Source organism: Eucyclogobius newberryi, unplaced genomic scaffold (assembly GCF_026437365.1).
Source record: "Eucyclogobius newberryi isolate DKJ021-1_F unplaced genomic scaffold, fEucNew1.0.hap1 SCAF_22, whole genome shotgun sequence".
Classification (NCBI taxonomy): domain Eukaryota; kingdom Metazoa; phylum Chordata; class Actinopteri; order Gobiiformes; family Gobiidae; genus Eucyclogobius; species Eucyclogobius newberryi.
The window spans coordinates 16,140,775-16,212,863 of NW_027315857.1; the positions used below are offsets into that span (position 1 = coordinate 16,140,775).

At 41.1% G+C, this 72,089-nt stretch overlaps 1 protein-coding gene across 3 annotated transcripts; it reads left to right on the forward strand.

The window, feature by feature from the left end:
- The first annotated feature begins 4,969 nt into the window (after positions 1 to 4,969).
- LOC140371760 (RAS guanyl-releasing protein 2) lies at positions 4,970 to 52,817 on the forward strand. 3 transcript variants are annotated; one of them, XM_072458966.1, is made up of 16 exons: positions 4,970 to 5,046; positions 5,214 to 5,316; positions 6,300 to 6,356; positions 7,465 to 7,596; positions 9,649 to 9,799; positions 11,862 to 12,035; positions 17,380 to 17,496; positions 18,656 to 18,937; positions 25,782 to 25,856; positions 25,978 to 26,100; positions 27,706 to 27,821; positions 27,909 to 28,050; positions 40,506 to 40,542; positions 44,630 to 44,788; positions 46,171 to 46,233; positions 48,530 to 52,817. In XM_072458966.1, the coding sequence occupies exons 1-15, from the start codon at positions 4,977 to 4,979 to the stop codon at positions 46,227 to 46,229; spliced, it is 1,797 nt and encodes a 598-aa protein (XP_072315067.1). In that variant the 5' UTR covers positions 4,970 to 4,976; the 3' UTR covers positions 46,230 to 46,233; positions 48,530 to 52,817. The 3 variants fall into 3 exon arrangements, with proteins under 3 accessions (XP_072315067.1, XP_072315068.1, XP_072315069.1); XM_072458968.1 differs by lacking the exon at positions 4,970 to 5,046 and having other exon boundaries at positions 5,219 to 5,316; positions 7,465 to 7,592; XM_072458967.1 differs by lacking the exons at positions 44,630 to 44,788; positions 46,171 to 46,233; positions 48,530 to 52,817 and adding an exon at positions 40,649 to 40,710.
- Positions 52,818 to 72,089: the final 19,272 nt, after the last annotated feature.

Sequence of the window (72,089 nt, forward strand, 5' to 3'; positions counted from 1 at the left end):
GTACCGCAGCGGGCGCACCGGGCCAAAGCCGGTGGACATTTCTTTCAGACGCTACGTCAATAAATATCCATGTTTTTCGTCAGCCTCACTTCCTGGTTCCACGTCCGTCCGGAGGCGCGCAGTCGATGACGTCACCATTACTCCACGGGCCGCAGCGCGACCTTTCAGCTCCCCCTGGTGGCGGGAGCCAGGTTGTACAACTCAATTTAAAGCAGATTAAACAACGTTCATAGGGACTCTGCAATGTCCCAGCTTGTCTTAACAATGTTGAGTTCAAACGCTCCCTCTTTTCTCAATCTTTCATCAATTCTCATCACCTTTGCTGCAGCTGCACTCGACCCCCTCAACATGCTTTCCTCTATCCCTCCTCTGTACCTACATTTTACTGCATGTACCATCAACGCACCATCTTCTCTGCGCTGGCTCTTTACCATCCACTATCATTCTGGCTTAAGCTAATCTTTTTTTCGCCCTCCGTTCATGCTGTTCATCGTTCCTACTCTTCTCACGTGAACTCTCAAGCTTCCTTTTCTTTTCTCATGCAACCTTCACACCTCATAGGCTCACAATTCATGCTTCCACTAAATTACTTTCATGTCACATTCAGCTGTCTGGCTTCACCGCCACACGTTAGCCACAGGCATCTTCAAAGATTCTGTTTCTAGCATTCCAGCAGGTTCTCATCTTCTCCTTCGCATATTACCTTAAGTAAAAAAAACAAAAACAAAAATCCCCGGCTCTGGCTTTTCATGCTACCTCATCTTACCATGCTCAATAGCTCAGCTCACAGCTCAATAGCTCAGCTCACAGCTCAATAGCTCAGCTCACAGCTCAATAGCTCAACTCACAGCTCAATAGCTCAACTCACAGCTCAATAGCTCAACTCACAGCTCAATAGCTCAACTCACAGCTCAATAGCTCAACTCACAGCTCAATAGCTCAGCTCACAGCTCAATAGCTCAGCTCACAGCTCAATAGCTCAGCTCACAGCTCAATAGCTCAGCTCACAGCTCAATAGCTCAACTCACAGCTCAATAGCTCAGCTCACAGCTCAATAGCTCAGCTCACAGCTCAATAGCTCAGCTCACAGCTCAATAGCTCAGCTCACAGCTCAATAGCTCAACTCACAGCTCAATAGCTCAACTCACAGCTCAATAGCTCAACTCACAGCTCAATAGCTCAACTCACAGCTCAATAGCTCAACTCACAGCTCAATAGCTCAACTCACAGCTCAATAGCTCAACTCACAGCTCAATAGCTCAACTCACAGCTCAATAGCTCAACTCACAGCTCAATAGCTCAACTCACAGCTCAATAGCTCAACTCACAGCTCAATAGCTCAACTCACAGCTCAATAGCTCAACTCACAGCTCAATAGCTCAACTCACAGCTCAATTGCTCAACTCACAGCTCAATTGCTCAACTCACAGCTCAATTTCTCAACTCACAGCTCAATTGCTCAACTCACAGCTCAATTGCTCAACTCACAGCTCAATAGCTCAACTCACAGCTCAATAGCTCAACTCACAGCTCAATAGCTCAACTCACAGCTCAATAGCTCAACTCACAGCTCAATAGCTCAACTCACAGCTCAATAGCTCAACTCACAGCTCAATAGCTCAGCTCACAGCTCAATAACTCAATAGCTCAGCTCACAGCTATAGCTCAATAGCTCAACTTACAGCTACAGCTCAATAGCTCAGTTACAGCTCCAAGCTACTACTACTACGCCCCAGAGCATCCACGCTCGCCCCAGAGCATCCACGCTCGCCCCAGAGCATCCACGCTCGCCCCAGAGCATCCACGCTCGCCCCAGAGCATCCACGCTCGCCCCAGAGCATCCACGCTCGCCGCCACGCTCGCCCCAGAGCATCCACGCTCGCCGCCACGCTCGCCCCAGAGCATCCACGCTCGCCGCCACGCTCGCCCCAGAGCATCCACGCTCGCCGCCACGCTCGCCCCAGAGCATCCACGCTCGCAGCCACGCTCGCCCCAGAGCATCCACGCTCGCAGCCACGCTCGCCCCAGAGCAGCCACGTTCGCAGCCACGCTCGCCCCAGAGCAGCCACGCTCGCCCCAGAGCAGCCACGCTCGCCCTAAAGCAGCCACGCTCGCTAAGAGCCCCACCGGCAACATGTTCACTCCAAGCACGAATCTCATCAGCAGCCGCGCCCACGCGCTCGCCCCGACCCGCGGCAGCGTCCTCATGCTCGCCCCAATCCATGTATTCATTTCCCAGAACCTCTCTCTGAGCCACCGGGCACAGGGAAGTCTACCACAGAGCCACCGGGATACGCCCCTCTGGTTCTCAACAGTCTCTCCTTCGACCCTCTGCTCGCACAGAGTCCGTTCTCCACTCGATCTTCCAACTCTTCATTCATCCCTCCCTTAATCACTCATCCCGCTCTATTCCCCCCCCCCCTCCCCTTCCCCATTCATCCAAACCATTCGACCCCTTCCCCATTCATCCCACATCCCACTCAAGCTTTCCTGCGTCCTCACCAGGGTCTCATCGGGCACCGGGAAGCAGTCTCTCTCCGGAACAGTCACCGGGCACCGGGATGCTCATCCATCTCACATTCCCTCCTCCTTTTCAGAAGAAACATCTCTCAACATGCACCTTATCCACCGCACATCGGTTGGCGCATTGGAGACCGCTCGGAGCGCTCCGGCCCCTTCCAACCCATTCCAGCTGCAGTGCGTACTACACGGTCCTCAGGCGCTTAGTCTCCTCTACCAGGCATTCACATTATGCCAGAATTATACCCCACTATCGTTCTGGACATTTTGGGGGTTTGATCAGTCGGAAGGCTTATTCAACATCTCTCTAGTAGATCAATAAGGGATATCTTACTATGCGCAACTCATAATACTCAATCTATTCCCCTCTATCAATCCGTCTCTTGCATTGCTCATACTCAAGTCACCGTAATTGACCAACTCCTACTCTCGATTCACCGTCCCAAATCCGACGCTCTACGATCGCTTCAATTCCTACTCCTTAATACTACTACCCTCATATCTTTCATTCCTCTCATTCTCAATCTCATTCATCTCAATTAAGTTCCCTCATTCATCGCTCATATTGACTTCCTTGCTACCCGCAACTCGTTAACTCCTAAATCCATGCAAACATTTCGCTCTCCACTCCGGAGCAAGGAGACTCCACCATAAATCCAGTTCTATCGACTGTCCGTTCAATCCTATCACTCTTGCATCTTATTCTCCATCTGCTTCCGTCGACGACCACAAACGCTAAAACACTCTTCAAATGTACCAGAATTAACCCTCGTCTCAGTAACGGACGGACTGCTTTCGATTTCATCCAGCTACTCTTCAGAGTGCTTGGCTATCCAGCTCCTCTTCCCCCGTGCCACTCGTAACATTATTTTCAGCCAGGCTTACGTCAAGATCCAGATCAACTTCCTTCATTTAAATCATTTTGGGGTTCTGAATCGGCTGGGCTGATTACCCGAGACAGAGCCCCCATCCTGAGTCTCTACCCAGCCATCTCATCGATCTCTCTCTCGCTCTCGCTCTCTCTCTCTCTCTTGCTTTATCGCTCTCTCTCTCGATATCGCTCTATCGCTCTCTCTATCTCTCGCTCTCTCGATATCTCTCTCTATCTCTCTCTATCTCTCTCGATCTCTCTCTCTCTCGATAGCTCTCTCGCTCTCTCGATCTCTCTCTCTCGATATCTCTCTCTCTCGCTCTCTCAATATCTCTCTCTCTCTCATCTCATCGAGCTCTCTCTCTCTCTCATCTCATCGAGCTCTCTCATCTCATCGATCTCTCATCGACCCATCATGACTTATCAATAAACATTCTTTCGTATTTCATTGTTGTGGCGTGGTCCTTGCTAGTGAATGTCTAAATAATTGCAGCTTTTGCTATTTGACATGTGCTATTTCAAATGGATTACGATATATTGTGCAGCCCTTCCTATAGACAATTCAGTGTGTGACTAAATAAAAGGAAAGAACATTACAATTGTGATTCTTCTCATACATCTCCAACCAAATCAAACCTCTGGATCCAGTGGCTGTGCTTCATTTAGCCAAATTACTGTATGTCTTGTATTCTCCTTTTTTGTTCATTGTAAATAATTGGCTTACAGACTGTTATATATACTATTAATGTTCTATTTGTAAAAAAATAAATAAAAAGGTGCTAATCCGTAGACTAAACCTTATTTTAATATGGTCCTCTGGCTGTCTTTTATTATTTTATATTTTATGTTGTTTTTAATTAGTTTTCATTTGATTATATATATTTTGTGTTGTTTTTTTTGTATTTGTTTTTACTGGGTTTGTACATATTTATTTATTTTTTTTATGTATTTTTTCTTTTTTAACATATTTTACTTGTTCTTGTTTTGGACTCAGCACTTTGGAGACTTTGTGTTGATAAAATGTGCTATAGAAATAAAGTTGGATTAGATTGTATAATACCTCTAACATCTTACGTAACGTTATATTGTCCACTTTAAAGGAGAACTATTAAACGCCTTTCTAAATCCCTCTGATGGTTGAACGTTTCAGTATTATTGAGCTGTTCGAAGAGGATTGAGAGGCATTTTTCCAAGTTGTCGGTTAGAACAATCCCAGTGGCCTGAAATGCACTATAAAACCAGCTCTCTTCATAGACTAATGGACGCCTCTTGATTGGTAGACGAAACACCGAAGCGCTGTAAACTGAGAGTTGCCGTTATTGACAAAGAATTCAAACTTTGTCGTAAACTTTTCTCTGCATTTTAATTGGACTTTCCCCCATCATCTTGACAGTGATCGACAGCAGATCAAATTAAATCGGGGCGGCTTCACGTTCGGCTCCCTTCTCTGTGACGCTGGGTTCGACCGACCTCACGACTATTCAAAACAGCCCACTTTTCATCCTTAATTAGTTTTCTTTGCTATTTTAGACCGCGTCCGTCTGCAATATATAAACCGACACACCGAGCGGCCCCAGCCACCGCCATGGAGTCCATTCTGTCAGAGCAGTCGGCCACGGTGGACGAGCTGGTCGAAGCGTGCGTCCAAGCCTTCGGTAAGCCTATGATTAGCATTCCGACATTCATTGTGATTAAGACCGTCTTCATTTACGCGCTGACCTTGGAGCCTTTGTTCAGAGCAGATTAGCGCGGGGGGTTGGAGCAGGTGTTGGGTGGAATGTAGAGCCAAGCGTTATTGTGATTGACTGTTTCCCTGTTGCAGATGAAAAGGGCGCGTTGAAGGATGCGTCCCTGGTGAGGATGTTTATCATGATGCATCCTTGGTATATACCCTCCACGGACTTGGCCAACAAGCTGGTGCTCAAGTATCCTTTTGGAAAGTATTCAGAAAAGAGAGCAGTGAAGTAGAAAATCTAGAGGAAGTCCACCTTTTTTTCCATGTAATCTGTTTAGCACTGGAGCAGATCAATTGTAAAAGCTTTACTTGGGGTGAAAATGAGACCGCTGCGTGTGTTTTATTCTCTGGAAAGCATGGTAATGTTTAATTGCTTTACTGGGATGGAAAACTTTGCTCTGGCCTCTCTGAAAGTTGTGAAAAACGCATATAAACTTATCACAATGAATAATTAGGATGCTCTGAAAGCATTAGGGAAATGGGTTTTACATTTGGACCGCTACAAACAAATGATTAATTAACCTAAATGTTATTCTTTAAAAAAGGGTTTCAAATACACTGCCTGTCCAAAAAAAAAGTTGGTTCCTGGATTTAACTAAGCAAATACAGCAGGTACAAGGCTCCTCCTGAATAACTGCTGCATGAGTGATGCAGTGAGCGGCTTCTCATTTCTGAAACAATCATGTGGAAAGACGAATCCCATGGTCATTGATGAGTTGTCAGTGTGTTTGAGAAGGGCCAGATCATAACAAGATGGTTATTCATGATTATTGAGATTTTGACCAAGTGTATTTCATTTTCTTTCTTTCCGGTTGTCAAACATTCCTCAAGCTTTGGCTGCAAAGCAAATGATTCTGTTGCGACTTGTTTTTGGACAGACAGTGTTGGTTTTAATGGACTAAGAGAACACGTAGATGCTTCAGCTCAATATCCTGGTGAAGGGGTTTTGACGCGAAACAGTGACAAAATAGTAATATGTCACAAATAGAAGCCTATCCGTAAAATATACATCATTACCGTATTCAAATCGGTATTTTGAATGCTATTTGCTATATTGATGAACAGAGGACATTTGAACAGAGAGTGTGTACCTAATGGAGGCATGTTTATTCTGCTGTGGGGAAAAGAAAAGATGTGAGACACTGTGTACAGCGCCCTTGACTGTTGGTTCAGGTCTCAAGAGGAGAGCTGCTCTGCTCAACGCCGCACCAGAATTGTCCACCTTCTCAAGTAAAACTCACAGCTTCTCTTCATATTCCTACAGAACCTTCTTAAGGCCGCAGTTATTTTATTACTTAGTTTACGGATATAAATCAATAATCTAAGTGCGGCGGATCCTTAAACCAAGTAATAAAATAACTAAGGCCTAATCACTAAATAAAACACCTTAGACACATTTGGTATTGTTCTGATAAAAAAGTCAGGACTACAAGTTGTCCAAATGTGGCCCCAAACTCACTGTGTTTGCATGCGCGGCGGGATGTGGCCTAGTACAATGCATGTAAACCTAAGAACTCCGATTACATCTAGAGTGTTGCATCCAGTTGAATTGAGAACGCCAGAACTGATGGTTAAATGATTTTTCATTGTTTCCATTTTGTGTCATTCAACCAACGCAAGAGCTTGGCAAGAACAGAAAAAGAATAATTACTGTTTTGTCCTTGTAATCACCGTGTTGCTAGCTCATTACATAACTGTTACGTAACTGTTTTCCCATACAAATTGCTCAACAATACATTCATTCATATTACAAAACGTGTTCCCCTGTCGACTGTTGCTAGATCTTTGTGTTTTAATAACTTTCACTGCGTTTTTTCTTCTTCTATTTTTTCACCATTATCCATAGCTTACTTTACTTTACGTCTTTTCATCGACTGCCAAGTAGATGACCGTTTCACTGTTACTTCCGGTCACACAGGAAATTACCAAAATAAAAGCGTAACCTTATAACACAATGTAAACGCACTAAATTGACCTTTACAAGTGGTCTTACACGTTTTGGAGGCAAAGACGAGTTCAGTTTGGTTGTTGAGCGCACTCCGAGCTCTCTGTGCACGTAAACGCAGTGAACGACATGCGATGGTTGGAGCTGGAATCAAACGATCGACCTTCGGGTTTGGCGGGTTTGATCACTGCTACTTCCTTCAAGTTGTAAATACTCGCTCACTTTTGGCAAACTACAGCAAGAACCTCCGAGAAGCATCCGACACACATAGGGCGTTCAACAAAACATATTTCAAGCTGTCCTCGGGCAGAAAACCCGCCCGGTCTGACCTCCCTCTGCCGTCTCCCACTTTGTCCCCTCTGGTCTCTGGTCCTGCCGTCGTCGTCGGGGCAGGTATTGGATCTCGGAGTTCCCCGCAGAGTTCAATCTGAGCCCGGAGCTGGCCGAGCAGATGAAAGAGTTCAAGGAGCTGCTCAGCACGGAGGGAGAGGAGAGCCACAGCAAACTCATCGACATAGACAGTGTGTGAGTCCTATGTACAACCGCGACAATATCATGGCCTTTGTGCGCCGTTGTATCCGAGACAAAAGAGCTTTTCAACAGACTCCATTCTGATTTGAAAAGGTTGAGCCCGTGTAAGCATCATGTAACTTTTCTAGGAGAGGGTTTGACACCTTCTTGTTGCCATGGAGATGCAGCGCTTGTTCTGCAGTGGTGAGAAGTAACAAAGGACAAAATAAAAGTACTGTACTGAAGTTAAATGTTTGGGTATCTGTGGTTTACTTAAAGGGTGTATGACAGGTTTTTACGATTTTCTCATTTGGACTTAATTTGGTGTATTTATACCTATTAAAAATATTCGTTTTACACCAATCAAGTAACTGTTTGTGGAGGAAAGTGGAAAAATGTGTAGAAAAGGACAGGAAGTGACATCACACTAGGGACACTCATTAAATCCAAAGTTAAAGCATAAATTACACAAAAGAAACAACATTTTTGACCCTCTAAACATGAAATCATCATAATAAACATGCTCTAATTTATTTGTTTATTTGTCACATACATTTTTTTGTTTTACATTAGATGAGTTTTGGCCCAATGGTTGCTCATCAATTATACCCAGGAAGTCAAATTATAAACCTAAAAAATTAGCATTAACATTAGAAATATATTTATCTTAAATCCATTTTAGTTCAAGAGAAGTCCAACCTGTCAAGGTCACTTTTACTACGGATACTTTTTACTTCTACTAGATATACAATCTATCCCATTACATTTGTTTAACTGGTAGAATTTTGTGTATGTGCTACTTTTACTTCTTCCTCCACTGTTGGTCTGGAATATTCCGCACTATCACTTATCACTATCACTATCACTTAAAACATTTTTGATCAATTGAATGAAACCTAGATAGATGAGTTAAATGTCATACTGTGGAACGTTCCAGGCAAAGCAATAACATCTCCATGGAGACAAACCCTCCACTAGAAAACTTGCAGTGCAGCTTCAAATTCACTCGTTCAAATATTGTCGCGTTTTTCTGAATACATTTTGTTAAATGGATGAAGGGCTAAATATCGACTCATCAGTGTGTTCAAACAAGTACAACACACTATTAGCATGTAGCAGTAAGCGTTCACACTGCTAACATCCTCAAATGTCACTCAATTGTGCTATAAATGTGATTATCTAACAAATAAGTACAAATTGTGCTCATTTTATTTAATATCTGCACTGAACACAATTCACACAATTTGTATTTTGCCATAGTTTTATTCCAAACACGAACATTGATTTGATATATCCTTAATTACACTTGTTTAACTCTTTAAAATTTGTTTAATCTGTATTCCCTGCACTGTGGCCTCAAATAGTGCCCAGTAGAAATGCAGTTCTATCAAAGATGAACTATTACACAAACTTTAGCTCAATATCATCAAAGTTAGCCCTTTTATATAATATGTCAGACTTTACTCAGCTCTGATACGATTTCTAACATTTGTCAACAGTTCGAATATATATTTTTAACAGACTTTGAGCAGATATGTATCAGGAAAACAGTTTGTTTTCCAAGATGACATTTTATTGAACAGAACCAAGTAAAGTTACAATAGAAACTTCTGGACCAAATATACACCACTTGCGGCCATTTTGGATTCAGAACTATTACAAAAGTCCTAATTTTCCCATTTACAACAACAAATTACATCGTATAAAAGCACAGTTGTTTTTTAAAACACAAATGTGGCTTTGTTGACGTGAAACGCAATGATTAGCATTTGTAATTAGCATACAGGTCAAACCTAATGGAATCTTCGAACAACTGAAACATTCTTTGTATTTGAAACTTTCCATGTGTATGGTATTACCGCCGCTTTAAATATTAATTATGTTTTTGGACAATTTTTGAGCTTTTAGTACTTATATTATCAACCGCCCCTTTATTAAGTCAGTTAAAAGCCGTTGAAAATGGCTCTGAATATCGTCTCTGACTGCTCCAAGCTGCCGGAAACCATTGTGACTTTAAACTTGATTGTTTCTAGTATGTGTACATTTGTCTGTAACGTGTGTCTGCAGCCCGTCCTACAAGTGGAAGAGGCAGGTGACCCAACGTGTCCCTTCTGTGTCCAAAAAGAGGAAGATGTCTCTGCTGTTCGACCACCTGGACTCGAGTGAACTGGCAGAACACCTCACTTTTCTAGAGTACAAGTCCTTCTGCAAAATCCTGGTGAGTATTTTCAAAAACTACTACTACTTCTCCTACAACTGTTCACCTTTCTGTTCCTTTCACTGTGGCGAGAGTGGTCTGACAGGTCTACGGACAAAGACCACTTGAGTTTGGTTGTATAGCGCATTCATTTTCCCATAGACTTTCTGAAAACATTCAAAAAGTTGGCTTAGGACTAATTCACTGTCATTTTATTTTAAATCTTCTTAAAACATTTAGTACAATTTTAGGTTTTAAATGTGTTTTTTGGGAGAGAAAACCACGGCACAGTCACAACGCTTAACTTTTGAAATGTCAAAAAGTCTAAAGGAAAAATGAATTGACTATAAATGTGGTGAGTGAATGATTGACGATCGAAGTTGTTGGCGCAGATTGGTTTTCACACAAAAGTTTACAGTATCATCATTTTTAAAAGACACTTTTAACCATGGTATAATATTGTTCCTTTGTCCAAAACATAACTGGAGTTGTATTTAGCTTAATTCACGCTGGTTTGATGCATCAAAACACATCATCATTATCTTATGACATGATTCCAATATCTTCTGCACTGTTATTAAAGTTCATAAATCATCACCAGACTCATTCTGAGCATTTCTGATTCAAATCACGATCATTACAACTGTGTGGCTACATTAGGATGTCAGAGGGATGCTAGCGTTTGTTTATCTCCCTTGTGTAATTCCCTCTGCTGCCTACAGTTGGAACCAAAAGGTCAGTTCTTAGCGTGGGAAACGCCAGATTTACATGTAATTTTTTTGGGTCACTTTTCTTTTTCTTAAACATTATGCTGAAGCAAAGATACTCAAGCACATGTTTAAATGTCAATAACGATACAAATAATAATTAGTTTAAATTAATTGTGTGAAAAATATGATTCAAGAAATTCCATCCTGTCCTACTACTACTACAGTCCTATTACTTACCCCTACTACTACTACCACTTTTACTCCGTATAGAACATGTTAAGGGGGAGTATTTTTGTATCTTTCTAAAAATATAAGATTTGCATAACATACAGTGGTGATAACAGTATTTAATTCCCAAATTGGCCCAAATTGGTCAATATGTTAGTATTTCCTTGTGTGAACTGCGGCCAGTTATTCATTCCTGTTGCTTGGTGATGCTTCTGGAAAGTCTTCTTTGTATTATAGGTAATTATTTGTGTCTGGCAAACATTTGGGAGTTATTCCGGGAAAGCTATGATTGTGCCAGATTTCAGCGTCATTTGTGGATATGGTGCTGGTACAAGTGGGCAGCTGTTAAATTAGCTTATACCTCAAACAATCTGACCTTTTGGTTGAGAGAAGAAATCATATGATATGGTTGTAATAAACTAAATGCAGTCCATGTGACACTGTTTAATTGGTTCAGAACCTACAATATCATACCATCTATAGGACTTCACTAGAATATAGAACTTTCAGGGATTTGGGCTTATGGTTCTCAAATGAAAGTCAACACAATCACAATATCAATCAAAAGTCTGCCTTTAAGCATTATTCCAAAATACTTCAGCCTAATCTAAACAGTAAATGTTTCTGCATGGATATATATATACCTGCCAAATATATTTCAACAAAAGCTTTCTAAATAGGCAGAAAATGGTGGGGGGAAAAATGAAACATGGGGAAATTGGGTTCGGGAGTGATATTATCTTGTTTGAATACATTTACTTTTGTATTTTACACTATTTGTGTATTTATTAGGAGATTATGACGGATGCATAGCATTTTTGATGAAGACAAAAACTTACAGAAATTTTGCCACACATTCGTTTTTCATTTTATCTACAAATATATTACATACTTTATCAGAATATATCATATTTATGAAGCTCAAATATCATTCTAAACCAAACTAATTGTTATTTCTGCACTGGAAATTCTAAATTGGTCTTAGTTTTTGTTTTAATCTTTGCATTGCCTTCGTTTATAGTCTACTTCTCTTTGCCTCAGTCTCCAGTCCATTCTCATGACGTTTAGAAATTGTATATAGCCAACAGTAAAGGTTCAAACTGTTCCCTTAGGTGTATTACAGTTGCTTGCTTGTTTCCTTGCAGTTCCAGGACTACCACAGCTTTGTGATGCACGGCTGCACAGTGGACAACCCCATCTTGGAGCGCTTCATCACCCTCTTCAACAGCGTGTCCCAGTGGATCCAGCTCATGGTGCTCAGTAAACCCACAGCCCAGCAGAGAGCTCTGGTCATCAGCCACTTCATCCGCGTGGCACAGGTCAGTGCTGCCAGCCTGTTCCTGCGCTCTACTCTTCTATGCTCCTACGCTCTACGCCAGGGGTGGGCAATTATTTTCCTCCGAGGGCCATATTCGAATCCAGGCAAGTAGCGGAGGGCCGGCCCGCAATTATTGGTGTGAAAAAGAAAAAATCCCAAAAATGAAATATCAAATAAAATATCACTTTTCTGTCAAATATAGGCTATTGAATATATTATTTAATTCATTTCACATTATATTTATTGAGGATACAAGAGCAGACAGATGCCTGAGGGCAACAAGGAAAAAAAAAAAAAAATCTTTTTAATATTACTTGGACAAGCTTGGCGGGCCGGATTGAAAGGCCTTGCGGGCCACATCCGGCCCGCCAGATGTGGCCCGTGGGCCGTAGTTTGCCCACCCCTGCTCTACGCTCTATGCTCCTACTCTTCTATGATCTACGCTCCTACGCTTCTACGCGCTATGCTCCTACGTTCTACGCTCCTACGCTGTACGCTGTACACTTCTACGCTGTACGCTCTATGCTCCACGCTCTATGTTCCACGGTCTCTACGCTTCTACGCTCTACACTTCTATGCTCTACGCTTCTATGCTCCACGCTCTACGCTCTACGCTTCTACGCTTCTACGCGCCACGCTCTACTCTTCTACGCTTCTACGCTCTACTCTTCTACGCTTCTACGCTCTAAACTTCTATGCTCTACGCTTCTACGCTCTACGCTTCCATGCTCTACGCTTCTACGCTCTACGCTTCTACGCTCTACACTTCTACGCTCTACACTTCTACGCTCTACACTTCTACGCTCTACACTTCTACGCTCTACACTTCTACGCTCTACGCTTTTACGCTCTACGCTTTTACGCTCTACACGTCTACGCTCCACGCTCAACGCTCTGCAGTAGGGCTGTGCTGTGTATCGAGGGTTTAACAAGCTCCAGATGTCGTCAATTGAGAGGTCCACAGTCAGTCCTTCGTCCGTAACGTGGTGTGGAGTATTTTGTTTTTGTTTTTGATGAGCCAAAATAATATTGAATAGAAAATGGTGGGTTTCTCATTCAGCACTGCCCTACTCTGCGGTTTGATTTGGAGGTTTTGCTCGGACCAATATTCTACACCGTCTGTGCACTGACTGACAGACTTTGACTGACAGGTGTGGGGACGATTGTTATTTTGACATGTGATGCACTGAAGAGCTTTGAAACTACTGCCTGAATCGAAAATAAACGTCTAAACCAAGATTGACATGTCAGACCTATGTGTAGATCTGTGAAAGTAAATGATAGGCGTATTCTGTATAATGATGTTTAAAGGGACTCTATGTAGCTTGTTCTGGGGGAGAGTCCAGCACCTGCAGTCTTCATGGAGATTGCTTTGCCTGGTGCCACCAAGCCAAGTTATAGATTTAATTTTACACTTTGGATTTGGAACACTCCATTTCCTCGGAGACAAGCAGATATAATCTTGCCAGAAAGATAAATGTATTGTATTGTTTGAATGTCCCGATCGCTTTCACTTAGAGCCTTTCCACACAACCTGGCTCACTCCAGATTGATATATGTAGCTCTGAGAATTGAGTTCTACAATCAACAACAACATTCAGCTGTTCTTCTTCATTAGAATAGTTTAGCACTTTCATCTATATCAGACAATTGTTTGAACATTACCTTGGCATGTTTCGTCAGACTCGTCACAAGATGATTGGCGTGACGTTGTTGGAGAAGTGTGTCCCATGTGTGGGAAAGTTGGAACGCTTCTTCATTCATTGTGAAAATTCCTCGTGCACTCGAACAGCAGCTCGTAAGACATATCACACCAATCATCTTGAGACGATTCAGACGAAGGTAGATTAATGTCATCATGTCTGATCTATTGTCCATTTTCTATTATCTGATTTAGAAGAACAACAAAACTAAACTAACATCCATCCGGTATGAGCCAGGTTAAACCTAAAAGCAGTAAACAGTGGTGAAATAATGCTTTTTAATTTTTTATTTTGCGTTATTGCTATTAATATTGTTCATCCTGATTGGATTAATGTGCAGAAGAATTTTGTTAATGATTTATTGATGGGCCTCAGCTGGTGCCCTCACCTTCTGTCACTGCTCCACACTGGCCCCTCACTGAGCGGGCCCCAGCAGAGAGTTTTAAGATGCTTTCCTGCAACATTTGGATTCGTGCATTGATGATATTTATCTGCGAGTGTACTGTGAATAACCTTTACCTCGCATGGGATCAATATTAACGCGTTAAACAAACTCATGAGAATCCATGTTGCGCTGCCACAGAAGCACATCAGACGGTTTTCTGTGCTTTTCTCTCAACTGGATTTAGCAAAAGTTACATTTTCGTGACACTTTTGGCCAAATCATCTTTAAATGAGCTTTTTTTCAGTCCATTTAAGAGACAAATACTGTTCTATTGTCAGTAACCAGATGGATGTTGCGCTCATAAATCAAGTATGATCTGGTTTTAGACGAGAAACATTATAACATTGATTTACATGATGGACCTATTGCCCTTTTACCTTTAATTGAACCCAAATGTTAAATGCATGTAGTTAATATGTAACTCGTAACACCTTCGTCCTCCTTACAGCGGATCCTCTGTAACCGGAGCACGTGCTGTGCCTGAGATCTGCTCTGTTGTGATTGTGATGTGTTGTCGACAGCACAGAAGGCACGGCGACACACTTGACATTTCACGGCTCGTCCCTTGGGGAGTGTTGGGTCTCTCTCACCTCACTCTCCTGCAAACGGCGCATGACGAGCTGCGAACCCACTCATTCCATTTTGAACTCTTTCAGATTCGTCTCATGTCATTGTCATCTATTGTATGGTCTATGCAAAATGTGCCTGAAATGTTGTAAAAGTCATTGAAACATAGTACATACGATGAGGAAATTCGATCTTGCGTTTGCGCATAGTGCGTTACGTTTTGTCGGAATTGAAGCTAATGCCAGACAAAATGTAGTGTAGCATACTTTGTGACTTTTCTGTTACAAAAATGCAACCCCGCTCAAAGAAATGGTAGTTTAGGCCTCATACGTACATCTACACAAGAAACTGTCGTAAAACAATGTACAAATACTTACTTTAATTGAAGAGTGTGTCAAAGGGACCCCAGAAAAGGTGAAATTACTTGTGGGGTGCGATGTGGTTCGATAGTAGGGAGCACGTCACATTCCAATACTGTAAGGCAGTTCTTTATGGTCAGATTGTGTTAAAGGACAAATATTATGCATTATTAGTATTGTTATTAGCTTTTAACATGCTTTTGATTGTCTTTACTTTCACATCTGATGATTTAGAACTAAAACAAAGTGAAAAAAACAAAAAACGACTGGCTTTTACCACACTAAGAACTGTCCATTTGGCTCCATCTATTGGCTGCATTGGGAAATACATAGAAGAGAGAAAGAAATGCTAGCTTTCCTTTGACATACTTATGTAGCCACGCAGTTGTAATGATTGTGATTTAATGGCAGAAATACTGGTGAAGTCTGGTGATGATTTATGGACATAAAAACAGCACAGAAGATGTCGGAGCCATGTCATAGGTAGAATATGACATCACACATCCGGGAAAATAAGAATGGAGTGTTTTGGACGCTTGGGGGAGAGGACTTTCTTACCAGGATTCATCATACTAGCATTAATGAAATTATCACAACCCTTCAATTTCTACTTTTACTTCTTTAGTTACTACTATTTCTACTGATCCTAGGGGAACCACAGCTTACAACGCTACTCATTATGGAGGACTACTGCCGCCAGAACTGCTCCTGCTACTTCTACTATTACTTTGGTGTAATGGTAGATGTAATACCATTGCTCTATTAATGCTCAAGTTGACGCGACTACCTCAAATTAGCTGCAGATTTTTTACAAGAAATATTTGAAATCTCTAAATCTACTGCATCTACACTTAGAATAGAAATTGATGTGAATTGCTCTCACATCTTGTACTACACTAGATTAAATGGATATAACACCAAGTCTGTTTAACTGTCCATAGGCGGCCTGCTCTTTGGTGCATATCGATTGTAGAGTGTGTTTGTTGCCTCACATGATGTGCCTGGAAGCCTGCCCACACAGCTGCAGTCTCATTGATCTGTATTCACCTTATTCTGGAAGCCCGTCTGAGCGCCGTCGTACGTCACATAATCCTTCTTCTGGTTCTATTAGTTAACACAGGGCTGCCGATCTCCAGAGAAAATAACACGTTAAAAAGCTGTTTTCAGGCCCTCCAGGGAATCGGTGCATTGTTGACTTGTTGGTCACATGAACGTTGTAAATTTTACACAAATCAATCTACTTTATAGCATATATTTTAGCTGCAAGACTTTTCCCTCTTTCGCAATTTAAACCAATGGAAATTCCGCTGGACCAGAGGTGCGATTACAACGGAAGTGGCAATCGAGTGGGAAAAGTGGGCGGAATAAGGTCAATAGGGAAACTCCACACAAGCGAAGGCCACATGGAATCCTGCCGAGTCCAATCACAAAGTATTACCACGCTGATGCAGTTACAAATCCGAAACAGGTCAGTTGACTGATAGTAAGACATGTTCTATATAGATACAGTCAGCAATGCATCATACAGAAGGGGTGTGGTCTGGCATAACACTACTTTTTCTTTCTTCTTAAAAGTTTCCCGCTGAATTATGTGTATTTTAAGGACAACTTATTCAATTTGAGTCACAATTAAAGAGACGATACCTGATTTTATTTTGTTTCATTCACAAAAATTGCTCTTTACATCATGAACCGATATGTTAAAAGCTGCTAAATACGGTATTTTTGAAACTGTAATATAGACTCCATGCAATTTACAAAGCCTTTAGTTGGGTATAAGCTAAAGCTACTGACAAGGACACCTCCTTTCAGTCGCTAAGAACTTCAATCTGACGATTTATTCCCAGTCATGGTGCATGATCAAGAATGACAAAAAAGTAAAACGACGGCAGACGATTGGAGAACTATATGGTAACAGCTGCATAAGACGAAAAAAAATCCTTGAAGTTCAAAGCTATTGTTACTAGACTTGTTTGGACTGCTTCATTCCTCAGTGCGCTCTTGCGACATCTGCTTGACACAGTCATTTTAGTTTGAGCTTGGATTTTGTCCTGAGACCGTATACAGCACCCTTGGTTTGATCCTGTTCATGTCCTGGTTCTCACCTGGTCTTTGCAGGTTCATTTCTGAGTTTAGGCCCTGTTAAGTCCCCATTCTGAAAATGTGAAATAGCTACAGATGCCAAAGGGATTAAGAGCAGTTCAAAAACCTTGTGTGATGCCGCATGGAACTTGAAGTAAAATGATTTATTTTTCTTTTTATGGTGGACAGAAGCTTCTCCAGCTGCAGAACTTCAACACCCTGATGGCGGTGGTGGGAGGCCTCAGTAACAGCTCCATCTCCAGACTCAAAGACACACAGTCACACATCAGCGCAGAGACCAACAAGGTGAGAGAGGAGCCACAATAGTCACTCTCAAGTCAACTTTATAACGGTTGAAATGTAGGCATATTCAAGTATTGTAATTCATTAAGACGACACATTGCTTTACAAGCTTTGTGTTTTAAATCCATTCTTTCCTTTCACTATGGGGTCAGTTGAACCAGGCTTGCTGCCATAATGGTGAGCAAACCTTTAGAGTTTTCACTTTTATTTGAGTGTAGAGACAAGTTAATTGAAAAATATGTATGATTATTTTATAAGGTATAGGTACAGGACTCGTTTAATCAGAAAAGTACAAGTTTGATTAGTTTTGGTCTTATGTGTTACATTAATGTAAATCGAAACATCCTACAATGTATATGTAATGGTTAATTTTCCGATTGTACACAGTTTCCATACCTACTCAAAAAGTGTCTCAACTTCCCATCTCCCCTATTTGGAATGAATAATTAGGAGAAAAGAGTGAATTAGAGCTTAATGAAGGTATTGTATAACATTATGCAACAGCAAATATCATGTAATTTCTCATGGATGCTGTTTGCGTCTACAGTAAATTAGCTGAACCAAGAAGGCTTACCTATACAGTTTTGCTATATGTCAAATATGCTATATGTAAAAGCCATCATGCTATTATGCACAGAGAAGAAGTGCCTCTGATCTGTTTACATTCCACAGCCAAACACAGCGCAGCAACTCTAACGTCATTTCTAAGCTATTCGTAATGTAAACTAGCTAATACCTTCACTGGCTACTCGTGAGCCGTGGACCTGATCAGAAACTGATCTGTGCAGAAGATGCTGCTGCAGCATGTTCAGATCAGGCCAATTGTTTGGCAAGAAACATGCAATTCTTCACTAGAATGTGTTCCATATATTTCTATTTGGATCAGTTGGTTGGATGTATAAAGTTATTAGAGCAGAATGGATTTATAAAAAAGTGCTTTGTGGATAAACATGACATTTCTTACATTTTCTTATTCAGAGTAAAAACATGACCCATTTGGTAAATTTTTAAGACCCTTTTTTCAAAAATGTATCGGGATACGTATCGTATCGCGAGGGTCTTGGCAATACCCAGCCCTAGTACAATATATAGCTAACGATTACTTTTTATAACTTCTATAGAATATTACGATTAAAACAATTCTATATTATGTATTTTTCAGATTTTCAACAGTCTAATCGAGCTGGTCACCTCTTGTGGAAACTACAGCCAGTACCGCAAGCGGTTTTCCGAATGTTCTGGCTTCCGTTTTCCGATTCTTGGAGTTCACCTAAAAGATTTGATCGCCGTCCAGGTAGCGCTGCCAGACTGGGCAGACAAAGAGAAGAAGCGAGTGAACTTAGCCAAAACGCAGCAGCTGTACGCCATTTTACAAGAACTGGCGCTGATCCAAAACACTCCGCCCAGCATAGATGCTAACACGGATTTGCTAAATCTGCTAACGGTAAGTGTGGAGAAACAATAAAGTAACTAGCATACAACTTCAAATATTTGACACCATTTTCAAGAACTAGCACTTATCTCAAACACGTTTCTGTACACAGATGCTAACACAGATGCTAACACAGATGCTAACACAAACCTGGAGATTAACCTGGCAGAAAACTGACAGATGAAACAATTTTTCTTATTAATGTTCCAAAAATGGGTGGTATTATTTTAAGATAAGATAAGATAAGATATTCCTTTATTGTCCCACATGGGGAAATTTCATTGGTGCAACGCAGGTAGATACAGAGGTAGATACAGAAGAACAGATCACTTATAGGAAGTCTGAAAAACACTTTCAGTAGAAGATCTCCTATAAATAAATAAAAACTCCCATAGACAAATAAATAAATACATACATAAATACCATTGCATGTGATCACGACAGTAATTGCACATGAATATGTGTCACGACAGCACATAGATTGCACATGAATTTCACAGTAATTGCACATGAATTGCACATGAATTTTAAGCAACGTTACTCTTTTTTTACCTTCTACAACATAAATTCATGCTATTACTATCAGTAATATATTAAGTTGTTTGAATTTTCTGTTATATATTTGAATATTTATTTCAACAGTATTAAACTCTTGCAGTTTGAGATTATGACATTACCAAGAAGGTGAACTCAATTACACGTCTTTTACTGTCCTCCTATAGCTGCTATTGTTATTATGCTACCAATACTATAACATACTACATTTTTTCTGACCATAGCTGAACATTTCAAAAGTGATGGTTCAAACTTCAAATCCTTCATTTACTTTTGCAAATCAATAAGTCATTTTCTCGTTCTCACAAAGAGAACATGCTTTGGTGGATTGTTTCAAATTGTTTTGTACAAAGCTTCTTCTTACTATCATTTGCTTTTGTCAGACTGTAGTTGCATTGTAAGTGTCTCATCTACACGGACCAACCATTTCAAACATGTGGGTCTGACCTCCTCGCTTGGAACATTGGAATTTTCCAAACTTTTATGCATAATGAGATATACATTGACATTTGCATCAATCTGAAGATTGGCTTTATGTTATTATGTATATCTCATATTAAATACAAATTTGGAAAATGCCAATGATAATTGAGTTAATCAATTGGCCTAGTTCCAAACAATGAGGTAATAAACTGCCTTGCCCATAAACAGTTACTACAGGAAAAAGCAACTGTAACCGGACAGAGTGTCCAGAGAGTGACCACTGCACAGAGCCTTCTCCAGCCCGTCCCAAACACTCTCACAGATATTAGTAGATTAGTTCTGCTTCTCCTTAGATGTTTTCTTTGCTCGATGCCAATGATTCTACTCTTCTACACGCAGTGTCCCAGAATGTACCGAAGCCACTTTAACAGCCACTTTTAAAAACTTTAACAACCCACCTCTTGGATTGCATTTGGAAAAGTACAAAAACGTTGATTTCATTGTGAACCAACTCACTCACGGGCACACACACACACACACTCACGGGCACACACACACACACACACACACACACGCACACACACGCACGCACACACACACACGCACGCACACACACACACACACGCACGCACGCACGCACGCACACACACACACGCACACACACACACGCACACACACACACGCACGCACACACACACGCACGCACACACACACACGCACACACACACACGCACGCACGCACACACACACGCACACGCACGCACGCACACACACACACACGCACGCACGCACACACACACTCACACACGCACGCACACACACACTCACACTCACACACACACATGCGCACACACTGTCACACACATGCACGCACGCACACACAGACACACACAGAGACACACACATGCACACACAGACGCACAAGTGCACACACACATGCACACACACAGATGCACGCACCGACACACACATGCACACACATAGACGCACAAGTGCACACACATGCACACACACATGCACACACAGACGCACAAGTGCACAGACACACACATGCACACACACATGCACAAGTGCACACACACACGCACACACACAGACACACAAGTGCACACACGCACACACACGGACGCACAAGTGCACACACGCACACACACAGACGCACAAGTGCACACACGTACACACACAGACGCACAAGTACACACACACAGACACACAAGTGCACACACACAGACACACACATGCACACACACACAGACGCACAAGTGCACACACACAGACACACACATGCACACACACACAGACGCACAAGTGCACACACACAGACACACACATGCACACACACACACAGACGCACAAGTGCACACACACATGCACACACACATGCACAGACAGACGCACAAGTGCACACACACATGCACACACACAGACACACAAGTGCACACACGCACACACACGGACGCACAAGTGCACACACACATGCACACACACAGACACACAAGTGCACACATGCACACACACAGACACACAAGTGCACACATGCACACACACGGACGCACAAGTGCGCACACACACATGCACACACACAGACACACAAGTGCACACATGCACACACACAGACACACAAGTGCACACATGCACACACACGGACGCACAAGTGCACACACGCACACACACGGACGCACAAGTGCACACACACATGCACACACACAGACACACAAGTGCACACATGCACACACACGGACGCACAAGTGCACACACGCACACACACGGACGCACAAGTGCACACACGCACACGCACGTTAATGAATTACAAACAATCCCAAATGACTATATACAAATATTGTTATTTTTACAGTCAAACATAGATTAGAAGCTGTGGTAACTAGAGACCAGCGTTTTCTGAGTTTGAATCATTATAACATTGTTCCATCATCAAAAACATGCCGTTGTATAGTTTCATTAGTCCTGTTTAGATTGCAAGTGTGATTTCTGAGCTCTCAGTCTAGAGGACTTCTGTGCAGTTTTCAAGTCCATAAACCCCGACTGGACTCCTTCTGAGCAACACATGGGTCTATGAGCATGCCAGTCACGTTGACTAATGGCTTGATTTATGAATGTTTTCCATTGTTTATTCCAACTAGTGACAGCAGAGGGCGCTCCAATGCCTAAAGGCCACGCTGGAAACAGAGGTTGTAGTTTTTAAACTGTTCTCCAGAGTAAGACGTTATTTTAAGTACATAAAATGTAAAATACTAATCCCAAAGCTTGTTTAAAAGTCAAACAATGCAACAACAATGCAAACCACTTTCTACTGTACAACATGTGAAACTAATGCATACTCTGTGGATATAAAAGGAAAAAGTTGGACGAATATTGGTTTGCAGATGGGATCATTGGAACGCCATTTGTGAAGTATTTGTGAGGACGTTGAAGCAGGAGGAAGACGTTGGTTAGAACAGATTTTGTTATTTTGTTTGGCTGTTGGTCTCAAACATGTTCCATGACCGGCTGATGGACAAGAATGGATGAAGATCAAATGAAAGTACTCAACTTTATTTTACAAAACATTGTCACATTCAGTGGGCGCTGGCTTTCTTTTGAAGGAATTCAAAGTCATATGTTCAATTTACTGCTTTGATTTCTTATAGTTTAGGATTATAATCCCTGTAGTGCAACAGTATCAATAGAAACAATTGCAAAAGTAGCAAAAACAGGTACATTTACTTTATGCATAGAAGTTGGAAAATGATGAATGTTGTTGGTCAAGAGTTTGATGGTGAACCCTGCTTTATAAAGTATTAAATTGTTGTCTTCACATATATTAAAATACACTTTTAAGAGCTTTTAGCCATGTTATAATTGTTCCCTTAGTCATTAAACCACTCAAAGTTATTCTACAAACAAGACAGCAGTGAGCAGTGCCTTTTCTTCTAGAGGCAGGGAAAAATCTTCTGCTTATCTGGGGCTGGGTTGCGGGGGCAGCAGTCTAAACAGGGACTCCCAGACTTTCCCCACCCCAGACACTTCCTCCAGCTTCTCCGGGGGGATCCGAGGCTTTCCCAGGCCAGCCGAGAGACATAGGAAATCCTTGTATTTATTCAAACTGGGCAGGTCACTTTACCAGCACAAGCACTTTCTGTGGGTTGCGCAATAATTTTGAGGCATGGCCATAACATTATTTTCATGTTGAAATTATGCAGAGCAGCTGACTGTTGTCCAGATGTGTGTGTGTGTCTGGTGGAATGTGACCTGCAGAACTGTGAGCACAAGACTATGAAGTTTAACCTTAAGCAGTGATGCCTTTTTCAAATTGAAATTTGTCGGATTTGTTTATCATTTTAGATCAATATTACAGTTTGATATAATGTCCCAAATACAACATAATGATCCATGTGTGTCATTATATCACTAACTAGCAGACAAAGCATAATATATCTTCTTTAACGTGGAAAAAAACCCTGAAGTCACACTATTTTAGTTACACCTTTGACACTGTTTGATGAGAAAACAGTTGGTGCGCTGCTTGTGCTCGGCATAAAGCAATCGTGTTAAATATGTTTTGTTTTAGTCAGAGGTGTGAAGAAGTGGGTGCTGGGAAGCCGCAGGAATATTTGTACTGCAACAAATGAATGCGTTGTAATGTACATTTTATTGAAGAGATAATATTGCATGCAAGTAGATTCCTCTGACACTGGTGCTGGTAATAAAGAGGAGATGGAGAGGTTGAAGAGGCGGATGTTTCTGCGGTGCACATCGAATGCAGTGTAAAGGCACGTTGTAGCTTAAAGGTGCTGTACCTGATTTTTATTGTAATAAAAAAAAAACATGAAAAAGCGAAACCATGTCTTGGTTATGAGATGGGGACTTTTCGCAGCTTTTAGAGACTTTTAGAGACCAGAGCAGAGTTTACCGTTCCGCTAAAACTAACAAACATCAGCATGCTAACGGCGCTCTTCCTGCTTCACGGAGAATAAAGAGCTTTATCATATTAGATGCAGACAACACACAGTGGTCTCATTTTGATGCCGCTTTTACAAATAAATCTGTACTTGGGCAAAACTGATTTTACTTTATAACATGAAAAACATTCATTTGCACATTTGACCAGAACCTCCCGCCACAAGAACAGTTTATTTTCCTCTGCCGTTGGACTCATGAACATTTCTTAATAACTGCCACTTTAACTACAATTTAATCAATCACTCACCGCACTGTTCACTTTCTGCACTACTCCTGTAAATGTATCTGTACATTTTGTTTACATAGCAAGTGTATTTTTATCTTGTAGTAAATTCAAATGTTTTTTCTTTAATGCATTCCTTATTTGATATATCTTGCTTTTACTATTGTTCATTGTTGTATGTTGCCTCGAATCACCAAAGCAAGATCCTATTCTGTGAATTTTGTTCAATGGCAATAGCAATAAACCGTTTCTGATTCTGATTTAAACGTCTCCATGGAGATCAGTGCTTTGCCTGGAACATTTTACAGTGTGGCATGGAATGGATCATGTGACGACAGCAGGTGACACGGTCGGATCAGATCTGTGGCCTGGCGATGTTTTTAAAAGTCATTTTTGGAATATAGTGTAATAAAATAAATGCAAAATAGGGTTATGTTTAATACTCTACTGTGAGACGAGCAGGAAAATTGTATTTGTTTGGGACTATACGGGGACTTTTTAAATAGTAAATAACATATTGTGTTGTTTTTAGTGCTCAACATATCACTGCAGTTTTCAGATTGGTCATAAAACAGCTCTAAAGAAATCCTTCAGTCTTGCAGCAGGTGTCTTTGTAAGATAAGGATTTCCTTTTGTAAAGCAACTGAACAAACCGTTAGAAGAAGTCAATAACTAATTCTCTTCTGTCAGTTCATCTAACGGGGGAAGTAAATTAAGTCAACTCCTCTAGCATTTAAAACTATCCCTCCACAGCCTAAGTAAGTCAATAAAAGTCAGGAAACACAATTAGCTGAGAGAATAGCAGAGGAAGAGGGAAATGGTTGTGCAGGACCTAAATAGACACTTGTTGCTGTTTTCACTCCACAATCAGATCTGAAAGTGTAATCGGAATACGTGTGAAAAGTACTTCACAAAGGCTGAAAAAGTGAAATGTCTTCGTATCTGTATAATCATGTTCTGAAATGCATGGGATCCTTGTATTAGTTTAAGTGTTCATATTTCAGTCTTTTATTAAAGTCTTGATATTAAAGGAGACATAGTAGGATTTTTAGTATTGAACAGTAACATAAGCAGATCATCATCTTACATTTTTTTAAATTGTAAACTGCAATATTTGTTTAAAATTGCTCAATAATATAAACAGGCCCATTAACTTCCTGTTCAAACCTGCAGAATTGATAAGCCCCGCCTACATGTTCTTAGTTTTGAAAAGCTAAACAATTTTGATTGATTCCTGCATGTCTTATTTAATCTTGTATTATCCTTGTATTGTGTACTTGAGGTTTAAAATATTCCTGTTTCCACCTACTCCTTATCCCCGCCCACATCCTTCTACTTGAAAAAATACATCTTCGTGCGATACATGTAGCTTCTAAAATGTCACGCGGCAATTTTTCCAAAACCAAAAAAACGCATAAATGACAATCCGCTGCTTTTTACAGTGAAATGTCACGATAAAGAGGCGGGCCTTACCAGTTCTGCAGTTTCGAACAGGAAGTCAACAGACCTGTTTCTATTACTAAGCCGTTTTGGATCAATTATGCCGTTTACAATGAACAAAATGTAAAATGATGATCTACTTGTGTCACAGTTCAATACTAAAAACGCAGGAAAAATGTATAATATGCCTCCTTTAAAGGATCAAATCAAATAAAAAATAGCTCTAATATTGTACCGTTTTCCTTCCTGTTCTAGGTGTCTTTAGACCAGTACCACACAGAGGAGGAGATCTACCAGATGTCTTTACAGAGAGAGCCCCGAAAACCAGTGGTAAAGCAAATCACCCTCGCCATTACTCAAGTCGAGCACATCCACTCTTCCATTCATCTTGGTTATTTCCAAACTTAATCTCTGACATTGATCTTTGGCGTTGTTATTTTCCATTCTGCAGCAGAACTCCAGCCCCACCCCTCCTCCAGAACCCAAGCCCACCATGATCGACGACTGGGCGGTGTCGGTCAAGCCGAACGCCGACCCAACCATAATCAAGAAGCACATAGAGAAGATGGTGGAGGTATGTTGTCTCTGTCGCAGTCAAATTGCGCGCTGTTTCGTCACCGGCAACAGACAAGTCGAGCGTTGTGATGGTAGCTATGGCGACTGCGAATCGAGTTTAGAAGTAGTCATCACAGCATCACGGTTCAACGGTGTCGCCGGGATTAAAACTAGGTTAGCAAAGCCTTTCCGAGTCTCTGGGGATTGATGATGGGGCTATACTCAGAAAAACAATCTGTTACGGAAGTGGCAACCAAGATAATCTCCTCAACTGTGAACGATGACAGCGACGGAGAGACTTTGTGGCTGCCGTACATGCCGGAGGTGGAATGGGCAGTGAGGAAGTAAGGAAAGACTTGGGATTGGGGTCATAGCGAAATAGCGACAGGTGAATACATCCCACATATTTTTAGACTTTTTTTTTTTTTTTTTTAAATCAGAATCTGGCTCAGAAAACAAAAGGCTCAAACAAAGTCACTAGGGATAAAAATAATAGGGATTTTGCTTGAGCCTCTTGATGAATTTAAGACAAAGTAGGGACAGACCCAATTTTCCAAAAATATCAGTGGGTGTAACTATTTTTACCATTAAAAAAAAAAAGAGATTATTATTATCACTACTTGCATTATTATTATTATCATTATTAATATTACAGTTATTATTAGTAGTAGTATTAGTATCATTATTAATATTATAGTTATTATTATTATTATTAGTAGTAGTAGTAGTATTATTAGTAGTAGTATTATTAGTATCATTATTATTATATTAGGCCCAGATTTTGATTGTAATTTTTTTTTTTGCTTAAAATGATCTCTAGAGGAAGACCAGACTTCACTTCCTTGATCATTTTTGTGCCATTTTAAATTCCAACACAGTTTTCTTCAAAACCCTCAAGCAGTTTAAAATCACCAAAATGCTATTAAAATAAATAGTGCGGAACCTGGAAGTAAAAGTGATCGCAACGAAACCCCATCGAGCTCAGGACTTTGCTGGAGTAAAATAAAAAAAAAATAAAAAAAGGAATTTTGTTGTCACACCACTTAGAATTCTCAATTAGCCTAATGCTGCACCAATGGAAATGTGAAGATTCTGAATACTTAACTTTATTCACGAGCGTTCTGACTCTATATTGTGAGAAATGTCTTATCACCTTGTTCCATGGCTCTTTTGTTTCCTTTATAACAAATATCGTTTAGGCTAATGCACCTTTGTTCCATTCTATTGTTCTATTGTTTTATACATCTTAAAATCTCCATTAGTTTAACATTACGCTAAATTAACTGTGAAGACACAATCCCAATATATAATGCAGTATGTTCTTAGCCAAGACAATATGAAAGAAAAATAACAATACAACCCAATAAACTGCAGGGTCATTAATACTTTTAGAATATGAAACTTTACTTTACTCCCATAGTTATATACTTTGATTTACTATTATGCTAACTGGGAACTCTATTGTCCTGCTCGGCTTCCAACAAGTTCACGTTTAAATCCCTAGAAATCTCTCTAATTCAAGACATGATGTTGCTATAAGTTACTACACATAGGCTAGCCACAAATATTACAAAGTACCTTATAACTATTACTTGAATAAAAAAGTCTCTCATATCTTTTCCAGTCGGTCTTCAAGAACTTCGACTCTGACGGCGACGGACACATTTCGCAAGACGAATTCGAGGCGATCCGCAACAACTTCCCTTACCTCAGCAAGTTCGGGGAGCTGGACAAGAACCAGTGAGACGCATATGGATTTTGTCATTCACTCTTAAATCAAACAGATGGATTTATTTGGCTCACAAAGGTTCTTTTTTTCTGTCACAGGGACGGGAAGATCAGCCGCGAGGAGATGATCGACTACTTCATGAAGGCTAGCTCGCTGCTCAACTGCAAAATGGGCTTCATACACACGTTTACAGAAGCTACTTATGTCAAACCGACATTCTGCGAGCACTGCGCCGGATTTGTGAGTCAACGCAACACACATCTGTTAATGTCGGCCATCTTTACTGTGAGTTTGCAGCGATGAACGGTGCACAGAACGCACAAAGGATCGATGTTCTATGAAGGGATTGACGCCAAGACAATGTTTTTTATAGTTACGTAAAAGTACTGTTCTTGCTACAAAGTGAGAGTAAAAAACATGTGAAAATATTGTCGTTTGGTATGTTTTTGTCACAATTAAAGTTGATAGATATACATTTTTAAAAATATAGTCGTTTTGGAGGTGCAAAAGAAATAGCAAATCCTCAGAGCCAGTATCGTGCGCTGTCTGGAGCCGGGAGATGTTTTTAAGACTTACACAAAGTTGCATGGCTCATGAGGGACATATCTGAGTATTAAAACACATAACTTCAGACAGATCTGCTTCATGCAGATTAAAACGATTGTGTTATTTTTTTGAGCACTGCAAAGTAAAAAATGTATCATAAATAACAACATTTCAGTTATCTACGCGCTGATTGTGACAGCCGCAAACTGTTAAAATAAAAGAGCCTCTCCTTGAACCGACACCTTAACGTGGTGGAGGGGTTTGAGTGCCCGAATGATCCCAGGAGCTATGTTGTCAGGGGCTTCATGCCCCTGGTAGGGTCTCCCAAGGCAAACAGGTCCTAGGTGACGGGTCAGACAAAGATCGGTTCAGAAGCCCCCTATGATGACAACACGAACAAGGCAGTTTACGTCGCCCGGATCGGGGTCACCGGGGCCCCATCCTGGAGCCAGGCCTGGGATGGGTGCTCCATGGCAAGCGCCTGGTGGCCGGGTCTTACCCCACGGGGCCCGGCCGGGCACAGCCCGAAAGAGCGACGTGGGGCCGCCATCCCGTGGGCCCACCACCCGCAGGAGGATCCATAAGGGGCCGGTGCAGAGAGATCTGGGCGGCAGTCGACGGCAGGGGCCTCGGCGACCAGATCTCCAGACACAGAGACTAACTCTGGGGACATGGAATGTCACCTCGCTGGGGGGGAAAGAGCCTGAGCTTGTGCGGGAGGTTGAGCGATACCGACTAGATATAGTCGGCCTCACCTCCACGCACAGTTTGGGCTCTGGAACCCATCTCCTCGAGAGGGGCTGGACGCTCCACTTCTCTGGTGTTGCCGGCGGGCTGGTGTGGGCTTGCTGATAGCCCCTCAGCTCAGCCGCCACGTGTTGGAGTTTACCCCGGTGAACGAGAGGGTCGCGTCCCTCCGCCTTCGGGTGGGGGACAGGTCTCTCACTGTTGTGGCGGCCTACGGGCCGAACAGCAGTGCAGAGTACCCGGCCTTCTTGGAGTCCTTGGGAGGGGTACTGGACAGTGCACCGACCGGGGACACCGTTGTTCTACTGGGGGACTTCAACGCCCACGTGGGCAATGACAGTGACACCTGGAGAGGGGTGATCGGGAAGAACGGCTTCCCCGATCTGAACCCGAGCGGTGTTCAGTTATTGGACTTCTGTGCTAGCCACGGATTGTCCATAACGAACACCATGTTCAAGCACAAGGGTGTTCATCAGTGCACATGGCACCAGGACACCCTAGGCCGGAGGTCAATGATCGACTTTGTTGTCGTGTCATCAGACCTCCGGCCGTGTGTCTTGGACACTCGGGTGAAGAGAGGGGCAGAGTTGTCAACTGATCACCACCTGGTGGTGAGTTGTATCCGCTGGCGGAGGAGGAAGCCGGACAGACTTGGCAGACCCAAGCGCATTGTGAGGGTCTGTTGGGAACGTCTAGTGGAGCCCTCTGTCAGTAGGGTATTCAACTCGCACCTCCGGGAGAGCTTCTCCCATGTCCCGGGGGAGGCTGGGGACATTGAGTCCGAGTGGACCATGTTCTCCGCCTCCATTGTTGATGCGGCTGCTCGGAGCTGTGGTCGCAAGGTCTCCGGTGCCTGTCGTGGCGGCAACCCCCGAACCCGGTGGTGGACACCGGAAGTAAGGGATGCCGTTAGACTGAAGAAGGAGGCCTATCAGGCCACTCTGGCTTGTAGGTCTCCGGAGGTCATCGAGGGGTATCGGCAGGCCAAGCGAGCCGCGGCTCGTGCTGTCGCAGAGGCAAAAACCCGGGCCTGGGAGGAGTTCGGGGAGGCCATGGAGGAGGACTATCGGTCGGCACCAAAGAAATTCTGGCAAACCGTCCGGCGCCTCAGGAGGGGGAAGCAGTGTCTCACCAACACCGTTTACGGTGCGGGTGGAGGCCTGCTGACCTCGACTGGGGATGTCGTCGGACGGTGGAAGGAATACTTTGAGGATCTCCTTAATCCCTCAGTCACGTCTTCCGAAGAGGAAGTAGAGACTGGGGACTCGGAGGCTGGCTCATCCATCACCCAAGCTGAAGTCACTGAGGTTGTTCGCAAACTCCTCGGTGGCAGGGCTCCGGGGGTGGATGAGATCTGCCCTGAGTACCTAAAGTATCTGGATGTTGTAGGACTGTCTTGGTTGACACGTCTCTGCAACATCGCGTGGCGTTCGGGGACCGTGCCTCTGGACTGGCAGACCGGGGTGGTGGTCCCTCTGTTCAAGAAGGGGGACCGGAGGGTGTGTTCCAACTACAGAGGGATCACACTCCTCAGCCTCCCGGGTAAGGTCTATTCCAAGGTACTGGAGAGGAGAATCCGACCGATAGTCGAACCTCGGATTCAGGAGGAGCAGAGTGGTTTTTGTCCCGGTCGTGGAACACTGGACCAGCTCTATACCCTCCATCGGGTGCTCGAGGGTTCATGGGCGTTTGCCCAACCAGTCCACATGTGCTTTGTGGATCTGGAGAAGGCTTTCGACCGTGTCCCTCGGGGTGTCCTTTGGGGGGTGCTCCGGGAGTACGGGGTCCGGGGCCCTTTGCTCAGGGCTGTCCGGTCCCTGTATGACCGGAGCAGGAGCTGTGTTCGCATTGCCGGCAGTAAGTCAGACCTGTTCCCAGTGCATGTTGGGCTCCGCCAGGGCTGCCCTTTGTCACCGGTTCTGTTCATAATTTTTATGGACAGAATTTCTAGGCGCAGTCAGGGGTCGGAGGGTGTCCGGTTTGGGGACCACAGGATCTCATCTCTGCTGTTTGTAGACGATGTTGTCCTGATGGCTCCATCAAACCCGGACCTGCAACATGCACTGGGACGGTTTGCAGCCGAGTGTGAAGCGGCTGGGATGAGAATCAGCACCTCCAAATCCGAGGCCATGGTTCTCGACCGGAAAAAGGTGGCTTGCCCTCTCCAGGTGGGTGGGGTGTCCTTGCCCCAAGTGGAGGAGTTCAAGTATCTCGGGGTCTTGTTCACGAGTGAGGGAAGGATGGAGCGTCAGATCGACAGGCAGATCGGTGCAGCGGCTGCAGTGATGCAGTCGCTGCATCGGACTGTTGTGGTGAAGAGGGAGCTGAGCCGAAAGGCAAAGCTCTCTATTTACCGGTCGGTCTACGTTCCTACCCTCACCTATGGTCATGAGCTTTGGGTAGTGACCGAAAGAACAAGATCACGGATACAAGCGGTCGAAATGAGTTTCCTCCGCCGTGTGGCTGGGCGCTCCCTTAGAGATAAGGTGAGGAGCTCGGCCACACGGGGGGAGCTCGGAGTAGAGCCGCTGCTCCTCCACGTCGGAGGAGCCAGCTGAGGTGGCTCGGGCATCTGTTTCGGATGCCTCCTGGGCGCCTCCCTCGGGAGGTGTTTCAGGCATGTCCCACCGGGAAGAGGCCCCGGGGAAGACCCAGGACACGCTGGAGAGACTATGTCTCTCGGCTGGCCTGGGAACGCCTCGGGATCCCCCGGAGGAGTTAGAGGAAGTGTCTGGGGAGAAGGAAGTCTGGGAGTCCCTGCTCAGACTGCTGCCCCCGCGACCCGGCCCCGGATAAAGCGGCAGAAGATGGATGGATGGATGAAGATATGATTTCATGAAAACAACTTGTCATCGTGTTGTGTTTTAAATTGCTGCTTTTTGTTAAACCGCTGCTGTCGAGTAAACCGTATTCAGACGTCGGCTTCAATCCACGAGTTCCCGAGTGGAAAAAGGCGCAGCTTGGCCACGACAATTAACAGTTCTAAACAACATTGTATTTTGTTGAATGATGAAACACAAAAATTGAACAACTGTCAGTGTTGAGACAAATGGTCATTGTGCCAAAAAATGCCCTGGACACTTAACATTCCGACCCACCAGTTGAATGCATCCATTTTCCACAGCATTGGCACTTTTTATTTGAGCTGTGTCATTTCCACTGGTCTAGGTACAAAATGGGGGAAAACACAACTCTTTATGGGATCCCACCTGTCTCCATGGCAACACAACGTTTCAACTGACGAACACGCTATCTCTGTCTGATCGCCCGTCATCGATCCGCGTCGCAGTTTAACCGCGGCCGTTACGTAAAGGCTACAGTTCACACGCGCGCGCTCGCCATTCACGTTCCCTCAGCTCTATTTGTTTGGCTCGCCGTCAGCTTCAGACGCCGCCAATTATCTTGAGTTACGGCCGCCGCTGCAGTTGCATTCTGGGAAATATGGCGAGGGGTAATTGGGCGAGATGATGGGTCTGTTGTGTAGTGTTATGCGTCTCTCAGAGGAGGCGTTTGTGTTATTTAGAGTCAGATGCGACGCAGTAAGAATCCTCAACGTAGGGTCCGGGAAATACGATCGACACGATATTTGAAGGGGCCCGTCAACCCCCCCCCCCCCCTTTTTTTAGACATACAGTCCATTGTAGAAAAAGTAATCTAGAGCAGTGGTTCCCAAAGTGGGGGTCGCAAAGCATGAGCTAGGGGTAAGATTGTAAGATTGTAGTAAGACATCATGCTAAAATTATGACACACTTTTGAGTTTTAGTGAAAATAGGTCAGATAACACACAAAATAAACTGCTAAATATATTTGATAGTTAATTATACCTAATTTTAAATGCTTGAAATGATTACAGTTGATTACGTTGATTTAAGTTTGCTGCGGGGGCCCCGAGTTGGTTTCATGGTTATTCTGGGGATCGTGGCCTGAAACGTTTGAGAAGCTCTGCTCTAGAGTGTACCATGCTCAGATGCTGCTGCTCAATGCTGATTTCTAACCTTTTGTTGGGTAAATCAGCATTTTCTGTGAAGCCCTCCTAAACAATTGCTGTTAGGCTTTTGTACTTTTGTTTCATTTAATTGATTTGTTATTAAAATGGAGATGTTTCTGCTAGAATTGACTGTCCTAAGTGGAGGGTAGGTAGATACTTCGCCTGGACTTACCCTGGCCTGGACAAGTACGGCTTGTTCTGCTTGATTGTAATTAGGGCTGCATTATATATATTTCAATAACTCTTCATTGCGACATTCTAGCAATATGTGTATCGCAAAGTTACTATTTTTTTACTTTTGACCAATCAGACGCAAAATTAATGTGCACCGCGGACGCAGCCACCACATACAGAGGAAACAACACTTATACTACAAATGTTACAGCTTTATAAGACCGCATTTGGCAAAGGAGAAAAAAACTGTGCTATCGTAGCCCTTTATAACTTCTAACAGTGGTTCATGTTTGAAAATGGGCTTCAGAGGGACGTGATAATGGTGCACTCGCTTTAAGGTTCATGCATGAAAGAACAGGAGGATGCCCAGTGTAATCACAGGGACATTAAGTGATGCGCTTTTCCTTTGCATATGTATGTGCTGCACGCGAAGAAAAGAGCATCAGCCGCATCGAATTTAACATGGTCTAAGTACAAACCATATGCACAGGAATAGTGATGAACACACATGAATATCACAGAATTAATACAGCTCAAAGTCAAAATCATCTGGTCCTGTTCAGCTTATTCTATGCACAGTCCACAGCAAAAATGATTCATGATATTATGACTACCGTATTTTCTGGACTATAAGTCCAGGGCCGTAGCCAGGATTTCTATGGGGGGGTTCTTTTTGTGTCAAGGTGGACCTTTTTAGTATGATGAGGTAGATAACTTACATGTATACATATAATGTTTTATCACAAAAAAACAACAACAATTACACATATACAGTAATTTCACACAGAAACTACAACAGTCGCCGGTTAAACAAATATCTGAACAAAGCTAACACTTCACGGATCATCTAACACTTTACTTCTGTTCTGGTCTGAGCAAGGACTCTTCCAGCTCCAGTCTCCTGGGGGTGTTTCCTTGCGAACACGTTCACCACATGCTCAAGGTCAAACTGGAACCCTTCGGGGTCCGGAGCTTTTTTGGCCGTTTTTGGGTACCTTCAATTTTGCCCTGATATACTACATTAAAGGTGGTATGGACGATTTTTTTTCAGCAAATTTTTTATCATATTTCCTCGTGGCGTGGATAAATCATTTGTCCTGCCACGTATCAATCATAAAACGCACCTACCGCTCACCTGCAGCCGCGTCAGGCTCGTCCCCACGTTTCCGCGTGCCTAAGCGCATGGATCTATCATAATATAGTTCCCTCAGTGTACGGGGCAAAATGAAGACGGAGAAAGACTGTTCGAGCTGACGAAGAAGTGGACAGAAAGCTACGGGAGACGAGCGATGCGATGCGCTCCGTCGCGCTAATAAACAAACGCACGTGTGTGTTGTATCAGTCCGCACGGGGGAGTGCGCATGCGCACTTCCACCTGCGTTCCCAAATCGCCGAAAAATCGTCCATACCGCCTTTAAGAAATGTTTACCAGACCAATGTTGGGCATCTTTTTTTCAGCACAACCTCACCTGTATGATCAGTTAGTTAGTTTTTCACTTTGACATACTATTTCAACATGGACCTAAACACACACAGAAAACACAAAGTCCGTCTAGAAAAATTATGTTTTTTTCATTGTAAAACCATCAAACATGCTCAACCAAGCATTTAAAAAGGTTCAAACTGAACCACAAGGTGCAAATATGAACATATAAAAGTATTCTTGTGATACATACAAGCAATAAACCATTATTTACAATAAAAAGTAGGTAAATCCTCAGGCGTTTTTCTATTTGTACTACTCAAAACAGTTTCTGTCCAAAATGACACAGAGAGCCACATCACAGGCCTTGCACTTCCATGTGAGTGATGTTCAGAAGGAACTCTAAACCAGGTCTAACTCAGGTCTAAACCAGGACTAAACCAGGACTAAACCAGGACTAACCCAGGACTAAAGCAGGTCTAAACCAGGTCCAACCCAGGTCTAAACAAGGACTAAACCAGGACTAAACCAGGACTAACCCAGGACTAAACTAAAAAATGCATAATAGAGAAGCAAAAACATGAGCAACGTTTTTTGTACGTTTTTTTTGTTTTGCTAATTAAATACATTTGAAAAGTCAAAATTGTAAAAAAAGATATCTATATATACTGTATACATTATAAAATGGATCATTTTGACCTATTTAAGTACTAATTTGGGTCAGAGCTAATTATCGCAATAATATCAATATCGCACTACTTGACCCGCATATTGCATATCACAGTGCAATACCTAAACGTGCAGCCCTAATTTAAATCCAGTGAATTGCCTGGAGTATCCCTGAACGTTATCACACTCTGAGTACCCCATAACTCGGGTACCAGGGAAATACATCAGTTTACTACAGTAGTCTTTAAATTTGTCCTCTGCATTTGACCCATCCATGTCTTTGCCATCGCTCTCGTTCTTTCAGCATGCTGTTTAAACATGAGGCGTATACTAATTCAACTCCCGCCATCCCTGTTCTCATCTGCCAATTCAGTGTTACAAGTAGCTGTTCTCATTTCTAGTGGCACATGGCCCCGCACATGCCAAAATGTGCCACCGGGGCAGAATGAAGCCGCCAAACGCACACATGCCACACACAAATGAATAATTGCAATCTCTCAGTTTGCAGCAAATCAAACTAGTGAAATGGATTTGGGGAAACAACAACAAATTATGATTATTATTATTGTGATGAAGCGAGCAGAGGTGATTGGGCAGTGTATACTCGGAGGCTTAAGTGCTGCAGTTGAAGCGCTGTGAAGAGTGTTGTTTTTGCAGAGAAGAGAGACGAGAAATGATAGAAAATAGAATGAAATCTGCTGCTCAAATTGCAAAACTCATCTACTTTATGCTAGCAGCTTTGTGGACATTACAAACTTCCCCACTGCACCTGCACCTGGAGGTCTTGCATGTATTCCTGTCGTTTAGTTCAGAGGTCGACCATAACACAATTCAGTCTAATCTTTGGGAGACATATCACTCAGATTTATCTCCTGTTTTTAGCTTTAGCTCACGCTTTTAACTCTTCTAAACCTCAGATTTATCCACAATATTCTCATTTTGAACATTTCACGTGTCCCGTGTTTACATCTGTTGTCTGATGCGTGCATGCCGTGGACACCAGGCTTCAGTTCTGCATCTGAATAGAGTTAAAAATAAACGCGACACTATGAATAACTCACTACATGTGTCCTTTAAATCAAACCATACAAATCTGTTTAAATATAACTTGGGAAAGCACCCATTTTACCAGCTCATTCTGTGCCTCTGTAGGGGTCGCCCCGCTCCCGTCGGCTCTGCATTGTGTTTTAGATTGACCGGCTGCTCGAAAGGTCAGCTTGTGTGGGCTGTTCGGTGGTCTTCTCCGCTCTGTGTTTAGACCTCCTCCTGCTGCTGCTGCACTACAGTCCACGCGCATGTGTTTTGTTTGTGCGTGAGCGTGTGCGCGAGCGTGTGCGGAGAGGTCAGGATATTTGCTGTCCCTCAGATGTCGCCCTTTCAAGTCATTGTTCCCCACTGGCTCCCGGCCCCATTGAAGTCTCTATACTGCCCAATGGACTCATCTCCTATGCTTTGGTCACCTAGTTTTACTCTGCATTTAGCAAATATTTTGTTGCGGTTAAAGTACATACAGACACAACAGACCATAGTTGTGGGAACACCTAAACCAAGGTATTCATTGGCCCATATGTAAAATGTAGGGCTTCCAAGGCTATGACATGCTTAATTTGGTAGCAATTTTTGGTCACTTTCCCCCTAAGGCAGGGGTGTCCAAATTTTTTTCACCAAGGGCCGCAAACTTAAAGGCAATGGACGATTTTTCGGCAATTTGAGAACGCAGGCGGAGGTGCGCATGCCACTCTCCCGTGTGGACTGATACAACACACACGTGCGTTTGTTTATTAGCACAACGGAGCGCATCGCATCGCTCGTCTCCCGCAGATTTCCGTCTTCTTCTGAGTCAGCTCGAACAGTCTTTCTCCGTCTTCATTTTGTCACGTACACTGAGGGAACTATATTATGATAGATCAATGCGCTTAGACACGCGGAAACGTGGGGACGAGCCAACGAGGCTGCAGGTGAGCGGTAGGTGCGTTTTATGATTGATACGTGGCAGGACTAATCGGCAGTCCACGCCACGAGGAAATAAGACTCAGATTTGGGCCAAAAAAAATCTCCATTTAACTTTTAAACGGGGCAGAGGGCCACAAACAACTTGACAATGTCAAATTTGTTGAATGACAAAGTGAATCATTCAAAATTTTGCATTTCACGTCATTGCGATGAGCCTCCACACCTTTAATTAGACCTAGAATATTAATATTAGGTTTGTATAACATCAATGTGCCTGAATTTTCCCAATTTCACAGTAAAAGGTACTACTTTTTATTGTTTGGGCCAACATAGCAGGAAGCTGGAGGGCCAACAAAAATTGGTTTGAGGGCCGCATTTGGCCCCCGGGCCCTAGTTTGGACATGCCTACCCTAAGGAATAGCTAAGCCTGTAGCTAAGCCTATGTTCTAACCTTGTTCCCTCATTAAAAACACACCTGGAGTAGCATTTAGCTTCAGTCAGGCTAATTTTGGAGAATCCTGGTAAGAAATTCTTCTCCCCTCCCACCGTCAAAAACACTCCGTTCTGAATCTCCTCTATAACAGACGTTTTCTCGATCTGTGACGTGCCCAGCCTGAAACGTGTTGAAATGTTTATCTTGAACTGTGCATACTTCCAAAACTCAGTATGTTTGTTAGAAAAACTATTTTCTATTTCTAAAAGATGAGATGCCAAACTAAGGGAACACAAGAGCATCTTTGAAGGCTAATAATAATAATGCATAATATTTGTCCATTGCATGATGAGCACGATGAAAAATATCCACTTCAACGCTTCTTGAAAGGGCGAAAAAGGTTTAAGGAAAGGTTTAAGGAATATTTCTGCACATAGACAGACAAGAGGCACTTACCTACTGTAGCTTTACTGACGCTCACAGAAGATGTCCCTCCTCTTTTAATGCGTCCCACTCTTTATGTACAGAGGAGATACATTAGCTCCTCTGCACCACATGACTAAATTTGCAGAAGGAAAAAACTGCGGTAATGAACGGCAACAAGCCTGAAATTTAGCTTTTGGAGTTTATTTTTGTCATTAATAATAATATATCTTACAAACAAATCTGATGCGACTCACAGAGTTCGGTTATGCTTTTAAAAAGTTCAGATTGCGTACCGATCCTGCAATATCTGGACATTTGATTCACTTTGCACCTTCTAAAATCATTTAAAGTATCCATGTAGACGTAAGAAATACACTTTATTATAATACCCTGGACATATAATGCTGGGGTTAGGCTAATTCACTCATGTCGATGTAATAAACACCTGAAAATCATTGGTTTAACTTTAGTTTGGGACTTTTTTGAAAGACTTTCTGTCTCGCTTGTTTAATAGATTCATAATTATTAGAATCGCAATAATCTTAATAAAGGATTTTGACTATGGTTGAATCATTCCCCAAATAAAAACCCAAGATAATGCAGAAATACATTTGTACTTAGTTAATGTGAGGCTCGACAGTCTGTTTAGTTGCACAAATCCACTCCAGGGTGTCTAACCTGTCATGTGCTTTTAATATTTAAGGTTAAGACTTAAGTTTCCATGCAAATTACACTCCAGGGAATCCAACTCAGTACCTTGTTGCTGTGAGGCAAGAATGTAAAGTTCATTCATTGGCTGCCTGAGCGTGAGGGCGTGTGCTCAGGCGCCTGTTGCTTCACAGAATACTAAACAATCTTTGCTCAGGAATGGTTTTTAAGCTTGAAAGACTCTCGACCGTCACTTTCAACAACAGAACATGTCATTAATAACACCGCCGGCCGTAGTGATGAAGTTAGCTTGTGTTAGCTTGTTGTGTTGTGGTCAGAAGATTCAGGAGCAGGCTCAACAATAAGTAACCGTGTAGGGACAGGAAAGATAACACGCATTCCAATCTGCAGTATATATGCGTTCGCGACATCATACAGCCGGGACTTCCCCATATCGACCATTTTAAAAGGAGCACGCGATATATAAAAACCAACACGACTGCATCCTTTTCTACGGCATAATGAGCTACGAATACTTTGATTCTTCAGACGATAACGGCAAAACTAAGGTACACGACAAAGCTATCATTTCTTGGTCAGTCAACAGAGCAATGTCCTAACAGATTAAGCAGGTTTTGGGCATTTTGGCCTCATATTTCCTGGATTTTGTATGTAGTAGACGTGCTGTTGTGCCCCTTTCAAAATGGCGGACTCGGTTGCCACTGCACAAGTTCCCGGATGTGTGAAAGCATGTATTGTGGTTTTACTGCCCCGCAGTACTGTATTTCCTGTACTTAAACCTTCAAAGGAAAAGGAAGACCATGGCCATTTTGTCTTCTGAAAGCAGAGGTGGCAGTACATAGTTACATATACTTGAGTAACTTTTACAGTAAACTTCTTACTTAAATACTTTTTCTCTTACTTGAGTAATATTCAGTTTGAAGTATACTCCTTCAGATATGAATTAGAAATTGAGGTGGCTTCCAAGTGGCTGATATTTCAACAAACTAACTTCCAGATCTTGAACCAGGATCAGGAAAAATCTTGGACATTTGTGATCTAGAAAAGGACAACTTGAGGTGGAAATGTGCGACAGCCGGGCAGAAACAAGAAGTGGGCAAGTTTGAGTGTTAGTTGGCAATAATTCCGCATTACGTTTGCTAAATGAGCCCCCTGTGCATGTGTGAGTAATGGAAGCGCTAGATTCTGTCGGCTCCACTTGGTCCGGGAATTGAATCTGAGACCTTCTCGCGGTCGGATACGCGCGCTATCCACATGCTCACAGTGCAGCCATATTACTGTGTTATCACTTTTACAATATATGAATCTTATTTTATCTCTAATCTTCCTTGCCACGGAGAAAGTCGTAACTAAATAAAATACACAGCGTGTCAACAATTTAGTGATGCCACTTTAAATACTGATTGAAGCACCCTTATTCCAGCACGTTCTTCTGTTTAAAATTGTGTTAAATATTTGTTTTTGGAGTAAATCTCTAAACATCCTTGTGGGTCTAATGGATAAAATACAACTGATTCTTTTGAAACAGCCAGACTCTATTCTCACACTAAGCTTCGGTGGAGATGGCGCTGACTTTAAGCAGTAATTGATTTATTATTTGTGCTGTCGCAGGCTACAAAGGAACGGTAAATGAGTTCTCAACACTTTTGTTTTCTCTGTCTTCGCAGATATGGGGATTTTACAAGCAAGGCTACAAGTGTAAAGGTAAGATAAACCAGCGAACTAAAAGAAAAAACAACACACTTTCCCTTGGTCTAACATCCAAATATTTTCACCTTTTTGTCTCTTTTTCATATTATCACCACTACAGCTTCATTTAGAGGACTTTTTAGGCAAGAAAATGGGCTTAATGTGTAACTCTAGGTATGTTTTGTTTGAAGGAATAGCTTTTTAATATAAGGGTTTTGTACCTAATGACCTCCTGAAATGCTTTTACAATTAGAATTAGAATATGATTATGGGATTTAATTTATGGTCGTTCAACCAAGACTGACTTTAATTAGCACTAGCAAGATGATAATGCTTTCATTTGGTTTGGTACAGGGGTGTACTTAAAGGCGCTCTACCTGATTTGAAGTAAAAACGTGAACAAAAAGAACATTTTGAAAAACATTTTATACAGTTTGTAGCCGTCCAAAGATATTGCTTGGGTATTTTGAGTTTTATAAGTACTTTCAGAGGCCAAAGTGGTTAACAAAAACTAGCATGCTAACGTTGCACTTACTGGAGAATAAAATGCTTTAGAATTAGATACAGGCAGCACACGTTGGTCTCATTTTGACCCTAAGAGCCGTTTTTATAACATTTGTACATTAAAAACATGCTCTTGAGGACTTTTGGCCTTTATTTTGTTTTATTTTAATTGATGTGTGATTCACCACTGTTCAGCTCCATGCACAGCTCTCATTGGCTCATCTGCAGCATGTCCCGCCTCCCCCGTGCATTTATTTACAGAGAACCGTGACGTTTTTCTCTCCACATTATTTCTGTTGAATTATTATAGATATATATCAGCGGTTATCCTCGCTTTAGCGCCTACATGAAATCTGTGCAAACACATCTTATCTCGGACGCACTTAATGGACTTGACCTCTACACAGATGTATTTGCTCTTCTCGATAGCCCCATGTTTGACCAGGCTGCTTCATTTCTCAGCGCACACAGTCAAGCACTTTCATTTATCTGTGAAAACAATCTTTTCCCAATGCATCCTTCTCTCCTCAGTCAGGAGGTAATATTGTGAAGACTCCATTTTATGTTTTGCAGCTTGTGATATGTTCATCATATCTACTAATTATGTTATTATGAGATTTTAGTTGTATTTCAAATCAGTCTAGTCAGCCTTTTTACTCCATTCAGCACTTTTTACAGGTATGGGAGTTTAGCTCAGCGGTCGCCCTTCATGCAGGAGAGTGGGATTTTAAACTCTATTATTTTTTGCAAATTTTATCCACTCAATATTGACAAAGTCTGCTTGCCCATCCATTAAAAGTCACTGCACGCTTCTGGTTTGTAGGTTATGTAAAGCTACTTTCCTCTGTAATCTCTCACAAACCTTTGACACATCGGTCATGTTCATATGCATTTTTTGGCACGTGCACCGCTTAAATAACTTTTTTCAGACAGCAAAATTAAACTGAGATGAATAACTGAAGCTTAGTCAATCGGAGCGCTGCTTACGGCTCTAACTTTTAGGTTTACGAGCTTCAAGACTTTACAGACTTTAAACGATTACATGCTGAAAACGGTATTTGGTCACAAATGTTTTTTTTGCTAGTGCTCATGCATGCTAACTACAGCTAATCGGGCACATGATGCTTGGTCACATGAGGACATGATGTATCCCCTGCATACAGGCTCATTAGAACAGGTTAATTTCACGTGAGCTAACGGCGGCGCGTTGAAAAGCTAACATGCGTCGACATCAGACTGCGGTAGCGTAGCAACAGCAGTCATTAACAGTGGCCCTGGTGGAGCTGATTTCGGGGAAAATATGACAGGACAATGAGCTTGCGCTATTGGTTTGACTATAGCTTTGCCTAATTGAAGGTCGGAGTTGTTCAGTTTAAATGAGGGGCATTTTGTGTTTCTTGAACCGGCAAACTTATTAAGATATAGCTCACATGAAATGGCCAAGAAAACATACTTTTTGAACTATTACAATGTCATGCTAGGAGTTGTTTTGTTTTATTCCCACCATTTCCCTCTCCAGAGCCCTGAAGACTATATGTAATCTATAAAGGTCATGCGTGTTTCTTAAGTCCAGTGTCAAAATGTCACTTCCTGTATTTGCAATAAATACTGAAATAAGAGGCAATTAGCTGATGTTAAAATGTGAGTAAAGTTAAAATAACAATTTAAGTTTTCAAAGGACACATTAACATACCTCGAGTGGTATTTTGCTTCATTAACACTTGTTTCTTTACAAGTTCCTCTTGCTCTGAGCCCCACAAAAACAGATAGACTGTGTTTGAATTTAATTCAATTGATTTTTGTAATGCCCAAAATCACAACAGCGGTTGTCTCGGAGGGCGACAGTGAAAAACAGATGAAACAATGTTCATTGGGACTTGGCAATGTCCCAGCATCCTGTGTCCTTAGACCCTCCTTCTCGGCCAGGAAAAACTACCAAACCTTTTTGAGAAAAAGTAGAAACCTTTGAAGTTGTTCCACAGTGAAGGAGAGATACGACTCCCTCAGACGGACAGGCAGACGCGAGATAGACCCCATGTGCCCCCGAGCCCCCTGACCCTTCACTGACTACATAGTCCTGCACTACAGCAGACTCTCTTATTCAGTTAAATTCTCATAAAATGGATGTTTGAAGGTCAAATCTGTCCGACACAAATGTATTTATGGACTAATAATAATCATACGAGTTTCATTTAACATGGTTTACAGTTAAATCAACGGACTAGATAATTAAATGTTTTGCCTGCAATCTTTTAATGGCTAAATAAGCTAACACTAGCAGCTAACGCTAGCAGCTTCACACAGCAACAGGTTATTTATTGATAGTGGTTTATTAATAATCACTGATCAGCGGTGCATTAAAACAGTGCTTCTGCTTTCATTCCGTCTGTTGCTGTTTTTCCTGACTATCGCAATGCATTGTGGTCCACACTGACTGCTCTAGTTACAGGTGCTGTCCACTGCTTTTCAAGATGCACTGTGGGAAACGTTGAGTGCACTACCTTTTCCCACGCTGGACATTCAGAAACCACTAAAAACGTTTTAGTTGTGGGTTATTTTTAAGATCTTTCTTTTTCTTTTTTTGATCAGCACTGCAGTAATTGTTTGTCATGTATTACCTTATGTCTTTATTTTATGTTATTGTGTGTGTGGTGTATGGAAGCCAGCTCCAATTGCAAACCAATTCTTCCTCTTCCTCTCTATGGGTATAAATAACGTTACCTGAACCTGAACGCTTGACTGCTAGAAAGTCATGTGTGTTTTTTAATAAATGCCTTATCTTCAGTTCCAAAACGCCAAAGCAGATTTACTCAAGAGCATGTTTAAATGACAATCACAATAGAAATATAGCATACTGTGTGTCCTTTAAGTGCCTATGACAGGTCGAGATAAATACATTTTAAAATTTGCAAAAGTTATACAAATTGTATGAAAAGAATAGCAATTTTTTTAGGTTTATTATTGTTTTTTGTGGTTATAATTGATGACACCGCCCTAGGGAATTAGCTAACAACCACTGGGTAAAACTAATCTAATGTAATTTTATTTTTTATTTGACGAATACAAATATATGAGGGCTGCTTTATTTTGTTGAACTGATGTTTAAAGGGTCAAAATAGTTGTTTCTTTTGTGTAATTTATGCATAGACTTTGGATGAAATGTGTGTCCCTAGTGTGATGTCACTTCCTGTCATTTACAAAACATTTTTAAAATTTTCTCCACAAGTAGCCACTTGATTGTTGTAAAACTGCAATTCATATTTATCGTTATATTGCCCTCCATCTCCCTCAGACCTCTCAAAATTGACCGAGCTGATATCCCAGAGCATTAGCCTTACCTGCTGCATGTCCCGCTGCTTGTGCTCATGTAGCCGCCGCCCGTTAGCATCTCCACTAGCATCTCAGTTAGCATCTCCATTAGCATCTCCGTCAGCCCAGCCCTTTGTCCCCACTGTGTTCGTCCCTCTGTCTGACCTGCCCAATTCTCCTTTCTGTGTTCTGTCCCGGCACCGCTCTTCACCCCTGCCCCGCCTACCCCGCCGAAACCTGCCCCTGTCCCGGATGCGTTCCCTCCCTCCCTGCCTGTCGCCCCCTGCAGCCTGCGGGGTGAACTGCCACAAGGCGTGCCGCGGTCGTCTGGCGGTGGAGTGCCGGAAGAGGACCAAGAGCATCAGCCACGAGATCCCCCCGGCGCTTTCGGCCCGGTCCTACAGTTTCCCGCCGCCCGCCAACACGCCGCCCAGCCTGCAGGACTCAGGTGAGGCCACACGCTTTTACAAGAACCACCTGGATTTGGACTTTACTGCCATCTGAGAAGCGATGCATAATAAGAAAAGCACCTTCCAATTTTACAGTTCAGTTACTTTTTATAAAAGAATTGAATCAAGACATTTATTTCCACAGGCACATTTCAACTGGTTTGCCAAAATATGAATATAGAATAAAAGCAATGAAGCTGGGAAGAAGGCGATCACAATACCTGGATGACTCAAACTGCGATTAAGGATAATATATGCAATTATCATCACAGACACAATGGAAAAAAATCACCTCAGGACTCAACTTAAACATAGACACTTTTAAAAAACAAGGGACAAAATGGGACAATTATTCAGAACTTGCAAAATGGGACAATTATGGATGCGAAAGATGAAGTTGTGACATTTTGCCCTGTAAGAACATTCTGGCTTTTCCTGAGACTGTGTCAAAATCAATACACATACCAATCACAGACTATATTCACTTCCAAAATTACATCAGGTTTGTATAATCAGTCGCCCAGGGAAGTGCCATAGATAAAAGAACAAATTTAATTCTATCAACTGTGGACAAACGTTTTAAGAGCGATGACGTTTCGACGCTCCTTCAGTTCCTCTTGACAGAGCTCGTATGAGTCACTGCCTTATATCTGTCTGAGGGGAGGAGCTAACCACACTGAAACGAACACAAGCCAATCGGGAACATTTGTTGTTCTACTCTCAGGTGTGAACTGTGAACTGTCACCTGAGTCATAGTTGGACTTGTTTCTGTTAGTTTCAGTGTAGTCAATTCACACCAGCGCCAGTGTCTCTAGGGGACGCTTCCTTTCACGTCCTGCTCTGCTCCTCCCGCCGGGGTCTAAGCGCCTAACCTCACATACGTATCTATATATACCATATCATCATTAAATGTATTTCATCTTTATTTGAGTCTGTCCAGGTGGAAATGACAAGTCACTCTTTGCCCTTCATCCGAAACGTTAACATATTCACATTCTACGACGTGAACACAACTAACTGCCATTGAGTAAAACCTAAACGCCGACGCTGAGACACAACAGACAAACCCTCACAGCTCTATAAATAGTCATGCGCCATCTGCCTAATTGACGTCGCACGGAATCCGCTGCACTTTCCGAGCAGAAGGGCACTCTACCTCTCCTCTGGCGTGACATTTCGGAGACTCTCCGGCACAATACCGCTCCGTTTGCATTGGTAATGTGATTGGCCTTCTGCAGCGGGGCCGGCGCCTCGCAGCTCCACCGAAGCGTGATCCCCGGCGAGGTTTTGCTGTACGGACCGACGCGGAATTCGTTGGCGTTTCGTTGGCGTTCGGCGCGCGACAAATCACCGTCTTCTTGTGTTTTGACTCTGATTGCAGTGATTGAGGAGGAGGATATTGAGACGGTGGAGGAGGGCGTGTTCGACGTGCACCTATAACCAGGTAAAACAGGACCAGAAGTGATTTGAATGTCAGTGATAGTTTGTGAGCGGGAATGGAGGGAGACGATGCCGGTCGTCCGAGGTTTCTCAGAGATTCTGTGTTTCATCTGTCAAGTTGGAAAAACAATTACCGGTATGTTACAGTAACGACTCAATCGAGTGATAAACGCTGGGGAAATGCTCAAATCAGCCCAAAATGCAGATCCACTTTAGTTTATTTATCAACCCGGACATAGGATATTGTAGGGCCCATTGATTTAAGGAGTCGTGAACTAATTTAGTCATAACATCAGACTCATCAGACCATGTGCTGAGACAAGACGTTATAAGACTCGAGAAGCATTCATTAATTATCCTAAAAATGAAACAAGAAATGTTAGGGTTAAATGTGTAGTGAAAAAAAGCCTTTTCTTCTCGAGACGTTCTTGACTCTTTTATTTTTTAGACTAAATCTCATATTCACAGGCCTAATCTCATCAACTAATTGACTCATCAAAAGGAACAATCGACATATTAATCGATTACTAAAATAATCTTTTGTTGCAGTTCTAGTTCACAGACAGCAGGCAGTAAAGAGTAACTAAAGGGAAAAGTGCGATCGCTATTGAAGCTTTGACAAGTCGGACAATTGCACCATAAACGCACCATAAACGCACCATAAATGCACCATAAACGCACCATAAACGCACCATAAATGCACCAAAAACGCACCATAAATGCATCATAAACGCACCATAAATGCACCAAAAACGCACCATAAATGCACCATAAACGCACCATAAATGCACCATAAATGCACCATAAATGCACCAAAAACGCACCATAAATGCATCATAAACGCACCATAAATGCACCAAAAACGCACCATAAATGCACCATAAGCACTTGGCTACAATCTGAAGAGTTTACGTGCTTGTACAGTATCTCATGTAGTTTTAACGTGAATAGTTGCAAATAATCAATTCCAAAGGCTGCAACTATGTATTTACTGTTTTAATTGAATTTCCTTTGCGCCCTAAATATTATGTACATTTTAGATATGTACTAAAAGTATCCATGGATTTCAGCCGGATGAAAAATGAGCAACATTACCATGGCAATTAACAAAATAATATGTGTTTTGAATGGTAAAAAAATAGCAAAATCACTATTCCGTATTTTTTCAGGCCGAATAAAGAATAAAGGACCAACTACAATCTGCAATGACAATGTACAATATGTTAAATACTAGTTGAAGCCCAAATCAAACCCAAACTGGAATAAAACTGCCTCTAAAGTGTAATTTATGTGCAACTTTGTAGTCACTGTTGTAGTTCTTGCAATGGTCGCTATAATCATCTTCTTGAAATCAGACTATATTTACAGTATGTTTACCAGTTAATTACTAGAGCTGAATATCTGTTTTGTAGTGATGGGTTCGATCTGATACCAAGTATTACTATGGCAAATATGGAGTTACTGTTGAGTTTTGAACTAAAATGCATTGGTACTCCTATTTTACTTTGGCCCTCCTTATTTTATTTCAGCCTCTGCTTGAACTAATGGTAAATACATGTGCAGAAAACATCAAATATGAACAATATATTACAAATGTATGAAAATATAGCATTTTCGGAGACGTTTTAAGTCACATTTTTATCAATACTTATATCTCTGTCCATATCAGTATGTGTTATCAATCTACCCATTACTACTGTGTTGTCATAACGGACCTGCATGTCACCGTACTGTATACTGTGGTAGAAGAATTACTCCAATTTCTTATTTTGTTACGTATGTTATTTTTTGTTTATTATTTAAGTAAAAGTTACGATAAAAAGTACCAATACAGCATCAAATTGTAATCTTGATTAAGAATTATGTCGATTTTTGGTAATTATAGGCAACTCTCCATGTAATTTTTCTCCGTACAGCGTACTTTTACTTTGTCCAGTTAGAAAAATTAGTGGAGTAGAAAGTACAGATACATGCTCAGAAATGTACCGAAGTAAAAGTAAAAAGTATGTGCAGTCAAATTTACCGTTTTTCATTAGCCTAGCGCGCTTTTGGCTCATTCTGATCGATAAAGCTACATTTCTGCAAACGGCTTTGCTAATAACCGTCATTATTTACAGCTTAAAATATGCTCTGGAATCTGACTTTTTCCCCACATACATAATTTGTATTCTGCAGATGCATCATATCCTAAAGCTGTGCATCTATCACACGCCACGTTAATGCATTTTTAATCCATTTCTCCTAAAGCTTCTTCTTGTATTGACTGTAATACATAATGTGTCCTGTTTTGTGTGTTGTAGAATACAGACTACTACAAGAAATGGGGAAATCAAGCTGAGAAAGCGTTCCTAACTTAGTCAAAGTGAGGATACTACTGCACAGCCAGGATATGTACATACTGCCCCCTGGTGGACATTCAATGGCAGCGCCGCAGATGCAAACTAATGAATGTGATCATGGATTTTTGCCTTGCTGCATCGATGTTAAAATATACTTTGTGAGTGTGGATTCTATGTGCTATGAAGAATGTTTAAAATGGAGCTTTTTACATACTAATAAGAGACCTTTAAAATGCTTATGTCGTCATAAAATGTTCAAAATTCCAGAATGGAAGCGACTGGAGGCAAAGAGTTGACATTAGATCAAAGTGCAACTTGTTTCAAACCTTTATAACCAAAAAATAAGCAGACATTTTGAATTTCCAGGGTAAGAAATGTCTTTGCTTTTCTATTTAAAAAAAAGATGGAAAAAATATGTATCGTTTTCCATCTTTTTCCAGTTTCAAATTAGTTTTTAAGCTCCACAAAAAGTAATGTTTGTAGTATATCTGTACATGAAATGAAAGATTATTGCAGAGTCGACTAGTTTTGTCACGGTGCAAACTCGACATCACAATGACAAACTTTTCAAATGACAAAAATATATATAAGACAATAGATTTTCTATACATTTTCAACCCAAATGAATAGCACTTTCTGTATAAATACTTAAACACTTTTGACAACCATAGTAATTTCTGTAAGTATTTGTCCAGTAAAACCTAAAACGCTACTATAATCACCTTTTTAAATAAACAAATGATGCCAAACACAATTGTAACTAGGTTCTAATAACACTTATATCTAGGTGGTTAGCAAGTGCAAAACATGGGAAACATTAGGTTCACTTTTGCCTCTTTTCCGGAATTCAGAACTTTTTTATTTACTAATTTTTAAGGGCCTATGACGCAGACAGATATGGACTTGCAGGAGTGATTAAATCTTATATATTACGTTGTATAATATGCTAGAAAACAAAATGATTAAATTTAAAACCATGTTATAGTATGTGTTTGGCCAAATTTGGTCTCTGTAGCAAATGTATTCCCTTTCTATGTACTCAAAACACTCACCCACATCCCAATGATGTCATCTAGTGCAACATGACGGTCCTCTGTGTTTTATAGTCCATACGCCTAAACCAGAATCAATATTATATCACACCTAAAGGACACATATTATGCACAATGGACTTATTTGACCGTTTAACCATGTTATAACATCATTCCCTGATCAAAAAACATACCTGGGGTTGTATTTAGCTTCATTCACTTTTTTATTTAAGGTCCTCTCCCGCTGAGCCTCAGAAAACACTCTTGTGACATCATCAGTATACTCCTGTGCGGTTTTAAATCCATAAATCAACACCAAGACTTGTTCTGAACATTTCTGCCTCAAATCACGTTCATTACAACTGCGAGGTAACATTAGCATGTGGGTAGCACAGGCGGCTAACCCTTGATTTTGTTTGTATCGCAATGGTAATCCCCACTGCTGCCAGTAGATGGTGTGCAAAATCCTGGTGAGAGAATGCCTCAAAGTAACTAAGATACACAAGTGCATGTAATAGCTTACAGTACAAAAGATGTATAATAAGTGTCCTTTAAACTTAAAACTACGCAGCAAGTACGTTTAGTTTTGTTTACAATATTATAAACGTAATATGGGACCTTTAAATGAAATGTAAATATGTGACAGAAACAAAACAGTATTAGGTTTAATAGTGTATAACTGCATAATAGCCAGTAGGAGGTGCTTGTTCTATTATTTTGAAGGTTTAATGTGTAACAATTATATAATTTTTAGACAAGACAGTTTTGTTTTGCCTGGAATGTTCCACAGTATAGCATTAAACCTATTTTATCTAGAGCATGTATTCAATTTCAGATGTTTATATTGCTAAAAAGTATTTTGAAAAACAGATATTATTCCTATGAGTGGGATCACCTCTCCACATATCCGACCTGCCCATCTCTATGGAGACCGATATGTTAACTGTTGCACTGTGTATCATTCTAGAAGGTGATGGACCCTCCAGAAAAGTTACACAGTGCACCTTTTAATGAAATGCGTGTGTAAAAGTTGTATTATGTTCATATACAGTCAATTTACAAAAAATAGTCTCATGATTTTCACTTGGACCATAATGAAGCAGATTTAATCCTACAATACTTTTGCCCGACAATTTTCTAGAATTTAAAGTTTCTCCTCATTGTGTACATTTTCACATAGCCAGAAAAACGGATAACTTGAATAATTGATGCGTCTGCGCTGTCCACAAATTACATCATCTTTTTCTAATTTGCTGCTTCATGAGAATGAATGGGATGCAGCGTTTGCATAAGTGATTCCACAAACAATAATAACATATATCACCTTTATTTTGTTGATTGGTCATTAAACTGTCAGAAAAGTGTGTCCGTTAAGTATCAACTGTCTCTGTTTCCAATGGCACGTCGCACATTGATGACATCACAGACGGATTCAGTTTTCACTCTTCTTCCTGTGAATTTAAACATTTTTTTCAAATTTCTTCACAAACTGCAACATTGCAATGATAAATATTTACTAAAAGGTTATATACCACCAATATAAGTTATAATTAGAAAAACAGGAGATGTCAGGCATGTCCAAAATAAGGCCCGGGGGCCAAAAGCGGCCCTCAGACCAATTTTGTTTGCCCTCTGGCTTTCTGCTATGTTTGTCCAAACAGCAAAATGTTTTACTTTTTAGTGTAAAATTAGAAAAATTCAAGCATTTTGATGTTATACCAACCTAATATTAATGTTTTAAGTATTATTAAAGGTGTGACGGCTCATGGAAACTATGTTGAACGTATTCAGCCCTGTATAAGTGTCAAAATGCCGCCCTCTGTGAAAAAAAGTTTGAACACCCCTGCCATACTTGGACCAATGAGATCGCCTTGAAATGCTCATGTTTAGTTTCGCATTCCATAGATCGAGGTTCAAGGACCAAAAAAATAAGACTGCTCCTCGTGGCAGGCATATTGAACTGCAACAAACAGCATTCAAATCAAGCCATTTGCATCTGGTTCGTCGAATGTAAATGCTATGTCCTTAAATAAATAAAATACATTTTCCTCTGGGTGCAAGACGCCCATGTATTTCCGTAAAAGTGACATATAAACTACTTTGCTACGAAAAATACATCCAGCACCACTAATGTTTCTCTCGGATAGAACTGTTTTTTTTTTCAGCACAGCGACAAAAGAATGCAAAATAAAACAGCATGGACCGTTTCAAAAAAATCTATATGTCGGAATGATCTGTTTACCTTTATATGAAGTAGTGCTGTCGGAGTACTGTGAATGCAGCACGGAATAATAGATTGCCGTTTGTTTAAGTCCTGAAGAATGTCGAAAACCAAATGTCAGGCTTGTGCCATTTGTACTTTCATAGATTTAGAAATTCAATGGAAATGGAGGTTTGTCAAAGTTTAAATTAAAGGCCCTGTACCTGTCTGTTTTCCTCGTAATGAAGTCAAATCTGTTTTACCCTGAGCACAGCCTTTTGTAAAAGAAAAAAAAATGTGTGGGGGAAAAAAATACTATTTTTATCGATTGCGAACCCCTTAAGTTCACAATATGCAAGGATTTGTCGATGTTTTGTAACGTACTTCAACAAAAAATAGGTTGCGCTCACGTGACATCACAATTCCAGAACTCCTTAGGTTCTAGAGAGATTTTTATGGTTCATTTCTCTCCACATGAAACAAAAAGCGGCACGAAGTTCAACGTCTTCTCTGTCAACAGAAATAAATTGTGGTGTATTGTTTTTCCTAGTAAGAAAAGTGCTGCCATTTTTCAACATCAAAGACCATGAGCTTAATATGATCAAGTTTGTGAATCTGTAACGAATAATAATCTGATCTGTGGATGTCTATTTTGGATATTTCTTTTAAAAACAGTAGATTTCCCATAGAGTTTCATAGGCTGATGGTGATCACAAATGCTGGTTGACGTCAAACTTTACTTGATACGAACCATTTTGAGAAAACTGTTTAAACTGTTATTGACAAACTGTTTTTGTTCTGTTTAATTGCATTTTGAGGGCATTTTGTTGTGTTATGGATCTGAACGTGAGTGCCATATTGTGAATCATCAGACTTATGAATTGAGTACATAAGTCTGATGTATGTACTATTTAAATTATATGATGTCGTGTTGGTGTCAAACTAGTGTAAAATAGAATGTCAATATTACTATGTGCTGTTCTAAACTTTTGTGAATAAAAGAAAGAATACAGCTCTGGTTTTCTATATGAATTGCCATTTATTTATTGATGTATCTATTTATTTATTCAAATTTACTTATTTATTCATCTATTTATTTATTTATTGGTTTAAATTAGCTTTAACTAATTGTATCCTATGACTTTTAGGAGGTTAGAACTTTTCAAACCAAACTTTTTAGACAATATTTACATTTCATCTAATTTGAAAAAATAAAATCAACAATCACTGGCATTTGCGACCCTTAAACACAAAAGAAGGCTGCTAAAAAAAACGAAAGAAATAATAGCCTTATGTCTCATATTTGATTTTATTTACAAAGATACATTAATTTGGTCCGCCGAGAAGGGGAATCTCATTTACCGCTGCATTTGAAGTGTGTCCGGCCTCGTTCAAGACCAAATCCTCCAGGGCAGCGTTTCTCAAGCTGTGGTGCTGGTGGTACATGGGGCCTTCCGCTGTTTACATTTAGAGACAAAGCTTTTCATGTTTTGCCTCCTTTGGGTTCATCATAATTTAGTTAGTAGCACTTTATCCTTAGTTTAGTCTCATTTTTGACAGTTTATTCTGATCTGATGCCTGATATAGTCAAGTTTAGACTATCTTAGGTGGTGTGAAGAACCACTTGACTTAATAAATACAATAGTTGAAGGGCATATGACAGGTTAAACAACACATTTTGCTAAAAAGTAGTTAACATGATTATATTTAAGATTTTTTTTAAACAATTGTCTATTTTTTGACAATTTCGGTGATGTTTATAATGTTACTTCCTGGTTGGACAAGGTAGGTAAATCATTCCACAACTGTTACCTAGCAACCATAATGTAAACAAGGGCCAAGGCCATATAAAATTACACAACAGCTATGATTTGACAAACAATACTGCCTTTACTTTGTCGTCCGTTGTGTGTAAATTGTACTCTGCCTTTTTGACGGAATGTCGCATATTGATGACATCACAGAGGGATTCCATTTTAAGACTCCATTCTACTTCCTTCAATTTTCTTGACAAGCTGCTTCTTGACTGATGTAAAACTATTTTAAACATGCATCACATAGACTATCCCACCAAATGAAGTAATAATTTGAAAAAACAAATGCAAATCTGTCACATGCTCTTTGACTTCTCAGATCAAAATTAGTATTCAGAATTCTCAGCGGTCCAGAACAACGATCAATCATCGTCCAAAACATTTTTTTCAACTTTTTGTTACTCATCTAATTTATTATGCTAATATGTAATTGTGATGGTACAATACACTGCTAAATTATTATTACTTTTGTGTGTTGGATTGTGCATTTATCATGGAGCACTTGAATTAGGGTGCACGTCCATGAAAGGGGCTGTACCTGGACGGCGTGTGGAGTTAAAAGTAGGTCAGCCACGCCTATTCATTGTGTTGAGTGTGGCTCAGGTGTGTTCTGGGTGTTGTAACCCTGCGTGCCTCAAATGTGTGTATTTTCGAACCGTGGACTTACTAAAAGTTGCAAAACGTAATGTATCATCGTATCATTCGAGGGTGCAACATTTTTAACCCATCTAAATTAAACTAACTAACTAAATTGAGTGTAAATGAGCAATTTGGCACGACAATATCTAGTATCTTCCTGTAATAAACGTGCTGAATCTGAAAGGCTGCACGATGATGGCTGTAATTACTCCTGCAGAAGAAGTCCTTTAGCCACAGGTGAGTGTCCATCTTGAGCTCAATGCGGCCACATTGATTGGGCCGTTCTGTGCAACCTCCTTAGACAGCTCATATCTTCTCCAGTGTTAAAGGAGAGGGCTGAGTGCTCCCATGTGACGCTGCAGAAACGGCCTGTTTACTGATAAACTGCAAAGATGAAGCGTTAGTAACGGCTATCGCTGACTTCCATATAGTTGTGATGTGAAAGAAATACACACGCCTAAAGGTTATTAACTTGCATGTTCCATATTTTAGCAGTCGACTGGTCAGAGATTATATTTTCGATTGGTCGATTAGTCTAACTATTATTAATTATAACACTGAGACTTTTTAAATACATTATAAACCAAATATAGCTTATGGTGACTGAAGGCTTCTAGATGGACAATATTTACATGAAAAGTGCATTGTTGAAAAAAGGTATTTTTGTTGCTGTTTTAAGTCCTTATAGTCAAGTTAACGCTTATGATGATCAAAATACAACTAGATATTTTTTTTTACAGGCAACTGGTCATGATTGGTCAATTAATCAATCAATTTGAAGATGTGATCTTAATTTTTTTATTCTATTCTAGTCATTTTTTCTGCCTGAACTAGTCCAGGTTTACTCCCAATTTTAATACTATTCTTATATTAGCAAATGTGACTACAATTGTTAAAGTCTATGTATGTTTGTGCAACATACTAATAACAACTCAATGTCATGAAGTTTTTCAGTTATTTTTTACTCTGTTATTAATGTTATGTCTCTAATGTAAAGCAGATGTAGATGTGTTGATTAACTAACTTGGATTTAGCAGCACAAACTTTGCTAGCATAGCCTACTTTGTTTTCAATACACATCGAGTCCAAAATAGCCTCTTTAAGGTCACACAGGAAGAGTTATGAAATCTTAAACTTTCCAAGATGCTAACCGCGTCGACATGTTGGTGGATGCGCTATTCTTACTCTCAAAATATCAATATTAAAATTCCATGTGTTTTTCTTTGAGTTTGGATCAATACGAGGTGGACAACTGTAAAGATTTTGAAATATGGCAGTCACAGCCGGCCCCTTCGCCTTTTAGACAGTGAGTATCTATTTTGGAGCTGTGATTGATACCTCACAACGAGACAAGAAAAGTGCCACTTGCCGCGCAGCCACTTAGCCTCGAGTTGTGAGTGATATTGATCAGATGATGAGGGGAAATGAAGAGCGCTATGGCTAATTATAGGCTAATGAAGGCATGTCAGGGTTATATTAATTATGGGTTTGGATTAGCATTAGCAAAAATAGAAGGCTACAATGTCATTGTCATTGACCTGACAAGCTAAAGAGGTTTAGTTGTCATAAGACGTGTCATGTTGAATGGACAGATAACACTTCTTTGTCAGATCCAAGATCCGGAATTTGTCTTTCATTGAAACAGCGGCTCCGTCACATAAACACAATGACATTACAAACATACAGAACATGTTGGATATCTAACTAATACTGATACTAATACTGAAGACATTATTGATGTTTATGTGTATTTTGTGGATTAAGCTCCTGGTTTAACTTTAGGATGGACTGATGTATGAAGGACGGCGCTACAGTACTGCTGCGAGGTACAGCAGCAATACAGTACTGCTGCGAAGTACAGCAGCAATACAGTACTGCTGCGAAGTACAGCAGCAATACAGTACTGCTGCGAGGTACAGCAGCAATACAGTACTGCTGCGAAGTACAGCAGCAATACAGTACTGCTGCGAGGTACAGCAGCAATACAGTACTGCTGCGAGGTACAGCAGCAATACAGTACTGCTGCGAGGTACAGCAGCAATACAGTACTGCTGCGAAGTACAGCAGCAATACAGTACTGCTGCGAGGTACAGCAGCAATACAGTACTGCTGCGAGGTACAGCAGCAATACAGTACTGCTGCGAGGTACAGCAGCAATACAGTACTGCTGCGAAGTACAGCAGCAATACAGTACTGCTGCGAGGTACAGCAGCAATACAGTACTGCTGCGAGGTACAGCAGCAATACAGTACTGCTGCGAGGTACAGCAGCAATACAGTACTGCTGCGAGGTACAGCGATACAGTACTGCTGCGAGGTACGGAGCTACAGTACTGCTGCGAGGTATGGAGCTACAGTACAGCTGCGTGGTATGGACCTCAGGGACCGGCCTCCTGCTGGTGCCAGAGTCAGGACAAAACATGGGGAATCTGCATTTCAGTTTTATGCAGCTAAAACCTGGAACAGTCTTCCTGAAGATGTGAGACAGGCTTCTACTCTGACAATGTTCAAATCTAAGCTAAAAACAGTTTTGTTTAGCTGCGCATATGACTGAAAGGATTTTTTCTTTGCACTCTTCTCTTTTGTTTGTGATTTTATTAGTTTAGAAAATCAGTTGGATTGATATTTTTTAATTTAGTTAATTTTATTGTATTTCTGTTTCTGTAATTTCTTTGTGATTTGAATGCATTTTTCCTGCTGTGAAGCACTTTGAATTGCCTTGTGTATGAAATGTGCTCTACAAATAAACTTGCCTTGCCTTGCCTATGGAGCTACAGTACTGCTGCGTGGTATGGAGCTACAGTACAGCGGCGAGGTATGGAGCTACAGTACTGCTGCGAGGTATGGAGCTACAGTACGGGTGCGAGGTATGGAGCTACAGTAAAGCTGCGTGTGATGGAGCTACAGTAAAGCTGCATGGTATGGAGCTACAGTACAGCGGCGAGGTATGGAGCTACAGTAAAGCTGCGTGTGATGGAGCTACAGTAAAGCTGCATGGTATGGAGCTACAGTACAGCGGCGAGGTATGGAGCTACAGTAAAGCTGCGTGTGATGGAGCTACAGTAAAGCTGCATGGTATGGAGCTACAGTACAGCGGCGAGGTATGGAGCTACAGTAAAGCTGCGTGTGATGGAGCTACAGTAAAGCTGCGAGATACGGTGGTAGCCCAGTAGGTGGTACGGTGTTACAGCTGCTGCACCCTGAGGACGACGGAGCTGAAGAGCAGCAGGAGCACCTGTCGTGTGGCCCTGTCGTGTGGCCCTGTCGTGTGGCCCTGTCGTGTGGCCCTGTCGTGTGGCCCTGAATGACCTGAGGTGGCAGAGGAAATATATTCTTTGTTTGGTCTTTTTACAGATGAAGTCAATGTGATGTTTCCACGATAATTGTGAGTCGATCATGACAACCAAATATTCATATGACTCCGCCCGTTTTATGTCGACATTATTTATAACTGCAGATATGGATTTGGAGTTAAAAGCAACTCACGCTAGCAAGAGTTTACTTTATTTTACCCTTTGGAGGACAGCATAAAACTTCAAATATATATATATATATTTAATATTTGAAGTAGGAATAACTGTGCAATCATTATGATGACACCTTTATTACTGTCTCTGACACAAGTCACTCATTCTAGAATTTTTGAAAGAAAAATTTCAGTGCTTTAAAATACGAAAAATAATAATAAACAGAACTATGTGTACCGTTGAATTTAGAAGTAAGAAAAACATGATTTAGAATACAATTTAATAAAAGAATAAAAAATATTGCATGGTATATCACAGTAAAAAGGGCACATTGAATGATGAGATCTGTTAATGATGATTCATATTTGTATTCAGTATGGTTATAGTTTGTGGTCTTTATCATGTAAACTCTGCATTTTAATGTATTTATGTATATTTTAACACGTTTTTATCATGTTTCCCAAATTATAACATGGGTAAAATATGGTTGTAAAACATTAGTGACGTTAGTTTCAAATGTCTACTACAGGAATCTATTGAAGTTGAACATTTCCGATGTCCTAAATCCATTTCATACTGTGCTGTAGATGGAAAACACCATCAGCTGCACCACTCAGCCCTGTTTTACCATTTGAATCCACCTGATGGCACTGTTGACTTTCATCTTCGTGCTCATCTGTGAAAGATTGCAAATAGATATGAATGTATTGTTACAAAGCTTTATTTTAAGCAGCATATTTATTGATAGTATTGTTATTATTGATTATTTTTTGTGTTATTTTTCCGTGAAATGACACAAAGTTATGCCTAGAGATGGACAAGGACATAACTACACGACACATGGTACTTTTAAGGTAGAGTTAACGGTCGACAGTGCAAATGCAACGGAATTAAATATAGTTACTGACCATTTGATTGATATTAAACATGTGTAATGAGTTCTGCCGACTGTAACCTCTTAAATGCGACATCATTCTTCTCAATAAAACTATTCTGTGTCAATGAAACGTAAATTCCTCCTAACCTTGGGAGGGCAAAGCAGGGAAGGCATTGTTATTTCAAGACATTATTATTGACTGGGAGCTTAAGATAGGAATCAGCTGGAGTTTTTAGGAAGAAAAATATGAAAATATAATTTTTGTTTGCTAATGGTGGCCTTGGGAAGTTTTGAAGGGCTGCGTCCACATCTATTATTAAGGCGCTACATTGACATCAATCATATGTGAAGCTAAACCTATTTATTTTAGTTTAATTAATAATGTGTTCAGTAATATTCATTTGTCATTCCCTCATTAGGTGATAATCCAAGAAAAACTAGGCGCAGGTCAGTTTGCCTCCATAACAGTTTAGAAACTACATCAGTAGCTGCCATTGATTTATGCTTCAGAAGGAGAAGAGACTCCCAGTGTAAGATGTTGTGTTTTCCGATGAAGCGTTCTTAACACCTATTTGTACTAAATTATTTTGCCGTTCACAAAATTAGTTCTTAACTGAAAACACAGAAGAAGAATGCAACGAATAGTCAGGAGCACGCTTACACACAGACATTCTGTTTGTTAATATCACTCCTATGTTGCAACCATAAATTCTAATTCCCACATGATTATTGGTTTTGTATATGTATTTTATATAAAAATAATGACGGACTGGATACTAACAGTATGATCAGATGTGACATAGAGCATAAGCAAAGATAGACTTCTCAGTCTGTCCTAGTCCCTCTGTTTGGGCCAAATGACTCAACACCCCCTGTCACCCGTCACAACCTGGCGACTGTAGAAGTGCAACTTACACGTTCACGTTTTCCTCCTTGCAGTGTCACATGTCCGGTCAAGCTCTCACCAAATACATATTCATTTTTATGTAAATAAACATGTAAATGAGTTATGTGGTGTTCATAGCTGCATGTTCTTGAATCTAGCACTCTCATTTGAGAAGGCATTTGGGATTTTTAGAGCGTGTCTAAAATCTGTTGCTGAGTTCTCTCAGCATCTTCCAAAAGTGAAAGTTACAAATATTTTCTGAGAAAACATTCTTGAATTAGGCCCAATGTACAAATTATGCTTTTTCGGGTACTTAGTACTGAACTATAACATAAGTAGATCACAATTTAAGATGTTGTTCATTGTAAACTGAAATATTGAGCTAAAATGGCCTAGTATTAAAAATAGGTCCATTAACTGTTCCAAACTACAGAACTGAAAAGCAGCAGATTGTTATTTGTCACACAGTGATGGAGGAGATGAGGATGGACTCAATGATGGCCGTGTGGAACTGCACCATCATCTGCACTGGCAGCTTGGCTTTCCTGTCGCAGGAAGTACATCCTCTGCTGGACCTTCTTGATGATGGAGCTGATGGTGAGCTCCCACTTGAGGTCCTGAGTGATGGTGGTGCTGAGGAATTCCACGGTGGTGATGGTGGAGTCTGTCAGGGCGAGGGAGAACTGCACCAGGACACCAGCCGGTCCACCTCGCTCCTGTAGACACACTCATCCCGTCTGAGTTGAGCCCGATGAGGGTGGTGTCGTCCGCAAACTTGTTCAGTTTTACGGAGTCGAGGCTGGAGGTGCAGCAGTTTGTGTACAGGGGGAAGAGCAGGGGAGAAAGTACACAGCCCTGTGGAGCTCCTGTGCTGATAATCCGTGTGTCCGAGACATTCTTCCCCAGCCGCACGCACTGCCTCCGATCCGTCAGGAAGTCTGTCCAGATGCTGCAGGATGAAGTGGAGTGCCAGGGTGATGGCGTCATCTACAGCAGGCTTTCTCAAATGGGGTACCGCGGCTGCAAAAATGTGATGTACACCTTACACAAGATTTAACTTTATTTAAAATGAACAGACGTCAGCGCCACAGGTCTGTAGTCATTAAGTCCAGTGATCCGGGGCTGCTCGGGGACAGTGACATTGATGATATGGCATGACTCCAGGGAAGTGTCAGCTCCTCTGCACAGTGTCTCAGGGTGGAGGGGGAGACACAATTGCAGGACAAATAAGGAATACTCAAACATGCAGGAATCAATCAAAATACAACTTTGAATAAAATACAACAATCAAAAGCTCATTGAAGTTGGTTTTGCATTTAAAGATAAATAAGCCTAACATACCGCTTTAAAGCCATTACAAATTTCCTTGAAACGCTTCCAAGCAAAGCCACCGAAAGCCTCTGTAATCTTTCTCCAGGCGTTTGGTTATGATTTGTTTGTAACGCCACAGTGACAACATCAGCACACACTGACAAATAAAGATATTGCTTTGCTTCAAAACACGCTGCTGTGTTTGATCGCTGTGTGTGTGTGTGTGTGTGTGTGCGTGTGTGTGTGTGTCTGTGTCTGTGTCTGTGTCTGTGTCTGTGTGCGTATAGAGGAGAAGTGGTTTGATGGTGATTTATTCGTCGTACATTAGAAGAGGGTGCTCCTGGTGTCACTACAGAAGAGGCACTTTGTGATGTTTGAGGAGACGCAGTTACTCCTTCAGGCTTTTAGCGTCCACTACTGACATCTAGAGCTCCTTGAGAAAGGCAATACGTATGGGCTATTGACTATTGGCTTTGTGGGGGATATAGTATAGTCTCAATATTTGGTTTTAAAGGACACTTATTATGCATTATTTATTATCTTTGCTTTGGCGTCTCATGATTTAGAACTTAAAATGTTGCAACTACCAAAAGCATTCATAACTTTATATATGTGAAGCGTTTAGTCATCAAAAACTGTGTTGGCCCTCCAGCTACTGAGAGCAGAGGGAATTAAAAGGGGGAAATGACCAAAAACTAGTTCGACCATGATGGGATTAGAGGTAAAAATGCTCAGAACGAGTGTGATGATGATTTATGGAGTTAAAAACAACACAGAACATCTCAGAGCTCTTCCCATCCATCTACATTTTGAAAAGAGTGTTTTCTGAGGCTCAGAAGGGAGAAAACTTCTACAAAAAAAGGATTAATCAAATATGCCTAAATTAAGTTAAATAAGGTTTATTTTTGATGAGGGAAGATGGTTAAAAGCTCAAGAAAGTCAATTTAACGGAATGGGTGTCCTTTAATGTATGGATAGTATTGTATGGCAGAAGTAATTCAACTGTCTCTCATATAAACTGTATACTGTATGTAGTCAAGTTGTATACAGACATATACTCACCAGTACACAGGAACTTTGTAGTACAAGGAATCCGCTTGGACCTTCATGATTGAAAGTCTGAAAATTGATCCAGGTTAGGAAAGTTTCCACATGTAATCTATTTTATTTGATGACATGATTAAACTATGCACTATCTCAGCCACAGACGCTTTAGGGGTCGGTTAAATAATGCATCTCTGTTCAATGCTCACACAAAATGAATATCGATTTTAATGTCTAACTGTCAGATAAAGTCAGGATATTTCCCCAAAGTGCCTCTTTCAACATGCGGGTTGAGAAATGAGGACTTTGTGCATGATTGGGTGCCTTTCTCAAACGACATGTATGCAGAGTTTAATATGGGAGTACCGTATTTTCCCGACTATAAGTTGCACCTTTTTTCATAGTTTTGGCCGGGGTGCGACTTATACTTATATTTATACTTACATACTTATACTCCGGAGCGACTTATATGTGATATTATTTGTTATTATCACACTTGCAACCGCATTTCATTCTCCAGTGCAACTTATATATGTTTTTTTCTTCTCTATTATGGATTTTTTGGCTGGTGCGACTTATACTCTGGGAAATACAGTACATTTTCCAAGTTTTTATGACCTGTGGCATGAGTTATTTTGTGAAAACTATTCTGTATGTTTAATTTTGTCTGTTACAACACCCTGCTGCAGTTAGTTTATTGTAGCTTGTAGCCTTGCGTAAATTACTACAAATCATCATATCTCCTTTGTCCAGTTTCTCAATCTATGTCATAGGAGGTGCACATTTTCACACATTCGAGTCCGTCTGTTGTCAAGCACAAAACTCATCATTACATTGTTTAGCTACATGCTGTTGTAGAAAGTTATTCCACTATGAGTTCTAAAGCTATAGAAAGGCACGACAGACAAAGGAGACGAGAGGAGACACGCTGTCACCCTGACTCACTGACAGCACTGGAGGGTTTGCCTTGGTGTGTATCTGTTTCCTTAAGGTACATGCAAACTTTCTGCTCAAAGAGTAAGATGATTTGGACATTTATGCACTTCGATAGGCAACAAGGAAAATCCAATGTTGTAGATGAGTTCAGAGAGGACACATATTATGCATTGTTTATAGTGTTAATTGCCTTTAAACATCCCTTTGGGCACATTTGCGTTGGCATTTCATGTTTATGTTCACGTTCAACTTAAAATAAGGCCTATGAATGTAAATATATATTACTTACTATTGCTAACACCGGATTTGGTGTTAGCACGCCATCTACTGACAATGTGGGAAAAAGTCGTAGTATAAACTAAGGGGGAAACAAAAGCTAGCTATATTAAGCAATGTGGACCATGCTAAAACAAGCAAACATTTGTAAGGAAAGCGATTTGACAGAAGAAATGTGCAGAACAAGTTTAGCAATGATTTATAGAATAAAAACTGTGCAGGACACTTCAGCTTTTGACATTACAATCCAGGGGCAATTGAGTGATTTTTGAGGCTCAGACCAAGAGAGTCTTGTAATCTGGAGTCATGAAATATGCATGAATGAAGCTGAATACAATGTTGCTTCATCTTTGAGATTTATGAATTTTAGTATGTGTAAAAGTAGCTTCAAACTAAGAAACACCAACTTCCACCAAGTCCGTTGCTCCCTTCTCTCTTCTCACATTGTCCTCCGAACTGCCTCCATCACGCTGATAAGATATGACATTAAACTGTATTCCCACTTCCATTAGACCCATACTGTAAATCTCCATGTCTTATTATGACTGGTCCCTTCATGCAGAGTTATGCTAGTGACTCTGTTTGCTGTTAGCCTTGGCTGCTAACACAAGACAAATGCAAATGCGAGTGTCCCCACGTGCACTCAGTCCCATGAAGTCCCTGTAGTTTCTCCATCTTGTGCCTTCTCCATCGTAGACTCTTTCTCAGTGCAGACCATCTCTCACCTAATCTCCCCTTTCTTCCCTTTCTTCATTCTGGTTTAATTCGCTCGCCTGGCATAGGAAGTATGTGTTTATGTCAGCGAGGCGTCTGCAGCCGTAAGTGATGGCGCAATAACCATAGGGAAACAGTGCGTAAGAGTATAGGGAGAACTATTGGAGCTTTAAATAAGGAAAATGTAGATCCTCATGACTTTTTGAGGATTGTCCTCTTGCTTTGAATGGCTCGCTTGAGATTGGAGTTTCTAGTGACCAAAGATTTAAGCACTTTTAAGTTCAAGTCAAGTTCATGAAGGTGTTTGACGACAGGGTAATGCATAGTTCTTAACTAGATTGTGGGGTTGTGGTCGTGAGCTGGAAGATTAATCTATTTTGTATGTTTTAGGTTGGAAATCTGCTCTTTATACAAAAAGACCACACAATGTCAAGGAATTGAACCTGTGTGTTGATCAGTGACTAAATTGCAAATGCAGCCTGTAGTTTGTGTCCATTTTAGAATTATATTGTATTATATTTATATATTATTGTCACATTCACCTATAAATATAATATAATATTATTATATTTATAGGTGAATGTGACAATATACTTCCCCTTACTCATTTCTTGGGTCTTCTCTCGTGTTGGTTTATTCTAGCTAAAATACATAAAGAAGTTAAAATGCTGACACAGAACTACCAGTTTTCTTAATTCATTTCAAGAGCTTTTAACCAGACAGCGTGCTGGTGAAGAGTTACTGTCCAACAAAGCGGCCTGGTCCTGAGTTGTCTCAGTGTAGGAGCTTCAGAGCATGAGGCGAGGGGGAGCTCGCACTCCAGGGGGGCGTGAGTGTCCCAGCTTTGTTGTGCTGTGGTTTCAAAGTGTGTGAGGGGCTCAGTGGTCCTTTCTATCTGAACTCAGAGGTGTGGCTCAAAGTGGCAGTGACTTTAAGGTTGACTTTTAACTCTCAATCAATCTTGTTTCTAATTTGGACAAATTTTATTCAAACCAGCAAAATGATATACAACCATAAAACATTTTTGCAGGCATGGCGTGAATTTTTCTGTTGTTTTGAATTTTGAAATGGTAATATAGTTTTAGAGATCTTTTGGGGCGTACAGACACTACAAAAGTCATCTCGCAACGTAATCACAAGTCAGATCTTTGGAGAGGCAAGCGCAGCTACAGCAAGGATCCATTTTTTTTCAGTGCAATAATAGCGCCCATAATTAAATATATGCATGCATATTATTATTTTTCCTCGGGGCTAAAGTGTGAGAGTGAGGATTTAATTAATTCTAAAAGTCACTTTAGCGGTACAGTGCGAGTTTATAATGATTAATTAGCATAGCAACGTTGATTATGGGTTTATTAGAACAATTTAGCGTCATATTGATCATTATACTGCCCGTAAATGCCATGCCGGACCCAATAGCAGAAGACAAAAGATAGCAGATGACAGTTTATTTGAACAAAGGAATTGATGATATCATGATATTGGGAGAGTTGGAGCAGGAGGTCAAAGAGAACGACTGTGGTTCAACAAACTGGTGACGAGTTGCCGTGGAGCTGCTCTTCTTATACTGCTGGTGATGGATGACTGCAGGTAGGTGGGAGGAGCACACAGACACACAAGGGGGAGGGGGAGACAAGGGAGGGACAGAAACACAAGGATATGACACCATTCACCTAATTTCAGATGTCCGTCCGGGCGCCACCATACGATGTAATCCTTCTATCTGGTTCTGTTAGTTAAAGGTGCCATAACATGCTTTTTTTCACATTTCGTAGTCTATCCTAAGTGTATAATTGATAATAAGGGTTGTGCAACACCCTTAACATAATAGTTAAGAAATATCACCCAGACCTTGGACCCCCTCACCAACCCGGAAATGCAAACGGCTTGGTTTGATATTCACCCCCACCCTTGCGAAGAGCGATCTGGCTCCCCCGCCCAACCCGTGACGTAGTCTCAGAGAGCGTGTGTGCCCCGCCCACCCGTGACTTAGTGTGTCCCCCACAGCTGTCTGCGCCGCTCCGCGCGAATGAGTGAGAAACGATAGAACTTCAGATCAACACTACTTTGAGACTAAATAAATCTGGTGTTTATTCTACAGCGTGCGCAGAACAGATATATCTATAGATCTATAGATCTATATATATATATAAAAGTCTTATGTCCATCGAGCTCTTATTTCCTGTTTTTTCGGTATCGGATAGAACTTCTCTCCGTTTATTTTCCCGGTTGCTGCATCAACTGCCACATCAACCTTCACCATTGTGATAATAGTAAAGAGTGCGATATTATTAATGACGTTTTGGGCCTCTTTGAGCCGTGTTTCCTCGTAAATCGAAGCAGAAAAACTCCGGGGCTTGTAGGGAGACACGAGCAGCGCGGAGCCGGGGGGAAGGGGGCGGGAGGCGGCAGGCGGGAGGGTGAGGGGGGATGATGACGCGTGCCTGTGGGTATGACGTGGTCTTGTAGCCACCGTCCGTCAGTTTGGAGATTCGAGGAAAGGAGATAGTCTGTAATATAGCTAAACACTGCGGGAATCAATCAAAAAACACTCTGGGTACATATATGAAGCACAAATAGCAATGTAAGAAGGTTAAAAGCTCTGAAAAGTCGATTTTGCATGTTATGGGACCTTTAACAAGGGGCTGCCAACCTCCAGAGAAAATAACACAGACTAAACAGCCGCTTTAAACCGCCTAGGGAATCGGTGCATTGTTGTCTTGTTGGTCACATGAACATTAGATATATTTTAGCGCCAAGACTTTTCCCTTTACCAGTGCCATTACAAAGAAAATGCCAATCATGTGGGAAAAGAGGGAAAAGTGGGCGGGGCGGAATAAGGTCATTATTTTCTCATTTTCTTTCTATACTTATCTTGAGTTCTCGCTGGTCTTGCCTGGTTTTATTTCTGCATTATTATAACATTATTATTATTTTTCTATATTTTTCCTCTCTTTTGTTTCGTTGTTTTTGTTGTATTATGTTCTAAATAAATTCAAATAATTTCTTTTGTTCTATTGTGTGGGGTAAATTTGTTTCTGTCTCTATATGAAAGTCCAATATTTCCAATATGCTCTTTTTTTTATATAAATTATGTAGGTCAGTTTGTTTAAGTATGCTCTTGTATTTTATGATTTTGAACTTCCATATCACAAACAACATCAAAATAGTATATTCATTCATAACATAAAAATGCACTGACTTTTCACTCACTCACATCACTCTTTAACATGTTTCAGTGACACTTTTTTAACATCTCCATCTTGAACATCCAAATGAGTGAAATACAATCTCTGCACTCACATTTGTAAACCGCAGACATGAAATCGTCTGATATCTCCAAAACGTCTGGCATATCCTCCTCATCCAGCTCCACAGACCTGGTTCTTGTAACAGTCTTTGTACAGGCTCTTTGCTTCATTTTGACATTTACCAATCATTTACAGCAACATTCATTAAGTATTCTGCTGCCTCTGCGGCTCGGGACACCACAGCGCTGCGCCGAGTCCATAAATTAGCCATTTGAAAGTCAAAGAGGGAACATTACACCTACTACATCTTCTTTACTGTCACTGTTAAAGCGCAGAGTAATGACCTATAAACTGTAACTGATCACATGAGCTCCTTAAAAGCAGTCGCGGTGCACCTTTCCAAGACCTGGCTCAGCTTTTTGGGAATAAAAGCAGAAGTAGAACTCTGTGGATGTTTGAAGCAAAAGTCCTGCTGGTTTTGCAGTTTATAGCTCGGGGCTTTTGTTTGACATTTACAGGTGAGTCAGTGGAGGTCCGGGCAAAGGAACTTGATATACAGTTACCAAAATATTAGACGTTTTTATAAAATGTGATTTTCAAATGCAGCCTGCTCCTGAGATAGTTTTACCTTTTCCAGTCCAGAGTGACATTTTCTCATTTTCTGTGTTCCAGTTGTAAAGACCAGTAACGACTATGTAATCAAGTAATAATATTCGGAACGTGCTCAAATCGGCCAAAATGTGGATCTAATTAAGTTTGTTAACCTGGGAATTGTTATGGAATTTCCTGTTTTATGTATATTTTGTGTGTAACTAAAGCTAGTTTATCAATAGCTTTTTTCTGCATTTTTATCCCTTCTGCTCCTCTACGCTGCATTTTCAAAACTCTTCGTGAAACGTGCCGGATTAAGATAGAGTTAGATGCAATATTCACTGGAAATAATATAGTGTTTCATAACCAGGAAACAGGGGATAATAATTGTTTAAATATTTTTTTGCTAAGTCTGCTGGCTCAACAGCGTTTGGTGAGGAATTATAATATTCAACAAAATAATAAAACATATTTAGGCACAGATTGGACATTCACTGTTTCCAAGTCAAAGATAATATGTTAAGTGCGCAAAAAACTAAAATAAAAAATGTAAAATAGTCGTGTATGGCCTTAATAATAAAATAATATTGAAATAAAAATCAAGGGAACGTCTCAAACTGTGGGACGCGGATTGCTCAGTAGTTCTATTATTTATTATTATTTAGTCAATTTAAATCAATTTTGATCATTATTGGGGTTAGTCCTGGTTTAGACCTTGTAAAGCAATAATGTAGTCCTATTTTAGACATTGTTTAATACTTCTGACTTAGACCTAGATTAGATCTGGTGGTACTCAGAAGGTCTAATATTTCCTTAGGTGGTACTTGGTGTGAAAAGTCTGGCCTAGTCTTGCGTCTCCGGAAATCAACGACACCAGCAGCAGCACACGTTACAGTCGACAGTTCACGTATGATGCCATCACGACGCTTCTCTCCATTTCTCAATCTCTTTTTCATTATTATTCCAGTGACATTTGGCGCACAATGTTGCCAGGCGCATATCAGAGTTAATAAAGAGATGTTTATGTAAGGCTGTATATCAGATATCACTTCAGCGTTATGAAAGGTGCACTGGCCTGTCTGACATAATACAATAACGTACATAAAATACTGAAAAAAAGCACATTTTTTATATTAAGCGTTATATCTTTAAAGGAGGGGTGTCACCATGTTTTTTTTCCCGGGGCAGAATATTGAAACATACACCAAGGGCACAGTGTTAAAACGTTAAAAACCAAACTGTAATTATGTCTGGAAACCGCTAAATCTGGTCTGTCTCGCATAAACTAGAAAGTGATTTATTGTGGTTATAACGGTAGAAGGTTTGAAGCTCAGGAATAGTTTGTTTGAGGATAATGTGGTGGTTGCACTCCACAGTGTTAAATATTACATCTCATTTACATTACACTTCAGATCAAACATCATATATTTTTATGTATTCTTTATTTATTTTAGATGTTTTTTTTTTTTTTATTATGGGTGCACAATTATTGATTAATATTTGTCTGAATTTGTATTTACATTTAGACCATGGAGGGAGAGCCCATCTGGACCAAGGCTGTGGGGGGAAAACACTTTAGTTATTGCTAGTTTAGTTTAGTTTGCATTGCTTGGTTAAGTTATTTAAGTATTCACTATATATTTATTTATTTATTATAATTGGCCTTTATTGTTACATGCTAAAGTTAGTCTTTTTTTGTCTGTTTTTGGTGTAATTCCTCCCCCTTGTGTAATTTGGGTTAGTCCTTTTGTATTTTAACCCCCCATTGTTATCTGAAGGTCAGTTCTGTTTCTGTTATCGTATGGTTTTGTTTATTTTATCATCATATCATTTTAAATTACCTTAATTTTTACACCTGGTCCACAACAGATAATGTGGGCAAATTCACCAGGTGATTGTTTTGTAATGTGGGCCAGTTCACCAGGAGGCCATCGTTTGAGAAGGAGGGTCTAAGGACAGGGGACTCTGGAACATCGTCCCTCGTCCCCATGGACATTGTTTAATCCGTTTTTCACTGTCGCCCTCAGAGGCAACTGTTGTTGTGATTTTGGGCGTTACAAAAATAAATTTAATTTAATTGAATAATTAATAATCAACATATTAAAAATATTTACAATATGTAATATGACCAAATATCAGTTTAAATATTTTTTTGTGATCGTATAGTGAATTAATTTAGTTTCAAACCAATTGTGAAAATATTTTAAATGCAATTTTAACAATACACTCAAATCAACAACATGAAAAACAGCGATTCAACGTGAAACATTTCCCACACATGTACATACCTGCACAAGATAAAACTGTCGTGAATTTGCTTTGCAGTGGACATTCACCATGTGGGAAGACAGCGTTTTGTTAGCCGCTAACTAGCTCGTTAGAAAAACACGGTCAAATCACATATACTGCAGAATAAACACAAGTATAACACTCATACAATTACTAGTTTAGCTGTACAATGGCTACACATGAATTAATTACACATTTTGTCCACTGAAATTCACAGACATGTTACCTTGTCTCGAGTCCTCCATTACAGTGAGGAGAGCTCGAGAGTTCTCGCGATATCAGTACAGGCACATGTGCTGGTACAAACAGGTGTCAGAAGATGGCAGTGCGCCCTAATTTACTGGGATTTAACAACGCTCATATTAACTATGTTACATGTGCACAGTGGCCAATGGAGTGGGACGCTGAGAGGAGAGGAAGGCACTTTCACTATATTCAGAGGAGCATTAGTGGGGGAGACAATAGAACCCGGGAAAACAACAGGAGAGAGCAAGTCTTGATAACAAGACTGCGACTGGGGCACTGGGGCTTAGTATCGGACCTCTTCTTGACTGGAAAACATCATAATGGCCAATGTGAAACCTGTGGAAAAGAAGAAACTGTCCCCTATGTTTTCATGGAATGTATCAGGTTTGCAATTCAGAGGAGATCACTTTTTTTCCACCTTTTTGATTTGGGGTTTAAATCGGTGACAGTGAAGACTTTGCTTGGCCCCTCTTTGCATCAGCAGGTGTACAGAGCGTCATAACGGACTATCACCAGTGAGAGGCAGCAGTGAGCTGTGTGGCGCGCAGTCTGTCGGAAATACACAAGAAGAAGAAGAAGCAAACCTCGTCCATATCATAGATCCATGTCCGCCACACGGTGTCTGTTGCTGGACTCTCTCGGTTTCATACTGCTGTGAAGTTAGTTTCACGTTGGACTTTGGACGTTCGCCTCCGCAACTTGAGCGGGAGCTTCCTCTGAGTGTGCCCCGCCTGCAGTAGCTCGGCGCGGGGAGCCGCGCGCTGAAGTGTCGCTTGATGCGGCAGTTAGGGACCGTCTCTAAAGTACGGTTGTTGTGCAACCGTGCTTTAGTGTTTGTTTAAAAATGTGTTATTTTAAAAATCATCAAACATATTTATACTAAAAAAAACAAAATAAAACATAATTGAGCATGAATCCAAATTGCTAATCCTAGGTTCCATAGTCCTTTTAAAAGGATTACAGATTACTGATTAAGGATACAGTTAAAAGGACTATGGCCCCTAGGATTAGCAACTTGGATTCATGCTCAATGTTGTTTTTGTTTTTTTTATATGTTTGATATTCCCCTCTTTGAACCGACACCTTAACGTGGTGGAGGGGTTTGAGTGCCCGAATGATCCCAGGAGCTATGTTGTCTGGGGCTTTAAGCCCCTGGTAGGGTCTCCCAAGGCAAACAGGTCCTAGGTGACGGGTCAGACAAAGAGCGGTTCAGAAGTCCCTTATGATGACAAGAAAATCAAGGCCAGTTACGTCGCCCGGATTGGCGTCACTGGGGCCCCATCCTGGAGCCAGGCCTGGGATGGGTGCTCGTCGACGAGCGCCTGGTGGTCTTTCCCCACGGGGCACGGCCGGCACAGCCCGATAGAGCTAAGTGTCTGGGGAGGAGGAAGTCTGGGAGTCCCTGCTTAGACTGCTGCCCTCTCGACCCGGCCCCGGATAAAGCGGTAGAAGATGGATGGATGGATGTTTGATATTTTTTTAAGATAACACATTTTTAAACAAACACTTGTGCAACAGTACTTTAGAGATTGCCCTTGGTACACCCTAACTGGCGTACCAAGCGGCACTTTAGCGCGCAGCTCCTCGCGCCTACCTTAAAGATGGGCTGCAATGTTTGTTAATAAGTGGAATATCGCTTTCATTTTTCACAATGAAATCTGGACAGTTAGTTTTAACCAATGACAAATTCGAGTTAATTCGGCCAAATCCGAGAAAACGCCATAGCAACCGCCTTGGTAACCGAATGCTTTAAGAGCGGTTGCAAAGTCAGTGTCGTCACAGCGTGAACACACTGTAGCCGCACACGCTGTAGCCACACTAAATATGAAATATCTGTGGAAATCGCTCACTTGACAAGGATTTAGTTGTATTTTGCTCACTCTTGCTGTCCACTTCAGTGTTAATATCCTCAGTGTTGGCTAGACAGTGTCACGGTGTGACGACACATTT

Excerpts from the sequence above, each read along its gene's own strand:
- LOC140371760 (XM_072458966.1), top strand. The coding sequence starts at position 4,977 with ATGGAGTCCATTCTGTCAGAGCAGTCGGCCACGGTGGACGAGCTGGTC. Across the intron at positions 27,822-27,908 it reads GGGGAGCTGGACAAGAACCA|GGACGGGAAGATCAGCCGCG; the intron begins GTGAGACGCATA and ends TTTCTGTCACAG. Across the intron at positions 40,543-44,629 it reads GCAAGGCTACAAGTGTAAAG|CCTGCGGGGTGAACTGCCAC; the intron begins GTAAGATAAACC and ends CGCCCCCTGCAG.